Source organism: Mobula birostris, unplaced genomic scaffold (assembly GCF_030028105.1).
Source record: "Mobula birostris isolate sMobBir1 unplaced genomic scaffold, sMobBir1.hap1 scaffold_1633, whole genome shotgun sequence".
NCBI classification, from domain to species: Eukaryota; Metazoa; Chordata; class Chondrichthyes; order Myliobatiformes; family Myliobatidae; genus Mobula; species Mobula birostris.
Genome location: NW_027274675.1, coordinates 266 through 72,354, shown reverse-complemented (window position 1 = coordinate 72,354; position 72,089 = coordinate 266). Strand labels below are relative to the sequence as shown.

General features: G+C 46.0%; 3 protein-coding genes across 5 annotated transcripts in view; 1 reads left to right on the top strand and 2 right to left on the bottom strand.

The window, feature by feature from the left end:
• The window catches only part of LOC140192545 (uncharacterized), a 38,813-nt gene extending 14,861 nt beyond the window's left edge, over window positions 1-23,952 (bottom strand). The window contains exons 1-2 of one of the 3 annotated variants that reach the window (XR_011884328.1): window positions 23,868-23,950; window positions 382-544 (exon numbers count right to left, since the gene is read on the bottom strand). Coding sequence is in view for 2 of the 3 variants with exons in the window: in XM_072250108.1 (XP_072106209.1) it covers window positions 6,800-7,603 (804 nt within the window). In the remaining variant the exon portion in view is untranslated. Of the gene's footprint in view, window positions 1-381; window positions 545-6,372; window positions 8,011-17,506; window positions 17,527-23,867 lie in introns of those variants that run through there. The other 2 variants (XM_072250108.1, XM_072250109.1) reach the window with 2 other exon arrangements.
• Window positions 23,953-32,986: 9,034 nt separating this feature from the next.
• LOC140192547 (uncharacterized) lies at window positions 32,987-58,754 on the top strand. The gene is made up of 3 exons (XM_072250110.1): window positions 32,987-33,285; window positions 48,158-50,161; window positions 57,356-58,754. Exon 2 carries the CDS (start codon window positions 48,564-48,566, stop codon window positions 50,037-50,039), a length of 1,476 nt encoding a protein of 491 aa, XP_072106211.1. The 5' UTR covers window positions 32,987-33,285; window positions 48,158-48,563; the 3' UTR covers window positions 50,040-50,161; window positions 57,356-58,754.
• A 534-nt stretch (window positions 58,755-59,288) lies between these two features.
• On the bottom strand, window positions 59,289-68,998 carry LOC140192548 (uncharacterized). Its single transcript, XM_072250111.1, has 2 exons — window positions 68,977-68,998; window positions 59,289-61,223 (listed from the first exon to the last, which is right to left on the bottom strand). Exon 2 carries the CDS (start codon window positions 60,897-60,899, stop codon window positions 59,862-59,864), a length of 1,038 nt encoding a protein of 345 aa, XP_072106212.1. The 5' UTR covers window positions 60,900-61,223; window positions 68,977-68,998; the 3' UTR covers window positions 59,289-59,861.
• Between the last annotated feature and the right edge of the window lie 3,091 nt (window positions 68,999-72,089).

Sequence of the window (72,089 nt, the reverse complement as noted above, 5' to 3'; positions counted from 1 at the left end):
TCTTGTGTGGGGGGTATCTGGATGGATATACCTGTGGTGTAAGGGGAATTGTTAGTCAGTTAGTGGATTGGGCAGGACAGTCATAGACTGTTCCTGTTTGAGTGACTGACTGAGTAAGCCCTGGGTGCTTGGAATAAAGAGTTTGTACTTATACAGTCTCTGAGTGACTTTATCCGGATTCCAGTTCCACAGAATGGGAGGGGTTTTAAAGGGCTGGGCTGCTGGAAACACATTACCAGACCTGGAGTGATTACAACTGGGTCTGACAGAGGCATAACTGGCTCTTCTGGGCACATTCAATCTCACTCCAACTATTTCCTACCTTCCTTTGTACAGGTATGTAATGTCTAAAGGACCAATGTTTGAGTAAATGTAACTCACCAAACTTTCTCCTGACTGAATCACTGGTTTCTCCAACTCAGAAGGATTCTCTCCAGTTGATGTTCTTAATCCTCGGGCTGGTTCAGTTGTTGTTGTTTCCTCGTCTTCAGTTGTGGTTTGATTCCAGTTGTGGGTTTTTCTTCCAATTAATGTCTCACTTTAACTTTAACATGAAAGATAATGAAACACATTAACAATAAAAAGGAGAACCAAACATTTCTGCTTCATGTTTCTAAGAACAAAACTCACTGAAATTTAAACGTTGAAGGCAAATATAATGATCTCAGTGAACAATCTTTTATTGTCCCTCACACGTCACAAAACGATATGGGATAAGAAGGAGCCATCATTCAGTCATGGTAAGACATAAGACACAGGAACAGAATTAGGTGATTCAATCCATCTGGTCTGCCCCACCACTCAACCATGGCTGAGTTTTATTCCAACACCATATTCCTGCCTTCCTCCTGTAACCCTGAAGCTACTTAGCAATCATGAATATATTTATCTCTGTCATATATGTACCCAAATGGCAGCCTCAACCAACATCTGCAGCAACAAATTCCACAGATCAGACATCTTTTCGCCATTTTTTTTCTCATCTCAGTTTTTAAGGGAAGCATCTTTATTCTGAGACTGTGCTGTCAGATTAATATTTAATGGAAACATCCTCTCCATGTCCAGTGTATCCAGGCTTTTCAGCATTCGGTGAGTTTACTTAACCATACATCCCTCCACCAACCGCACCGCCCCTCTGAACTCCATTGAGCACAGGAACAGAACCATCAAATGCTCCTCATACATAAAGCTGATCATTCCTGAGATTATTCTTGTAAACCTCGTTAGCAACAGCTGTACTGAACACATTTCCAGGAATAACAGACAAATTGGTACCAGGACAATTTACAGGGAAAAGTTGTGCTTTCTTTACTGTTCTACTATCACAGAATGAGTCATTTCCATTTCCAGGTTAGATGAGGTCCATTTAAAGAAATATAAACCAGTCCAGGGTGAATGTAATAAAAAGAAGCTGGAATTACAAGAAACGCTCAGCAGGTGAGGAACAGCTGTGGGAGAGGAACAAACATTGCAATTCAGGTTAATAACGTTTCATCGGAATGACTGCAAACATTTTAAGTTTTTAGTGCAGATCTCCAGCAAGTTGAGATTCTGCTTGATTTTCACCGAGGGACAGACAGGTGACAGTGAGGGGGGAGGGGATTTCCAAACACAGTTTGAACACCAATCTCACTGGTCTATTTCAACTGTTGTAAACACGGAACAGCCCATTTACTCATGGCCTCTCTCTGTGAAGATGGGATGGGAACTCAACTGTTTTGTTGAAGACAGAAATGGAGATCACTCCGCATGAGAGAAAGTGTACTCTTCTTTGCTGACTCTCCTGTAAATTCATGGGGTTGAAAATATTCATAACACTGGACGATGATCAGTCTGATCCATTTACCATCTGTTTCCATGGCAGATCTCTCTGGAGTTGTTGATCTAACCAGGCTGTGGACATCTGTCATTCTTCAGGGAATTACTAAAAAGTGAAGAATGAATATTGTGAATCTAGACCAAGAGAAGAACCCCTGAGGCAGGTCTAGAGGAAGTCTTGAATGTGCTGCTGATATAGTTGTTATCATAGAACAAGGTCACTTAGTGTATCACTCCCATACAATTTATTGGAGCAATCTATTTGACCCATTCCTAAATTAATTCCCTTTAGAAATTCTCTATTGAAACAGTATCCACCAACTTTTCAAAGAGTAGCTTTAAGATCCTGATTATCATGTAAATTCAGATAAAAGGGCACCGCAGTGTCACAGTTGATAGAACTACTGTGTCACAGATCCAGCACTCCAGGTTCAATCCAAGCAACGCACACAAAATGCTGGAGGAACTGACCTTTTCCTCTGGAGAATAGATACTGCACAATCCTTCCTGCTTCAGCAGAGGATATCTCAGATGCAGGTCACTATTACTTGAACAAAGATTCAATAAAGGTCGATCCTCTCCAATACAATGACTTAGACGAGGCAATAATGACTTAGACGAAGGAATTAAATGCAGCATCTCCAAGTTTGCGGATGACACGAAGCTGGGTGGCAGTGTTAGCTGTGAGGAGGATGCTAAGAGGATGCAGGGTGACTTGGATAGGTTAGGTGAGTGGGCAAATTCATGGCAGATGCAATTTAATGTGGATAAATGTAAGGTTATCCACTTTAGTGGCAAGAACAGGAAAACAGGTTATTATCTGAATGGTGGCCAATTAGGAAAAGGGGAGGTGCAACGAGACCTGGATGTCATTGTACACCAGTCATTGAAAGTTGGCATACCGGTACAGCAGGTGGTGAAAAAGGCGAATGGTATGCTGGCATTCATAGCAAGAGGATTCGAGTACAGGAGCAGGGAGGTTCTACTGCAGTTGTACAAGGCCTTGGTGAGACCACACCTAGAGTATTGTGTGCAGTTTAGGTCCCCTAATCTGAGGAAAGACATTCTTGCCATAGAGGGAGTACAAAGAAGGTTCACCAGATTGATTCCTGGGATGGCAGAACTTTCATATGATGAAAGACTGGATCGACTAGGCTTATACTCTCTGGAATTTAAAAGATTAAGGGGGGATCTGATTGAAATGTATAAAATTCTAAAGGGATTGGACAGGCTAGATGCAGGAAGATTGTTCCCGATGTTGGGGAAGTCCAGAATGAGGGGTCACAGTTTGAGGATAAAGGGGAAGCCTTTTGGGACCGAGATGAGGAAAAACTACTTCACACAGAGAGTGGTGAATCTGTAGAATTCTCTGCCACAGGAAACAGTTGAGACCAGTTCATTGGCTATATTTAAGAGGGAGTTAGATAAGGCCCTTGTGGCTAAAGGGATCAGGGGGTATGAAGAGAAGGCAGGTATAGGGTTCTGAGTTGGATGATCAGCCATGATTGTATTGAATGGTAGTGCAGGCTCGAAGGGCCAAAAGGCCTACTCCTGCACCCATTTTCTATATTTCTATTAATACAGCCCAACGACATCAGCTTTACCCAACTCTGGCAGTTCCTGTACTTTAGTAAGGTCTTCACTCTCCAATACTACTAACAATAGAAAGTAGAACTCCACTTTAAAACGAAACTGCACCATAAGGCGAATACGCAGCATAACAGAGTATCTGACAAATTAAATAACAAACTAAACTTAAAACTCAACTGGAAAAACTAACTGCATCGCACCAGAGGTCTCTCTTTATATACCTGGTGAGAACATGTCATCACATGACCTAACATCGGCGGGAAAATTACATCATGATCATCACATGCTGAATTACATCATGGTCATAAGACAGTTACAAGATATCCATGAGGTATATCATGGGCTCATAACTTGTTAACCAGCCTCATGTTTGGCACCTTGTCAAAGACCTTCTGAAACTGCAGGTTCACATCATCAACCAATTCTCCTTTGTCTATCTTACTTATTACCACTTCAATAAATTCAAAGAATTTCAGCACACTTTTCAGGCAAGATTTTCCCTTGAGGCAAACATGCTGAAGGCTGATTTTATTATGTGCCTCAAAATGCCCTGAAAACCCATCCCCAACAAGCGACACTACTATCTACCCAACCAATGAGGTCAGACTAACTGTCCTGAAACTTACGTTCTTCTATCTCTCTCCCTTCTTGAATAGCAGAGTGACATTTCCAAATTTGGAGTCTTCCGCAACCATATCAGACTTCATTGATTCTTGAAACATCATTACTAATACCTCCACAATCTCTTCGGCTACCTCTTGCAAAACTCTGGTATGTACACCACCTGGTCCAGGTGATCTATTTACCTTCAGACCTTTCTGTTTCCCAGGAACTTTCTCTTGAGTAACGGCAACCTCACACACTTCTGACCATAGACATCTGGACTTCCACCATCCCACTGGTTGCTTCCACAATGAGGATTGATACGAAGTACTTATTCAGTTCACCCGCCATCTCCTTGTTCCCCATTACTACCCACCCCACCCTCCCCAGGCATAGTTTCCCTCTGGTCTGATATTCACTCTTGCCTCTCTTTTACACTTTATGTATCTGAAGAAACATTTGGTATCATCTTTAGTGTAATTAGCTAGCTTCATATTCCATCTTTTCTTTCTTAATTACTTTTTTAGTTGCCTCTTGTTGGTATAGAAAAGCTTCCCAATCATCTAACTTCCCACCAGGTTTTGCTCTGTTATCTGCCCTCCCTTTGGCTTTGCCTTCTCATTAGATGTGGTCGTATGATGTTGTCTTTAGAATAGCTCTTCCTTTTTGGAACATATATATCCCGTGTCTTCCAAATTGCTTCCCGTAATTACAGCCATTGATGCTTGGCCATCATCCCTGCCAGTGTTTTTTTTTCCCCCAATTAAATTTGGCCAATTCCTCTCTCATGCCTCTGCAGTTGTCCTTATTCCATGGATATACTGATACATCTCTCTTTAGCTTCTCCTTCTCAAATATCAGGGTGAATTCAATTATATTAAGATCGCTTGCCTCTCAAGGTTCTTTTGTTTTTTTATGCTCTAAATCGGTTCATTGCCCAACACCAAATCCAGAATAGCTGATCCCCAGCTGGGAACAACCAGGAGATTGGTGACCAGTGGTGTGCATCAGGGATCTGTTTTGGGACCCTTACTCTTTGTGATTTTTATAAATGAGGAAGTGGAGTGATGGAGTAGTAAGTTTGCTGATGACACAAAAGTTGGGGGTGTTGTGGATAGTGTGGAGGGCTGTCAGAGGTTACAGCAGGACATTGATAGGATGCAAAACTGGGCTGAGAAATGGCAAATGGAGTTCAACCCAGATAAGTGTGAAGTGGTTTATTTTGTTAGGTCAAATATGAGAGCAGAATGTACTACTAATGTAAGACTCCTGGCAGTGTGGAGGATCAGAGGGATCTTGGGGTCCAACTCCACAGGACGCTCAAAGCAGCTGCGCAGGTTGACTCTGTGGTTAAGAAGGTATAACGTGTATTGGCCTTCATCAATTGTGAGATTGAAGTTAGGAGCCGGGAGGGAATGTTGGAGAAATATAGGACCCTATTCAGAACCCACTTGGAGTACTGTGCTCAGTTCTGGTCGCCTCACTACAGGAAGGATGTGGAAACCATAGAAAGAGTGCAGAGAAGATTTACAAGGATGTTGCCCGGATTGGGGAGCATGCCTTATGAGAATAGGTTGAGTGAACTCGGCCTTTCTCCTTGGAGAGACGGAGGATGAGAGGTAACCTGATGTATAAGATGATGAGAGGCATTGATCGTGTGGATAGTCAGAGGCTTTTTCCCAGGGCTGAAATGGCTGCCACAAGAGGGCACAGGTGTAAGGTGCTGGGGAGTAGGTACAGCAGAGAGGTCAGGGGTAAGTGTTTTCTACAGAGAGTGGTGAGTGGGTGGAATTGGCTGCCGGCAACAGTGGGGGAGGCAGATACGATAGGATAATTTAAGAGACTTTTGGATTGGTACATGGAGCTCAGAAAAATAGAGGGCTATGGGTAACCCGAGTAATTTCTGAGGTAGGGACATGTTCAGCAGAACTTTATGGGCCGAAGGGCCTGTATTCTGCTGTAGGTTTTCTATGTTAACTCTTCAGAAGCAGAGAGCATGACCCATAATGTGGAAATCAGCCATGAATGAGGAGGTTAACTACCAATGTCATTCTTCCTCAGCCTAGAGATTTGAGGGGAGAAGAGCATGTCAGATAGAATTGCAGTCAACTTGACTTCTTCAGTCTGCAGAAAATTCAAGGGAAACCTCTTCACCCAAAGAGTCGTGACTGTTTGGAACCCATCACCACAGGGAGAGCGAGAGATGAACAATAGGGGAGGATTCAAAAGGACTGTCATGGAACAGAATCACTGGCAGGGTCCAGCCGGCCTGAGTTGCCTCTTTACTCTATATTAGGTGTGTTATAAATTCACTAAGTACCGGAGACAGAGTTTAAAATAGAACTGATTTATTTGTCCCAGATCCAGAATATTAAACTCCAGTCCCAATAAAGGTGAATATGCAGCAGAAGAAACTCTTCCCGTGCCCAGTGACCAGGGTGCAGAACTGGGTGTGGTGAGCAGCAGCAATAATTGCAGAGTTCAGCACCGACACTCTCGAAATTGCATTCAGCAACGGTGATGGATAAATATCCAGCATGCAGTTCACTGAAACTTTCTCCCCAGTGTGAACCCGGTAGTGTGTCACAAGGTTAGATTACAAATTGAATCCCTTCCCACATTCACAGCAAGTGAACGGTCTCTCCCAGTGTGAACTCAATGATTCACATTTGATTGAGAAGGCTGAGAGAATCTCTTCCCAATGTCTGAACAGCTGAACGGCCTCCACCCGGTGTAAACTCACTGGTGTCTCTGCAGATGAGATAACTACATGAATCCTTTCCCACATTCACAGCAGGTGAACGGCTGCTCCCATGTGAACTGACTGGTGTGCCAGTAGTTGGGATGACCGAGTGAATCCCTTCCCACATTCTGAGCAGGTGAACGGTTTCTCCCCAGTGTGAACTTGCTGATGACTCAGTAGGTGGGATGACTGAGCAAATCTTTTCCCACAGACTGAGCAGTTGAACAGCTTCTCCCCAGTGTGAGCTCGCTGGTGTCTCTGAAGAGTGGATGACCGACTGAATCTCTTCCCACAAACTGAGCAGTTGAACGGCTTCTCCCCAGTGTGACCTGACTGGTGTACCAGTAGTTCGGATGACCGAGTGAATCCCTTCCCGCAGTCTGAGCAGGTGAACGGCCTCTCCCCAGTGTGAACTGACTGGTGTACTAGTACGTCGGTTGACTGAGTGAATCCCTTCCCGCAGTCTGAGCAGGTGAATGGCCTCTCCCCAGTGTGAACTCTCTGATGTACCTTCAGTTTAGATGAGCAAGTGAATCCCTTCCCACAGTCTGAGCAGGTGAATGGCCTCTCTCCAGTGTGAACTCGCTGATGTTCCTTCAGTGTAGATGACTGAGTGAATCCCTTCCCACAGTCTGAGCAGATGAACGGCCTCTCTCCAGTGTGAACTCGCTGATGTTCCTTCAGTGTAGATGACCGAGTGAATCCCTTCCCACAGTCTGAGCAGGTGAATGGCCGCTCCCCGGTGTGAACTCGCTGGTGTGCCATTAGGGTGGATGACCGAGTGAATCCTTTCCCACAGACTGAACAGGTGAATGACCGCTCCCCGGTGTGAACTTGCTGGTGAGCCATCAGGTCAGATGACTGAGCAAATCCTTCCCCACAAATTCAGCAGATGACCAGCCTCTGCCCAGTGTGAACTGACTGGTGTGTCCATGGGCAGGATGACCAACTGAATCCCTTCTCACACGCAGAACAGAGGAATGGCCTTGTCCAGCGTGAACTTGCTGATGTACCTTCAGTTGAGATGACCGAGTGAATCCATTCCCACTGTCTGAGTAGATGAATGGCCCTTCCCCTGTGTAAAATGACAAGCGTGCCAGTCAGTCAGATGATTGAGTGAATCCCTCCCCACAGTCTGAGCAGGAAGGATGATCGAGTGAATCCCTTGCTCCACTTCTTAAATATCTGGGCTGAGACAGCAAAGCTGGCGTGTTGTGTTCAAGATTCCTGTAGACAAATTCCTGGTCATTTTTAACCTGTAAAAAGATTTAGAAAATCCATCAATGGGTGAAAGACAACATTTCAGATGAGATCACTTGAGTTGTCAAGGTGTGATCTGGCATCACACTGTTACAGTGAGGTTCAACCCAAGCTGGAGAGAGAAATCATCTTCTAAATGGACACAGTGCTGATATCTCGAATGACCATCAAGCACTCTGATGCTCTTCCTGTCTCATTAGGAATGGGGCATTTCTGCCATCTCCAATCTGTGACCTGGCTCAGTTTGACTCTCTCCATTGGTATTATTCCCTGTTCCCACTGAGCTGTATGGGTGCCTGGCCCCACAGTAACTGAAACACTCTCACACAAATAGCCGGCAGTGTATTCCATGTATCCACCACTCTCTGGGTAAAAAACTTACCCCTGACATCCCCTCGGTATCTGTTTCCAAGCACCTTAAAACTACGCTACCTTGTGTTAGCCATTTCAGCCCTGGGAAAAAACCTCTGACTATCCACACGATCAATGCCCCTCATCATCTTATACACCTAAAAAAGGATATTAACACATTACTTTGAGGATTTGTTAGAAGTATACAAAATTATGAGGGTATAGATAGGGTAAATGCAAGCAGCTTTTTCCAGAGTTTGGGTGGGATGACAACCAGAGGTCATGAGTAAGTGGGGAAGGGGAAAATTTAATGGGAACATTTGGAACAGCTCTTTACTGGAATTGTCGTGAGAGTGTGGAATGAGATGCCAGCACAAGTGGTGAATATGAGCTCAGTTTCACCATTTAACAGAAGTTTGGATGGGGGCCTGGATGGTAGGGGTATGGAGGACAATGGTCCCGGTGCAAGTGGTTGCATTAGACAGCTTAAATGTTTTTCGGCATTGACTAGATGGGCCAAATAGCCTGTTTCCATACTGAACTTCTCCATGATTCTATGACAAAGAAGCTGGCCAAACTTGTTTGGAAGGGAAAAAAGTAGGAGTGACAATGGAGCAGCAATGGCTGGAGTTTCTGGGAGCAATTCGGGAGCAAAATGATCGATACATCCCAAAGAAGTGGAAGCATTGGAAAGGCAGGAGGACACAACCATGGCTGAAATGAGAAGCCAAAGCCAACATGAAAGTCAGAGAGAGGGCAAACAAAAGAGCAAAAACTATTGGGAATCTTTTAGAAACCAACAAAATATGATTAAAAAAAATATGATGAGTTCAGGGCATGGAATTATGATATTGCAGTCCTTAATGAGTCTTGGTAGCACCCAACAGTCTGAGGCATTTAGAGGAACAAAATATTCGGGGCCTCAATATCTCTTGAAAAACAAGATTCCCTGCACCAGTTACCTTTCAACTTTTATTTTGGCAGGCTCATACAAACTTGACACCCTCAAAATTTCACTTCTGAAGGCCTCCCACTTGCCAAGTACTCCTTTGCCAGAAAACAGCCCGTCTCAAACCACACTTGTCAGATCCTTTCTGATACCATCAAAATTGACCTTTCTCCAATTTAGAATCTCAACCCATGGTCCAGACCTCACTTTTTCTATATTTACTTTGAATCTTATGGAATTATGATCACTAATTTCTGTCACCAGCCCTGGATCATTTTCTAACAGCTTATTACACACTTCTACGTCGGGTATTCTACGTACTGATTAAGGGCACATTTGACAAACTCAAACCCATCTAGTCCTTTTACAGTATGGGAGTCCCAGTCAAAATATAGAAAGTTAAAATCAGTTACTGAATCAACCTTTGTTTCTTGGCATCGTCTGCAATCTCTCTACAAATTTGTTCCTCTAAATCCCTCTGAATGTTGGGTGCAACCAAGTCCCAATAATGGCTACAATATCATAATTCCCTGTCCTGAGCTCATCTGGCTTTCCTACGGTGCTTCATGCATTGTGATATACTCAGCTCAGCACATTCATCGCACCATGCTCAGCCATTTGATTGCTGACTCTATCTGAGGTCTGAACAACATCTGACTGGTGTCAAGAAAACAAACTCTCCCTCATTGTCACAAAAACAAAGGAGCTGATTGTGGACGACAGGAGGAATGGAGACAGGCTAACCCCTGTTGACATCAATAGATCTGGGGTTGAGAGGGTGAACAGCTTTAAGCTCCTCCGCATAAACATCACCGAGGATCTCACATGGTCTGTACGTACCAGCTGTGTTGCGAAAAGAGCACAGCAGCACCTCTTTCACATCAGACAGTTGAAGACGTTTGGGATGGGGCACCAAATCCTAAGAACTTTCTACAGGGACACAATCGAGAGCATCCTGACTGGCTGCATCACTGCCTGGTATGGGAACTGTACTTCCCTTAATCGCAGGAAATTGCAGAGTGGTGCAGACAGCATAGCGCATCTGTAGATGTGAATTTCCCACTATTCAGGACATTTACAGAGATAGCTCCGTAAAAAGGCCCCAAAAGGATATTGGGACCGAATTCACCACAACCACAAACTGTTCCTGCTGCTACCATCCAGGAAATGGTACCACAGCAAAAGGATCAACAGGCTCCAGGACATCATCTTCCACCAGGCCATAAGCCTGATTAATTCATGCTGATAAAATTGCATTTCTATGTTATATTGAATGTCCTATGAACAAACTATTTACTATAAATAACTATAACTTACACATTGCACATTTTTGACGGAGACGTAACGTAAAAATTTCTACTCCTCACGTATATGAAGGATGTATGTAATAAAGTCAATCAAGTCACCCTCTCCACTATCTGTTCTGTCATTCTGGCTCTCATTTCCCCTACAACCTGTTTTAACCACATCACCCCCTCCCCCCACACTAGCACAAGCATATTAGTCCCCTCTTGTTCTGTTCCCCTAACTAACAAATCCCCTATCACCCCTTTGACTTTGCTCTGCCAGGTAATCCCCCGTAACAGTTTCTAAAGTGGTTTACCTGCTGTTGTATGGGATAGCAACAAGAGTACTCTGCGATGGCTATTGAACCTCATTCCCCTTCTTGACTCTCACCCAGTTTCCTGTGTCCTGCACCTTGAGTGTAACTCACCTTTCTTCATGTTCATATCTATCACCCCCTCCAACTCCTGGATGATCCAGAATTCATCCATTTCAAGTTCCAGGTCCTTAAAGTGCAGGGTTACAAGCTGCAGCTGGATGCACATCTTGTTGGTGAGGGCATCAGGGACACGGGAGGTCTCCCCACCAATGCCCCGTCTAATTTGTAATGACCAGTGTGCACATAAATCTTGTACTGTGCATTTCTTTTACCCAGTGACAACATGTGCACAGTGAATTTTATAAAGAGAGGTATTCATTTTAACAGCTTGCAAATCACTGTCATTTAGAACTTTGATCTCCTCTGGGTGCGATGAAGTTAATCTGCACTCTCACACAACCTATGTAGCAGGCCTGTAATGGGTAATGAAGGATTTTCTCACCAGAGCTTTTGCATATTGTCCACATGTGGTTTGCTTGCTAAATTACGCTTTAAAAAGTCAGATTTTCAAATATCACTCCACTTCTTCCCACTTGTAAATTCTCCAGCAACTTTTGCATTGCCACAATACACACAGGTAACACCAGTTTCTATACTGGACATAAATATTTCCCCTGAACCCTCCTGAGGAATTGAGGATATATAAAAAAAATCATTTTGAAACTACGTAGCCTCTGGCTAAAAGAATAATTGGGACTGAATAGGAATTTTTGAACTGAAGTAAACTCTGCCTTGAGCGGTCACCTAAGACGAGCTCATTACCATTGCTCTGCAGCATGCAGTGAGACACAATGTGAGCCGATAACACTCTACATTGTACCTTCATTTGAGTAAAGGGAGGAGAACTCGCCGATAAGGACAGGAATGAACATCTGTCTGTAACTAAGGCAGGGCCTTGCAAAGGAAATAACTGATAAAGACTGGACTGTATATCCACCTGTAATTAAAACCTTGATTTAGCAAACTCTCTTATCAAAGTAATTATGTTTTGCACCAACAGATTTGTGGGCGTACCAGTTCAAATAACACCTTGCAAGAGTAATGTATGGGGCTTACTATGTATAAATATACGGCTGTAACCTGACTAAGTCAGTCCACTTGTCAGATGGTGGCAGTACTTACGTGCCTTCCCTTTGACAACTGGGACTCAAGCCCCTGCAGGAAAATGCACAATAAACTGTGGTGATGATAAGAAGCTGGTCTTCCAAGTTTTATTCAGATTCAGCTTTAACATTTGGCGTCACAAACAGGATCCCAATATAGGGAGTGCCAAGCAGACGTACTGAGTAAGTGGCTGGACCACTCTGGGACTGCAGACACCGATCGGGCGCCCAATAGGTATTTTACCTTGTCTCACTCTTCGTCAGTTCCTCTGGAGGTACGGTTCCTCGCCCAAGGCTGATTTCATACCTTGACGGGATCGGGAAAGGATCTATTGGAAGACTTGTAGAAGGTAGGCAAAGTTTTATTAAGTGGACAGGAGGCGGTACTGGGTAAATTTTACTAAGTGGGCAGGAGGCAGACGTGCCGGGTAAATTTATCAGTTGAGCAGGAGGTGCCAGCCGGGTAAATTTATTAAGTGGGCAGGAGGTGGTACTGGGTAAATTTCTCTGATTGTTAATTGAGCTTTGTGCCGGGTAAATTACTTGGAGAACATGGATCCACTGCAGTCGATTGATAGGAGTGGGCCGGGAGCAGCCCTACACAGTATGTGTGAGTTTTCCAGACAAGGAAAAGGATTTGCAAATGTTGAGTGCAGAGCTGAATAAGAAATTGGGGACAAAATGTGGCCACTGGGGGGGGGGGGGGGGGGGGGAACCTGGGATATTACCTCATGAGAACAAGCAGTAAATTCGATATGGAAAAAGAACTGTGGAAAGAAGTGGAAACTGTTGAAAAGGGAATGGAAGGAAAAGGCAGATGTAAAGTGGAAGTTGGAGGAATAATGCATGTGACAAAGGGATAGAGGTACGTACTGCAGAAGGAACGCCAAAGGTTGGGAGACACTAAAAAGCGGAGCGTGACTGGGTGGATGGGCACCGAAAACGAGAGCAGAAAAAACAATGTAAGCAAACCAAGGCTGGCCATGATAGGAGAAGGGCAGGAACGTCAGTCTAAAGTTGGAACTGATAGGGAAACAAGGGGTCCCGAACCCATGTCTGGCATACTGACCCTGTCTGAGGACAGTGACCGTAATGAGGAGTGGGCACCCACCGTACCTGGGGCCAAGTGCACCCAGTGCCCCTGAACCCCAATCCTCGGGGTACTCAGATACAGTGGCCGCTCGGGTAAGACAGCGGCGACAGGGGAGGGGAGGTCTCTATACCCTGAGATCCAGAAAGGGAATACAAAGGATTATTCCGAGTTGGAGGGAAGAATCCAATAAAACCCCAGAGTTAATGGCTCCACAAAGACTATTGCCTACCCGAAAGCTGCCTAATCCACTAGCAACGGAGGAGGGAAAGCCTTCAGTGATTCCTGTGTATGCACCCTGGAAGTCTCAAGAAATATAACTCCAGCCCCAGACAGAAAAGAAAAACCAGCACAGTTTACTGAGTTATGTCCGCAGTACTATACAAATGTATAATGTGACCCCACAAGATTTATTCGGTCTCTGCTGTATGATTCTGTCAGCTGATGAGGGGTGGAAATGGAAGGCAGAATTGAGATACAAAACCTATCAGGATTTACAGACGGAACATCATAATGAGAATGAACAGTCAGACCAGATTATTCAAGCCTTGGAAAGGGCTCTCCAGCAACCTGTAAACATAGAAACCATAGAAAAACTACAGCACAGAAACAGGGCCTTTGGCCCTTCTTGGCTGTGCCGAAGCATTTTCTGCCTAGTCCCACTGACCTGCACACGGACCATATCCCTCCATACAACTCCCATCCATGTATCTGTCCAATTTATTCTTAAATGTTAAAAAAGAACCCGCATTTACCACCTCTCCTGGCAGCTCATTCCATACTCCCACTACTCTCTGTGTGAAGAAGCCCCCCCCTAATGTTCCCTTTAAACTTTTCCCCCCTCAGCCTTCACCCATGTCCTCTGGTTTTTTTCTCCCCTCGCCTCAGTGGAAAAAGCCTGTTTGCATTCACTCTATCTATACCCATCATAATTTTATATACCTCTATCAAATCTCCCCTCATTCTTCTACGCTCCAGAGAATATAGTCCTAACCTATTCAACCTTTCTCTGTAACTGAGTTTCTCAAGTCCCGGCAACATCCTTGTAAACCTTCTCTGCACTCTTTTGACCTTATTTATATCCTTCCTGTAATTTGGTGACCAAAACTGAACACAATACTCCAGATTCGGCCTCACCAATGCCTTACACAACCTCATCATAACATTCCAGCTCTTATACTCAATACTTCGATTAATAAAGGCCAATGTACCAAAAGCTCTCTTTACGACCCTATCTACCTGTGACGCCAGTTTTAGGGAATTTTGTATCTATATTCCCAGATCCCTCTGTTCCACTGCACTCCTCAGTGCCTTACCATGAACCCTGTATGTTCGACCTAGGTTTGTCCTTCCAACGTGCAATACCTCACACTTGTCAGTATTAAACTCCATCTGCCATTTTTCAGCCGGTCCAAATCCCTCTGCAAGCTTTGAAAACCTTCCTCACTGTCCACTACACCTCCAATCTTTGTATCATCAACAAATTTGCTGATCCAATTTACCACATTACCATCCAGATCATTGGTATAGATGACAAATAACAATGGACCCAGCACTGATCCCTGTGGCACACCACTAGTCACAGGCCTCCACGCTGAGAAGCAATTCTCTACCACCACTCTCTGGCTTCTTCCATCGAGCCAATGTCTAATCCAATTTACCACCTCTCCATGTATACGTAGCGACTGAATTTTCCTAACTAACCTCCCATGTGGGACCTTGTCAAAGGCCTTACTGAAGTCCATGTAGACAACATCGACTGCCTTCCCTTCATCCACTTTCCTGGTAACCTCCTTGAAAAACTCCAATAGATTGGTCAAACATGACCTACCACGCACAAAGCCATGTTGACTCTCCCTAATAAGTCCCTGTCTATCCAAATGCTTGTAGATTCTGTATCTTAGTACTCCCTCCAATAACTTACCCACTACCGACGTCAAACTAACTGGCCTATAATTTCCTGGATTATTTTTCGATCCTTTTTTAAACAATGGAACAACACGAGCCATTCTCCAATCCTCCGGCACCTCACCTGTAGACACTGACGTTTTAAATATATCTGCCAGGGCCCCTGCAATTTCAACACTAGTCTCCTTCAAGGTCCGAAGGAATACCCTGTCAGGTCCTGGGGATTTATCCACTTTAATTTGCCTCAAGATAGCGAGCACCTGCTCCTTTTCAATCTGTACAGTTTCCATGATCTCCCTACTTATTTCCCTTAATTCCATAGACTTCATGCCAGTTTCCTTAGTAAATACAGACGCAAAAAACCTAATTAAGATCTCCCCCTTTTTTTTGGTTCCGCACATAGCCGACCACTCTGATCTTTAAGAGGACCAATTTTATCCCTTATAATCCTTTTACTCTTAATATACCTGTAAAAGCTCTTTGGATTATCCTTCACTTTGACTGCCAAGGCAACCTCATGTCTTCTCTTAGCCCTTCTGATTTCCTTCTTAAGTATTTTCTTGCACTTTTTATAATCCTCAAGCACCTTATTTACTCCCTGTTTCCTACACGTCATACAAGTCTCTCTCCTTCTTTATCAGAGTTGCAATATCCCTTGAGAACGAAAGTTCCTTATTCCTATTCACTTTGCCTTTAACCCTGACAGGAACATACAAGCTCTGCACTCTCAAAATTTCTCCTTTGAAGGCTTCCCACTTACCGATCACATCCTTGCCAGAGAACAACCTGTCCCAATCCACGCTTTTTAGATCCTTTCTCATTTCTTCCAAATTTGGCCTTCTTCCAGCTCAGAACCTCAACCCTAGGACCAGATCTATCTTTATTCATGATCAAGTTGAAACTAATGGTGTTATGATCACTGGAACCAGAGTGTTCCCCTACACACACTTCCGTCACTTGTCCTAACTCGTTTCCTAGCAGGAGATCTAATATTGCATCCCCTCTAGTTGGTACCTTTATATTGATTTAGAAAACTTTCCTGGACACATTTTACAAACTCTACTCCACCTAGACCCCTAACAGTATTGGAGTCCCAATCAATATGTGGAAATTAAAATCCCCTACCACCACAACTTTATGTTTCCTGCAGTTGCCTGCTATCTCTCTGCAGATTTACTCCTCTAATTCTCGCTGACTATTGGGTGGTCTATAATACAACCCCACTAATGTGGCCATACCTTTCCTGTTTCTCAGCTCCACTTATAAGGACTCAGTAGACAAGCCCTCTAATCTGTCCTGCCTGAGCACTACTGTAATATTTTCCCTAACGAGCAATGCTACTCCCCCACCTTTCATTCCTCTGCCTCGATCACATCTGAAACATTGGAACCCTGGAATAGTAAGCTGCCAGTCCTGCCCCTCCTGTAGCCAAGTTTCACTAATTGCTACAACATCATAATTCCATGTGTCAATCCACGTCCTCAACTCATCTGCCTTCCCCACAATACTCCTAGCATTGAAATATATACACCTCAGAAGATTTTTACCACCACTCACAACCTTTCTATTTGCGGCTTTGCTTGAACTTTTAACATCATATATTTTCACCCCAGCCTCACTGTCAGCTCTGGCACTCTGGTTCCCATCCCCCAGCAAATCTAGTTTAAAGCTTCCCCATCCCCCTGCAAATCTAGTTTAAAGCCTCCCCAATAGCACTAACAAACCTCCCTGAAAGGATATTGGTCCCCCTGTAGTTCAGGTGTAACCCGTCTCTCTTGTACAGGTCCCACCTGCCCCAGAAGAGGTCCCAATGATCCTGAAATCTGAAACCCTGCCCCCTACACCAGTTCCTCAGCCACTTGTTCCTCCTCCAGAGCATCCTATTCCTACCCTCACTGGCACCTAGCACAGGTAGCAATCCTGAGATTACCACCCTCGAGGTCCTGCTTTTCAACTTCCTACCAAGCTCTCTATACTCACTCTCCAGGACCTCCTCACTCTTCCTTGCTATGTCATGGGTACCGATGTGCACCACGACATCTGGCTGGTCACCCTCCCACTTCAGAATGTCATGCAATCGATCAGAGACATCCTTGACCCTGGTACCCAGGAGGCAACAAACCATCCTGGATTCTCTGTCCCGACCACAGAACCTCCTATCTGTACCTCTAACTATTGAGTGCCCTATCACTACCACTCTCCTCTTTTCCCCCCTCCCTTCTGCTGTGATATCCCAGGACCCAACCTCACAGAGTCACACAGCTGAATCTGCCACTCACTGACCCTGAGAGTCTCACACATCATCCCCACATTTCACACTGGGTGGTGCAATCCGGGATTTCCCCACAACCAATGTCCAGCTGCTCGAACTCCAGCTACCCACCACTCCGTGCAAAGAAATAAAGTTGTCGCTCACATCTCCTCTTACCTTAAATGTATTAGACATTTCAACCCCCAGGAAAAACATATCGTCTGTCTGCTCTATCTATTCCTCTCGTAATCTTATAAACGTCCATCCAGTCTCAGCCCAGCCTGCTCCGCTCCAGAGAAAACAACATAAGTTTGTTCAACCTCTCGTTTCAGCTCATGCCCTCTAATCCAGGCAGTATCCTGGTAAACCTCTTCTGCGCCCTCTCCAAAGCCCCAACATCCTTCCGAGAGTGGGGGCGACCAGAACTGTATGAAACACTCCAGATGTGGTCAAACTGGAGTTCCATAAACCTGCAACACAACTTCCCGACTTTTCAACTCAGTGCTTCAACTAATAAAGACAACCGCGTCATTTGCCTTCTTATCCACCCAATCAATCTGTGCAGTCTCTTTCAGGGAGCGATGAGCTTGGAGTCTAAGATCCCTCTGATCATCAACACTGTTCAGGGCTTTTGCATTTAACGGTGTACTGTCTCATACATTCGACCAACCGAGCTGCCAAGATCATCATCACTAATCAAATCTCGGAGGGGGTTCGGAGACTGGACAGAGGATGAACAAGATGGGCAGGAATGAGCAGATGGAACCAGGTGGGAGAAGGGATCAAGGACAATCACTGATGATCCTCCAGCAATACACAGATACTGAATTAATCACACATACTCCTGAATAAAAGATCCTAAAATGACAAAGTTAGAGGAAACAATAAGAATTTTGGCATATGCCCTTTGACCCTCACCAAATTTTTATCAACACATCATAGAAAGTTTCCATCCGGACACTTCACGCATTTGTATGGCAACTACTCTTTCCGTGACTGCGAGGAACAGTAGAGAACTTTGGATACAGATCAGCACACCACAGAAATCATTCTCCCCCCTAGACTTCACCGTCCCTCAGTAAAGCAGGCAGTGAAATCAAAGATCTCCAAAACCTGGGATGTTCTCCTTTCTCACCCACCCCAGTCAGGGAGAAGACACGACAGCCATAAAGCTTCAGGACAAATGTGAGGAGCCTCAGGAAGCGAGGCAAGTTGGGGGAAGTTAATGGGACTCAGTGGCCAACATCAGATTTCCCCAACACAACATGGAGAAAGAATTACCACCCATCCGGGGACTTTCAGCACACACCACATGATCTTGCATCACAAAGCAGAGGGTGGGGCACAGCTGCGGCACACAGCCTCACCTGAGCTGTTGGCGAGACTCCCACTTCAATTGTGCGGAAATAGACAGCCTGGGCTCCTGGTTTGGATCGTTCAATGCAGATTAAGTGAAGTCCACACATTTTTTGACGAGCCCAGAATAACTGGGTACTAAATGAGCAATCGGCCCTCAGTTCAGGGCTCACAGCCAACATCAGATCTCCCCGCTCGGGATCGGTCTCAATACTCACCGATGGGGAAAGTGATATCTTCGGCCCGCAGACAGTGATCCGACCCCCCTGCACCCCAACCCAGGAGGCGAGGATACTTTCCTGATCCTGCAGACGACCCACTTCATCACTGAGCGTAAAGGAAAACACCGCTCACTCGGAGACTGTGAGCATGTGCGAAGATCTTGTTATATCTGCGGTTAAATGCCAGGGGCAAATGGGATCACATGACTGGTGGGGTCTCCCATCACCCCAGGCAGAGCACTCCAGCTACCCACTACTCTGTGGAAAGAAACAAACTTGCTGCTCACATCTCCTCTCACCTTAAATATGTTAGACATTTCAACCCCCAGGAAAAATATATCTTCTGTCCACTCCTCTCGTAATCTTATAAATGTCCATCCAGTCTCACCCCAGCCTGCGCCGCTCTGGAGAAAACAACACAAGTTTGTCCAACCTCTCGTTATAGCTGATGTCCTCTAATCTAGACAATATCCTGGTAAACCTCTTTTACACCCTCTACTATTATTCTGATATTTCACATTCTTAAAATACTGATCCTAACTGACCTAAGACTGGGAATGTTTTCTTGGATTAAATGTCAGGAATTGTGTAAAACTGAGTATTTGGCTATGGTGTCTGTAAGCTTCTGACGTCAACAGTGGCCATTAATATGAAAAACAAAATTTGCTAGCATATCAAGCAGAAAAAATGGCAAATTTTTGGTTCTCATTGATCAATCAACAAGCCTGAGCATTAAGACCACCGAAATAGTTTATTTGAAACGTGATAAGGAAGGTGATCCCCATTTTATGTTTTCAGATCTAATTGAACTGCCTGATCAGAAATCTGCAACTATTGTTAAGCATCTTTTGAATTGTCTCATGAACCATGGGTTTGATGACTCTTACTTGAAACAGAACCTTGTAGCATTTGCTGGTGATCGGGCGAACGTAATGCCTGCTGTCAAATCTGGTGTTACTACAATTCTCAAGGAACATTACCCTGATGTGACAAATTGGCACGGTCTTAATAACAGATTAGAACTTGCAGTAGGTGATTCAGTGAGAGAAGTTCATAGAATAAATCATTTTCAATTACTTATGGACAAATTATATTCTGTTTACAGTAGATCATCTCTAAATCAAAAGGAACTGTCTGAATGTGCCTCTCAACTAGAACAACAAATTTGCAAAATAGGCCGTGTTCTGGGCACCAGGTGCGTGGCTAGCTCATTTCGAACAGTTTCAGCAGTGTGACAAAATTATGAAGCACTGTGTTTTCATTTTGAAAAAGCAATGAAGAATGAAACAGGATCTGGGAGTGAGAGAAAAACCTATGAAGGTCTGTTGAAAAGATTCTTCAGGACAGTTTCTATTGGACTGAGCTCTAACGTATGACACGTTGCATGAACTTGGTTTACTGTCAGAGTGTTTACAGAAACACACTACTACGACTGTTTATGCAGACAAACTGACCCAATGGATCAGAAGATCACTGCATGGACTGAAAGACCAACCTGGTACAAAAACTCTAGAAGCTCAAGAGGCAGTTGAAAAGGGGAAGTTTGGAGAAATTACCTTAACAAGCAACAACAAAATTGTCTCCATTAACTATCGACAATTTCTTGCTCGTCTTATAAACAATCTGCAGCACCTTATGTTCACGGCAACATCCTTGAAAGGTTCTCAAACTTCCAAACCTCAAAGTATGTATTAATTCCCAGCCAAATGAAATGTGTGTCCTTGATAAAGATAACTGGCCGGCTGAAATACCGCTTAATTTTTTTTTCAAGTCAAGTTGTATTTTATTCTCATTTCGACCATAAACTGCTGGTACAGTACAGAGTAAAAACGAGACGACGTTTCTCCAGGACCCTGGTGCTACATAAAACAACACAAAACTACACTGGACTATGTGAGACAGCAAAGGCTACCCAAGACTACATAAAACAACATTAAAAAACTGCACTAGACTACAGCCCTGCACAGGACAACATAAAGTGTGCAAAAACAGTGCAGGGCAGTACAATAATTTATAAACAAGACAATAGGCACAGTAGCGGACAAATTACAATATAATAATAAATGATGTGAATGTCAATCTAGACTCTGGGTATTGAGGAGTCTGATGGCTTGGGGGAAGAAACTGTTATGCAGTCTTGTCGTGTGAGCCCGGATGCTTCGGTACCTTCTGCCTGATGGAGAATTATGGAGAAGCTGCAATATCATCTTTCCGTAAGAGGTCTAAGCCTTCTTCTTCCTCTGCAATAAATGCCTTCGGAGATTACGTGGAGGATCGTGGACTCCGCATCCCCCAAGATTTATGCCCCTTACTGAGCTGTTCACAAGTTATTCCTATCAGTACTGCTGAGTGTGAGAGAGGATTCAGTCACAACAACTTGATAATAACAACAACACACTCAAGGACTCTCATAGATCATGTATCATCACTTATGTTTGTTAAACTACACAGACCTCCTCTAGTTCAGTGGAATCTGAGCCGTATGTCACAACATGGCTGCAGTACCACAGATCAGATCAGCAGATGATACCAGGACAAGAGTTGCTTCAGACCCACGAACACATATTACACCTGACCCTTTGTGGAAATTATTGTGAAACTTCTCATTGGTGGTGTTTGGTAAGTAGGTAATTATTTTTAAATTGGTAAAATACATGATTACTGTCTTTTTCTTTACTCGCTTGATAATTATATTTTATGATAATTAGTGAGTGCAACCGTGTAATACTTAGTCATATTATTAAATTATTATATGTTTTATTGTACCAGTTACACACTGAAATGTACTGATAGGCTATACTATTGTTCATGTTTTAACTATCACTATATTTCTGTGTAGCTCTGGAATTGATATATTTCTTTCATCTTGGTTTACCATTATACCAGCGCCAAAGAAGAAGAATGTGGGCTGCCTTAAGGACTATTGCCCGGTAGCACTTACATCGACAGTGATGAAATGCTTTGGGAGGTTGGTTATGACTGAAATGAACTCCCGCCTCAGCAAGGACCTGAACCCACTGCAATTTGCCTATCGTCACAATAGGTCAACGGCAGACACAATCCCCACAGCTCTTCACACAGTTTTAGACCACCTGGACAACACAAGCATCTACGTCAGGCTGCTGTTCATCGACTACAGCTCCGCATTTAATACCATCACTCCCACAATCCTAATTGAGAAGTTGCAGAACCTGGACCTCTGTTATTGCATTCTCATCTTCCTAACCAGAAGAACACAGTCTGTGCAGATTGGTAATAACATATCCTCTTCGCTGACGATCAACACTGGCGCACCTCAGGGGTGTGTGCTTAGCCCACCGCTCTACTCTCTGTATACACATGACTGTGTAGCTGGGCACAGCTCAAACACCATTGAGAAATTTACTGACAATACAACCATTGTTGGTTGAATCTCAGGTGGTGACGAGGGGGCGTACAGGAGTGAGATATGCCAGCCAGTGGAATGGTGCCACAGCAACAACCTGGCACTCAATGTCAGTAAGACGAAAGAGCTGATTGTGGACTTCAGGAAGAGTAAGACGAGGGAACACGTACCAATCATCATAGAGTGATCATAAGTGGAGAGAGTGAGTAGCTTTAAATTCCTGGGCATCAAGATCCCTGAGGATCTAACCTGGTCCCAGCATATTGAAGTTGCTGGTGAACGCAGCAGACCAGGCAGCATCTCTAGGAAGAGGTACAGTCGACGTTTCAGGCCGAGACCCTTCGTCAGGACTCGGCCTGGAACGTCGACTGTACCTCTTCCTAGAAATGCTGCCTGGCCTGCTGCATTCATCAGCAACTTTGATGTGTGTTGCTTGAATTCCCAGCATCTGCAGAATTCCTGTTGGTTGTCCCAGCATATCGATGTAGTCATAAAGAAGGTAAGACAGCAGCTGTACTTTATTAGGAGTTTGAAGCGATTTGGCATGACAACAAACAAGCTCAAAATCCTCTATAGCTGCACTGTGGGGAGCATTCGGACAGGCTGCATCACTGTCTGGTATGCAGGGGCTACTGCACAGGACCGTGAGAAGCTGCAGAAGGTTGTAAATCTAGTCAGCTCCATCTTGGGTACCAGCCTACAAAGTATCCAGGACATCTTACGAAAACGGTGTCTCATAAAGGCAGCATCCATTATAAAGGACCTCCACCACCCAGGGCCTGCCCTTTTCTCACTGTTACCATCAGGTAGGAGACACAGAAGCCTGAAGGCACACACTCAGCGATTCAGGAACAGCTTCTTCCCCTCTGCCATCTGATTCCTGAATGGACATTGAAAGCTTTGGACACTACATCGCTTTTTAATATACATCATTTCTGTTTTTCCACATTATTAACAATCTATTCATTATGCATAATGATTTACTTTTTTATTTATTATGTTTTAATTTATTTCTTATCTATGCCAGAATATGTATTGCATTGAACTCCTGTTGCTAAGTCAACAAATTTCACGTCAATTGACTGTGATAATATACCACACTCAATTTGTTTACCTGTTCATTACTCGATTGGGGCAAGGAGGTTGCCCAGTACATGAAATCAGCAGGTACACAAACTGGGTGTGACATATATACGGAGAGGATCTAGGAAATGGCAAGCATTTTGTCAGCTCCGGCACCTAAAACAATTAGCACTGCACCCCTGCTGAAAGGACATCCCACTTTCTAACAACCGCCCCCTTTCAGGCCTAGGGTCCCACATCTTTCCGACCACTCACCCCACACCCACAGTCCACCCGTAACCTCTACCCACACACAGACAGATCCCCTTCACCCCAAACCCCCTCCCAGCCTGGGAACCACAACTGACTGATCCCACAGCCCGGGCTCGGGCGCAAAGCTAAAACCGGGGCTGCGGGACCGGAGAGCCCGGAGCCTGCAGCCGTCCGGCAGAACTCGGTCCCGGCCCTTTCCAACTGCAGCAAACCCCCGATTTACACAAACTCCATTACTCACCTCCCCGATAGCAGAACCGCCGGCGACAACTGTGCTGGGCACCGGACCGACGTTCAGCAGGATATTCGCCGCAGCACCACCCGTGGACGGAGGTTCATGCAGCGCCGCCGGCGGCCGGAGGTCCATGCAGCGCCACCAGTAGCCGGAGGTTCATGCAGCGCCGCCGGTGGCCGGAGGTCCATGCAGCGCCACCAGTAGCCGGAGGTTCATGCAGCGCCGCCGGTGGCCGGAGGTTCATGCAGCGCCGCCGGCGGCCGGAGGTTCATGCAGCGCCACCAGTAGCCGGAGGTTCATGCAGCGCCGCCGGTGGCCGGAGGTCCATGCAGCGCCGCCGGTGGCCGGAGGTTCATGCAGCGCCGCCGGTGGCCGGAGGTCCATGCAGCGCCGCCGGTGGCCGGAGGTCCATGCAGCGCCGCCGGTGGCCGGAGGCGGGAGGGACAGCGGAGAGGTAGATCACAAACACGACAAACTGCAGATGCTGGAAATCCGGAGCAACACAAACAAAATGCTGGCGGAACTCAGCAGGCCGGGCAGCATCAATGAACATTGGACGTTTCCAGTTGAACCCTCCTTCAGGACTGAGATGGAATAGGGGAAATATCTGAATAAAATCGGGGCGGGCGAGGAAATGCCGAGCTGGAGGGTGATAGGTGAAGCCAGGTAGGTGGGAAAGCTCAAGAGCAGAAGAAAATAGAATCTAATAGGAGAGGAGAGTGGAGAATAGGAGAAAGGGTTGGAGCAGTGGATCCAGAGAGAAGTGATCAGCAGGTGAGAGGACGTGAAAAGTCAGAGAGGAAGAGAGGGAGTGGGAGGGAGGGGTGAGGGGGAGATTTGTTCATCGGAAGGAGAAATCAATATTCATGCCATCAGTTTGGAGGGTAACCAGACGGAATATAAGGTGCTGATCCTGGACCCTGAGGGTGGCCACATCTTGGCACAAGAGGAGGCGATGGGTTGACACGTCGCAACCGGAATGGGAATCGGAGTGAAAATGTTTATACACCGGGAAATCCCGCTCGGAGCGGATAGTTCAAAGGTTAATTTATTATCAAAGCAGGTATCCATATACAACTCTGAGTTTTTGTTCTTCTCCTGAGGCCACGAAACAAAGGAAGAACATGAACCCCGTTCAGAGAGAAACATCAAGCTCCCCCAGCATAAAAACAAGAACGGCATCCCGATGGTCCACCTTAAAAAATACCCGTCTCTCCGCACAAAACACAACAATTACATCGACACCCCCCAAATAAAAACAACCCTACCCCGCACAACTGCGGAGGAGCTAAATATAATTCCTCTCTTTGATCAGCTGTCTGAATGATCCCCTGACTCTGAGAGGAAGGGGTGTCTATGGTCCACATTGTCAGGGTGTTGAGTTTACCAGGAGACAAAGACTGCAGGGACGGGAGGTTTTCTGGTCACTAATACACTGTGTGTGGACCCCGCTGGCAATTCTGGTGTTGTGACCCGAATCGAGACAAACACCACGCTGCCCACTCCACCAACAACACGGCACAGCCGGACACATAACAGGGGACTTTACATCTCACAACACTGGATTCAGTGATGAAACCCGTGATTAATGTTGTTGTCCCACTGAAATCATAAGAAACGTCCATTAAGGTGCTTTTGAATAAGAGCGATCCCCCACAGGTGACGTCACACAGGCGCACCTACGTGCCTGACGTCACACATGGGCTCCCCACACTGGCATCTGCCCTCACGTGCGCGGTGTCTTACGTCACCCACGCGCTGGAGAGCTCGAGCTTTATCGGTTTAACGGCTGGGCTACTAATCACGTGACCAGCCTCTTTCCCCCCCCACCGCTGTCAACAGAGGATTCAGGAGCTGCGCTATTCCCATTGGTGCGAAGCGATGTCAATCATTGGTTACAACCAATAGTGGAGGTGGACCGGCCGAGAGGGCGTTACCCCCACTCACACCGTGGCTCGCACAAGTGTCAAACTCCTCATCCGAGCGGAGCAAATCCCAAAGTAAATGTCCGCTTTCTGATTTATTTCCATTTCCCTCCGAGGGAAGTTGGGGCGTTTGTGAAGCGTCTCCTGCGGCCGGAGTCTGATGTGTCGCTGAGAGGTAGGAGGAGACCGCTCGGCCCGTCGGTTTGATGCCGGTTCCCCGGGGAGGGAGAGGATGAAGACGGTGAGAGAGGGGGCGGACAGGATGTTTGTCCCGGTGGGGACAGGAGGGGCTCATCTGTGGAAATGTCTGAGCCCACGGTGGTGGCGATTCACCACATTGGGGGCAAACACCGGCAGACTGTTGCCCTGCAAGCGGGGCCAATGGTCCGGGCAAAGTGACAATTATTTGTGTTTTGTTGAGATTGTACCGGGAATATGGTGTAAAATCCCGCTCCCCACACTAACACGGGTTACACAGACCAAAGAACAAACTGCCGGAGGAACTCAGTGGGTCGGGCAGCATCTGTGGAGGGAAATGGACCGTCAACATTTCGGGCCGAGACCCTCCCTCTGGACTGAGAGTGGACGGGAAATAGTCCGAGAAAAGAGGTGAGGGGTGGGGATGGGGCAAGAGCTGGGGAGTGAGAGGTGGGTCCAGGTGAGGGGGAGGTGGGAAGGTAGAAATAGTGACAGGGGTGGGAGGAGAGTGGTTGGGGCAACACGGGGCTGCAGAAGATGGAAATTAATTCCATAGAGGATTAACAAAGAGTTAGAGAGTATTTGTTATAGAGAGTGCAATGAAGATTCACCAGACTGATCCCTGGAGTGGTGGGTCATCATATGAAGAAAGATCAAATGTGATAACCCTTTCATTTAGAGAATCGAGGACTGAGAGGTGAACACATTGAAATGCACAACATCATTACCGGTTGAACCAGGGATCCCAGTCTCTGAAAAAGGGGGTGGACTGTCCGGGACTGAGATGAGGGGAAATGTCTCCACTCCGAAGGTGGTGAATGTCCGTAAATCCCCACCACAGAGGGCGGTGAAGAATCAGTGATCGTCCTCACATAAAACAGAGGCCGGCAGATGTGTGGAGACCGGAGGGATCGAGGAAATGAGGATCAGGCAGAAACATGTGGCTGAGATGGGAGAGCAGCCGCCATCTTGTTGATGGTTAGAGGGGCTGAATGGCCACCTCCTGCTGTTTCTCACTTGGTGTTTCAGTGTTCCTGTCCAGTGAGGCCGGAGGAATGTGAATAGAAATTAGTGTTTACAAACACAGACTGATTTAAATGAAACCTGCACATTTCCAGTTTGTGTCTGAAAAGTGTGTTTGATCGGGATGGGAATCGACCCCATAACTCTGTGACCTGGAGGTGGAGGGAAAGGGACAGGGAAGATATGGAGGGATATGTAACTATGCAATAATGTGGGAAATGTGGCGGATGGGTCGGGCAGCGGGTGAGGGGCGAGGAGCAGAGTCACCTGTTCAGGTGGGAGACCCTCCACCCGTCACCTGATCCCGTTTCCTGTTCACATTTCCCCGCAGATCTGCAGCATCTGCCGCTCACTGCTCTACGTGTCCGTGTAGCTTCATCTTCTGCCCATTCAGACAAGGCAGTGAGATCCGGATCTGTCACGTCCTCTCGTTGTGGGTGGACAATATGTTTTTATCTGCAATATTTTCAGCATGTTTCATTCCACTGTTTTTACCTGCTGAAGTGCAGCCAATGTTTCTGGATCTATGGCCCATTTATGTGAGAATTTAGCCTTTTCTATTTATCTGAGCTTCTCATAAATGTGTAGTTTAGTTAAGCTTCACTCCAGAATTTGCAATACAACAACCCAGTCAGTCAAATAGTTCCACACAATTAAAATAGTTTATTTTTATGTTGTACTACTTACATAATTTAACTGTTTAATATGTATGTTCTTATTTTAAATCACAATTGTTAAAATCTATTGTTATGAATTAGGTTCTACTGCTGCTGCAGAGACAATGAATTTCATGACAAATGCCGGTGCTATTAAACCTGATTCTGATATTGATATGGGAGACCCACACCGGTCACCTGATCCCAGTCACCGCAGATCGTAATGCGAGATTGAAGCCTTTTCCATTTATCTGCATTCCTCAGAAATGACAACAGTTAAGTTTCCTTCTGTGGTTCCAGAGCAGAAGCTCAGTCTGTCTAATATTTCCACACAATTAAAATGGGAATTTGTTTATTATCATCACGTACTGAGCTACAGTGAAATTCTTGCCTGACGTACCATCCACACAGATCACTACATTACTACAGTACATTGAGCTGATATACGACAAAACAATAACTGTAACAAAGCATTATGGCTACAGAGAAAGTGCAGTGCAGATAAACATATGGTGCAGGGTCACGTCGAGTTACACTGTGAGGTCGAGTCCATTTTATCATTCATTTGGCTTATAACCGCAGACAGGAAGCCGTCCTTGAGCCTGGTGGTACGCGCTTTAAGGCTTTTGTATCTCTTCCCCGATGGGGGAGCGGGTTTGCAGCAAGAATGTCCGGGTTGTGAGGATCTTTGAGTACACGGCCTGCTTTTCCGACACACAGGAAGTGTAGGAAGAGTCCATGGAGGGGAGGCTTGTTTATCTGATGTTCTCTACTCTCCAAAGTTCTCTGCAGTTCCTTGCCGTCATGGACAGAGCAGTAGCCATACGAAGGCGTGAAGTATCGACAAGAAGCTCAGAGACCTCGGCCCTCACCCTGCCCTTGTGTAGCTGGATCCTGGACATCCTGTCAGATTGCCGGCAGGTGGTAAGAGTGGGCTCCCTCACCTCTGTCTCTCTGACCCTCAGCACACATACCCCACAGGGCTGTCTCCTTGGCCCCCTCCTTTACTCTCTGTATTCCCATGACTTGTGTAGCCACCCACAGCTCCAATCTGCTAATTAAATTCGCTGACGACCCTACATTGATTGGCCTAATCTCAAATAATAACTTTCAATCGATCAAATGCATCCTGACAAGGCTCGGTCCAGACAAACTTTTCAACCTTCTTTGTGTAAGTGAAAAGGGGGTTGGAGTATGGGATAGGAAGGGTTAAATGGTGTATGTGATCTGGAAAATATAGCAGGGGCGGGAACTAGACAACAGAACCGGGCACGGTTAGGATGTTGCAACTGCATGCTCATCTCTCAGAACAGAAGCGCTGACTGACCTGTACCTCTGCACCTGAAGCTGTTGTGACCCTGATGAAATTGCTGACCACTAAACCGTCATAAGCGTGGACAGGGGAAACAGCTGCTAACTGAAACCTTTCTTTTGGATATAAATGTAACCTTGTACTCGTGCTGGGCAGAGCTGACTGCCAGACGCTGTAGAAGCGTATGGTGGTTACCTCTGCTCGGATCAGGTTGAATAAAGAATTGATCGTGGTCTCTGAGTGAATGGTGAATTGATAAGGACAACTTGGCGAGCCAGCCAGGAGTCCCAACGGGAGCCTCCAGCGGCCCTGGTGTTAGTGAACTAGCGATCCACTGGACGCCGCTGAGACGGGCGGGCCCACGGGGTGACTTTCCCCCGGTCCTCTCACGGTCTCCTTTGGTTGCTTGTTCCCCTCAGGGTTCCTGCTGAGCTGCTCAGCGGACTCCACGGACCACAGTCGGTAGAGGCCACGAGGGGAAGTGGTTTTAACGTTGACGGATTTCTGTATGAGAATCTGTATGAGAAATAGTGTCTGAGAAACGGGGAGTCGGGGACTCCGGGGCCAGGGGCCGACACGTAGTGAAATAGTGTCTGAGAAACAGGGAGTCCGGGACTCCGAGACCAGGGGCCGATACGCAGTGAAATAGTGTCTGAGAAACGGGGAGTCCGGGACTCCGGGGCCAGGGGCCGACACGCAGTGAAATAGTGTCTGAGAAACGGGGAGTCCGGGACTCCGAGACCAGGGGCCGACACGCAGTGAAATAGTGTCTGAGAAACAGGGAGTCGGGGACTCCGAGACCAGGGGCCGACGCGCACGATTTGTTTTGGAGGTCCAGGACCTCAATGAGGGGTTACAATCCCCGATGAAGTATTATGAGTATTAAAGCCTGCCGGTGCTAATAAATTGGGCAGCGGATCATTGGTAGTGACCTATTACATTTTTCTTTGAGTGTGTTACAGCAAATTGGTCAGCGGGTTAGTGGCAATATCCTATTACATTTTGAAGCTGGTAACCATTCTAATTGGCGTAGGAGGGGACGGGGTGTGTAGATTAAATTGATCAGCACAGGGCAGAGCAGACGTTTGGCCAAACACAGGGGAAGTGGCTCTCCCCTGCAGTCCATCCGGATGCTGTAGCAACGTTTTAGGTACACTTGTGAACTAGTGGAAATCTCGCTTTTCTACGACTGACTGAGTTGGGGTCGCCTCGCACACGAGTACTGCAGTAAAAGAATCGGGGAGGGACGGGTGATATTTCACTGAAACTGCATCCAGCCTTAGACCGGTTGTCAAGAGGGGAAATCTCCCACGCGAAGGTCAGGACCTTGAAGTGGATTCGGGAGTAAAGTGATAAACATGGGTCAGACTGTGAATAAGGGGGACATTACCACCCCACTCGGAAAGATGTGTAAGGAAAATCCGGAGCTAGAAAAGAACCTAAGACGTCTTAGTGCGCGCTTAAATAAAAGATTGGTGGTGGGGGTGGAAATTGGCCATTGGGGGGAACTTGGGACCTGGACAAATGCAAAAAAAAAAAACAGAGACTGAAGTCTGGAAGCAAAATTGCTCTCAATAATGGAAAGATTTGATTACAATGTGGGTAAAAGTAGCGGACAGATTAAATGAGCGTTCCAGACAGACATCCTGGGAAGAAAATGCCAAAAAACGAAACATCCCTATTACCGATGATCAGGGCCAGGTCCGACCATATGTGGTTGTAAAGGCCTTATGTGAATTATTTGATAAACAACAAATTAAATCAACCGGGAAAGATGCACCTTTGGATATGTCAGGACTGCTGATTTTATTTGACACCGTCGAAGAAACCGACAATGAGGATGTAACAGCTCCTTCAGCCCCCTGCAGGAATCCCACTCCCTCCCCCACCTGGTTTACCAAATCCTTCAGGTCAGGTCTCGAAACCACCCCCTATTCTCCTACCCCCACATCAGCCCCCGTGACGGCCCCTGTCCCGGCATCCTCCGTACTTCCCGGGACTATTACTGATGGCAGATCAGGTACCCCACAATTTTCGGACTATATTGCTACCCGAACTCACTGGCGGACCACACAGCTTCCAGTCCCAAAGCCCCAGCCGAAGCGCAACGCGGTGGCTCGCCCAACTGACGGACTGTTGGGCCATGGTCCCACCCGAGATCCCCAGGACCCTGATGATCCAGACCCCAACTCTAATTTTGATCATGAGTACGAGAATGACTGGCCTCCGTGACCCGACAGTTCCCATTTAGGACTGTGCCTAATCCCCAGGCAGGCCAGCATAATCAGGGACCAACTATTGAGGTATACACTCCTTGGAAGCCTCGGGAAATGGCCATGATAATGCAAGGGGCCCCCGACAAAAAGACCGATCCCGAAGGGTTCATTGATCACCTACTACGCGTAATCCGAATCTGTCAGGCTGCTCCCCAGGACCTTTATTGCCTCTGTTACATGGCCCTTAATCCTGTGGAACAGGAGAAATGGCGTTAGGCCCAAGGAGGCCATGCAGATTGGGCGGCTTTTAGTGCCGCTTTCCCCCAGGGCCCGGACCAGATCCAACGCATTGGAGACACCCTGAGAAGGGCCATGTCCCAACCAATGGATCTCATCAGAGTATTGAATTGTAAACCTCGGAAAGACGAGGACGGTCCCGAGTTTTTTGACAGGTTTGCTTCCATTTACGCCACGTATGCCGGGGATCCCAACTTTGGTCAGGGAAACGATTCCCCCGACTTTAATGCCCTCCTTATGCAGTGCCTGCCGGAGGAGGTCTGTCTGAATGATCTCCGGCCACCGGTGGCGCTGCATGGACCTCCGGCCACCGGTGGCGCTGCATGGACCTCCGGCCACCGGTGGCGCTGCATGGACCTCCGGCCACCGGTGGCGCTGCATGGAACTCCGGCTACCGGTGGCGCGGCATGGACCTCCGGCTACCGGTGGCGCTGCATGGACCTCCGGGCACCAGTGGCGCTGCATGGACCTCCGGCCACCGGTGGCGCTGCATGGACCTCCGGCCACCGGTGGCGCTGCATGGACCTCCAGCCACTGGTGGGATGAGCAGACCTCCGGCCACCGGAGGTGCTGCGGAGAACCTCCCGCTAAACGCATGCGCAGTTGCCGGTGTGTGCCGTTCGGGCGGCGGTGAGTAAGATTTCCTCATGGTTGTGTAAATCTGGGTTAGGGCATTGGGAAAGGAGCACTATTCTGCCGGACGGCCGGAGCAGGGGTGCAGGCAATTTTTTTAGGTGCCGGAGCTGTAAGAGGGGCGATTGATAAGTTCGTGGCCTAAGTTAGAAGGCCTAAAGTTATACAGCTCTCGTTACATGCACGTGTAGTTCAACTCTTTGAGTGATTAGGCAGAACGTTTGGAGTTAATAACTTTTGTGGTATTTCTGTTTCAGATAATTGAAAAATGCTAGGTTTTCTAAAATTGGCGCCTTCCACCTTAGGCCACGAACTTACCAATCACTCCTCGGCATTTCAGCAATGATCAGCTTTATGTATGAGGAGCATTTGATGGTTCTGGACCTGTGCTCAATGGAGTTCAGAGGGATATTGGGGGTGGTGGGGGGGGATGTATGGTTAAGTAAACTCACCGAATGCTGAAAAGCCTGGATACAGTGGACATGGAGAGGATGTTTCCATTAGATAGAGAGTCTGTAATCTCACAGTAGAGTCTCAGAATAAAGATGCTTCCCTTAAAAACTGAGATGAGAAAAAAAATTTGGGGAAAATATGTCTGATCTGTGGAACTTGTTGCCGCAGAGATTGGTTGAAACTGCCATTTGGGTATATTTATGACAGAAATTAATATGTTCATGATTGCTAAGTAGCTTCAGGGTTACAGGAGGAAGGCAGGAATATGGTGTTGGAATAAAACTCAGCTATGGTTGAGTGATGGGGCAGACCAGATGGACTGAATCACCTAATTCTGTTCCTGTGTCTTATGTCTCACCATGACTGAATGATGGCTCCTTCTTATCCCATATCGTTTTGTGACGTGTGAGGGACAATAAAAGATTGTTCACTGAGATCATTGTATTTGCCTTCAATGTTTAAATTTCAGTGAGTTTTGTTCTTAGTAACATTAAGCAGAAATGTTTGGTTCTCCTTTTTATTGTTAATGTGCTTCTTTATCTTTCATGTTAAAGTGAGACATTAATTGGAAGAAAAACCCACAACTGGAATCAAACCACAACTGAAGACGAGGGAACAACAACAAGTGAACCAGCCTGAGGATTGAGAACATCAGCTGGAGAGAATCCTTCTGACTCTGAGAAACTAGTGATTCAGTCAGGAGAAAGTTTGGTGAGTTACATTTACTCAAAGATTGGTCCTTTAGACATTACATACCTGTACAAAGGAAGGTAGGAAATAGTTGGAGTGAGACTGAATGTGCCCAGAAGAACCAGCTATGTATGCCTCTGCCAGACCCAGTTGTAATCACTCCAGGTCTGGTAATGTGTTTCCAGCAACCCAGCCCTTTAAAACCACTCCCATTCTGTGGAAGTGGAATCCGGATAAAGTCACTCAAAGACCGTATAAGTACAAACTCTTTATTCCAAGCACCCGGAGCTTACTCAGTCAGTCACTCAAACGGGAACAGTCTATGACTGTCCTGCCCAATCCACTAGCTGACTAACAATTCCCCTTACACCACAGGTATATCCATCCAGATATCCCCCACACAAGACAGGCTGGAGCCCAAAGTTATTTACTATTACAGCGCCGAATGACAAAATAGTCATAATGGCTTACACCCACAGAACAGACTGAAGCTGTCCTATCTCTATGCATGAGTGCACAAGGAGATAAGCATCCTGAAACCCTAGCTAGCTACCCTCAAGAAGAAATATGGCTCAGCATAGCTTAGCACATCTGTTGATCATCTGCAGTTTCTTTCAGAAAAACAGACTGCTATTGTTTAGTAGAGTACAGCATTGATATCAGTGGGTAAAAACAGCCTACAACAGTAATTATTACAATGATATGTACAACTATTAGGGCATAATGCAATATCATGCCCCACATATTACCGAACAGGCCTTCGAAGACCACAATTTCGACCCTTTGGTGAACCCGTGTAAATCCTGCCCTACTTTCTTGATGCTGTCAATCTCCTTGGCAGTGTGCTCGGAGAGGGATGTAATGTTAGTAGACTCATCAGGGATATAGGTGCAGCATTCTGTGTCAATAATAGCACAGGTTCCCCCTTTCTCAGCTAGGATAAAATTTGAAGCCATACGATTCTGTAGGACTGTTTGCCGGATTGCAATCATTTCAGTGGATATTTCTGTTACTTGGGCCTGTGTTTCTGTCAGGGCCCCTGCAGTATTGTGGCCAGCTCCTCAAGTGCTGCAGCCAAATTGATTACCTCTCGTGAATTCCTGGCTACTCCATAGGAGAGAAAAGTGATCATCCAAAATCGCTCAGTCTCAGCTTCTCTGCTGCTGGGCACCTGCAAATATGGCCAGGATGCATGATTCCCAGTATCGGAATTTCCATTTGGTGGGGGCCTGAGATACCATCCCTCAAAACACTGACAGCCACAGTCATCTCTGACTGGACCACTGAGAGTTCCTCACTCTGGTTGAGCGGGATTACTGACATTGGAATCATAGTTTTACCATGCTGGGGAATTTCACCACAAACCCAGCAGGTCCCTAGTTCTACCTGTTTGGCATAGGTGTGACAGAAAGGTGTTAACATGGGTGCCCCCAGATGCTGGGGTGAGCCCTCTCAAAGTCATAAACACGAACACCACTGTTACATACCCGTAACGGTTCAAATGAAGCAGCAGCAATAAATGACATCTGGAGTCTGGTTTTGATGTTCAAACCACTATCTTTATTAGTATCTACTTATAATATAACAACTTAAGCAAGATAATCTAAAGTTAACAGTGTTATGAGTATAGATATGTGTAAATGTAACTCCCAAACCATTGAGCTCAGGGAATACCAAGCTTAAAGCTTTTAGATGGTAAAGTATGAAAGTTCAGTTCATCCACAGAATAAATGATGAGAGATATTTGTAATCCAAGGTGAATGTCAAGAGAAGGCAATTACGTCGAATTCCACGGTGGTAAAACAGGCTAACAGTTGCCGTAGATCTTATCCATTGTCGTTCCAAATCCACATTTGAATTATCACCAAACGTAGCTTATCACAGGGGTACCATCTTCAAAGGGAACTACCAACCAGGCAAGGGTGAACACACGGGTGGATACCACATGGCGGAGCAGACTCGATGGGCTGAATGGCCTACTTCTGCTCCTTTGTTTTGTGATCTTGTCTTGTGACAAGGTTTTCCTAATCCAGATCCAAAACACAAGGTATTACCGACAGTGATTTCCACAGAATATCCCTTCTCACAAGTGGTTCCCACATAACACACCCGAAACCAGCTAAGGGTTAACAAAAGTGGTAGCCACAGGATGCTCCAACAAAATCCACATATGCAATGTAAACACGCTGTATAGTCAAATAGTTTGCTCTCTCTCTCTCAAACAGGAGCCGAGAAAGCCGACGGCTGACGTCACTCAGGCACTCTCTCCTAAAATGACAGTCCATGGCAAGAAACCGAGAGGTTAATCACACCACTATCAACCAACGCATTTTCCTTTAGTCTGAAAGAGTCCTACTACTCAGTTCCTGCAGTAACACGTTTGTAGTCTGTTCGATGTATCCACCGAGATTGCGCCTTCAGTTTCAGAGCCGTGGTTGTGGTCAATAACACCTGATATGGTCCTCTCCACCGAGGTCAGAGTTTCCCTCAATCCCAGTTCTTAATCAGAACAAAATTCCCAGGTTCTATGGTGGGATAGTCACTCCTCTCTGCGGGGTAGTTCTCTTCCTTGTAAGCCTGTCGTACCTGTGAATGTAATGCTTAGAAAATTTTGGTTAGTTGGCATATATAATTCCCCATCTTTTCCCCGAGGGTATGCGTATCCAATTTTGCTGGTAGACTTTCTGGGAGCAATGGTACACAAGGTCTTGGTCCCCAGGGTGTCCTCATGGGCTGTCCACAAATGATTTCAGCTGGTGACAACCCTGTTCCCCCCTGTGGGGTAACCCTCATGTGCAATAAGACTAACGGTAGGACCTTCACCAAGTGAGTCCAGTCTCTGCTGTTAGTTTGGCCAATTTACTCTTCAGAGTGCCATTGGCTGTTTCCACTATGCCAGCGGCCCGTGGGTGTTGTACACAGTAGAATTGTTGCTTGTTAGCTAGTTCGTTACATACTCCTTTGTTTACTTTTGCCACAAAGTGTAGGCCATTGTCAGAGCTCAGCATCTCTGGCAGGCCGTACCTGGGAGATATTTCCTGTAATAATATCTTCACAACAGTCATAACAGTATTATTAGTAGTTGGAATAGCTTCAATCCATCTACTAAACACATCTATAATAACTAAGCAGTATCGATAGCAATGTACTCTAGGCAATTCAATATAATCAACTTGTAGACATAAAATAGGTCCACCTGTCAAGGGAGTCATACCCGGTGTGCAGGGTACAGGTTACCAACCATTCCCTCCTTTTCTAGGTGTGTTCAATTATGTATATAATCGACCGATATTGGTAAAAACTGTGCAGGAACACAAACCTGTCCCACTGGGTTGATCCAAAAACCTAGATCGGGGTCTTTCTGGCACCCCACCTGGGACCACAGTTTGCGCTCCTCCTCAGAGGCGTCCCCGTGAAAAGTACCTACCTCCCGCATGTCTGGCAAACCCATCCTGCTTAAGTCACGGAGGGTTGCTTGACGGGAATCCAAGGAAACTACAACTACCGAGGATTCTGCTGCAATTTTTGCTGTCTTATCTGCTAAAGCATTGCCTTTAGTGACCAGGTCGGACATGCGGGTGTAGGCCGCACATTTAATAATAGCCAAAACTTGAGGTAGCTGTAGAGCGGCATTACTAATGGGGTGGCCAGAGGAAGTCAGGAATTCCCATTTTTCCAGAGAGCCCTGTAGTCATGTGCAACTTCAAATGCATAACGGGAGTCTGTGTTAACGTTCACACTTTAGTCTGTTGCTCGGATACAGGCACGAGTCCGAGCAAACAACTGAGCCTTCTGGGCGGAGACAGCTGCTTCAAAAGAGGCCTGCTCAACTATTTCACTGTCTGTCACTATCGCATAGCCAGAATATCATTTTCCTGTTGGATCCACAAAACAACTTCCATCCTCATAAAACGTTGCCTCGGGCTTGAGGGGGTATTGCGGAATGGATGGGAAAGTCTGTCCTTCCTTCACGGTGATCCGGACAGGGGAGCAGTTGGTGCTGTCAACTTAATGGCCTGAAATTGCCCAGAGATGAGTCTTGAGTTCAGTCAATATTAAAAGAGTGTCTTCAGATGTCCCATCTTCACCTCCGACTCCTTCCAGTATCGGAGTTGGCCAGTGGCCAAGTCTTGCTAGTCTCGCTCGGTGCTGGAGGCTTGTTTCGTCAAGGTGTTGGCAAGGAACCCTAAGTTCTTTGGCTTGAACCCAGGGCAAACCCTAATGGTGGTATGGGGAACCACCAGACCTGTCTGTGGCCAAAAGGAAATCCGGAACTTCGGCAAGTAATGCACTGCCCTCTCTTGCTTTAACCTCTCCAATCACCGTGACTGGGAACGTCTGTCCCTCGAGGGGTGCATAATATTGGCTTTCCTCAGTTGAGCACCCCGTAGGGTCATAGCACAGAGTCACATGAGAGTTGGCCGCTGGCAGAAGGGGTTCAAATGCAGTGGAGTTCAGATTAAGTTCCCACCACTGGGGGGGCGGAAACTGGGGAAGCAGTCGATTGTTCGCTAGTACCAGGGTGATACCCTTGTCCATGCATAGAATCTCAACTTCCAACGGACAGAGCAAGTCTCTCCCTGCTAGATTACACCCCTGACTGGTGGTGACTGTAAATGAAACCACACACTGGGTCTCCCTGGAATTCCACCTTCAGTGGCTGAGTATGTGAATACGTACGTTCCGTGCCTTCAGACCCAGACAGAGTGATTGTAGAATCTGATAGCTGGAATCTCTTTTCTGATACTACTTCCTGATTGAGAGTGGTTATGGTTGCCCCCATATCAATCATAAACGGAATTGGAATTCCAGCAACTTGCAATATTACATTGGGCTTTTCCCGAGGGGTGGGACTCATGTTAGGAAGCTTCCTTGCTTGTCAATTTCTGAACACGTTGTTGTCCCCACCTGTCCCTTGGTAGGTTTTTGTTCCCATTTCTGATCCCCAGATATAGCTTGCTCGCGTCCTTCTTCCGCTAACATATTCACTTTTAATATTAGTATATTAGTTCCCTTCGGGGTTGATCAGGATTTGAAAGCCGGGTCCCAATAATATGTCAAAGCTCGTCGCATTCGATTTCGGTCATTATCAGTCTAATCCATGTTATTTGTTTTAATCGTGTTGGCTAACTTAGTTGGTAAGCATTGGAGCAGTAAGGCATTAAACTGGGGGAACGGATTCCCATCATTGAAGGCTTGGTCTCCTGTGAAAGTGCCGTAGCAGGCCACAAATCGCGCTCAATAGTCTTGTCCCGATTCCCCAGGCTTAGGTTTGCATTAAAGTATTTTAGTGATGTTTGAAGGTTGTTGGAGAGCCCTCTCCAAGGCTTGAATGATCCATTCTGTCTGATCATTCTCATTAGGGTTTCCCGCCTGTAAATCCTGATAGGTTTGGTATCTCAATTCTGCCTTCCATTTCCACCCCTCATCAGCTGAGAGAATCATGCAGCAGAGACAGAATAAATCTTGTGGGGTCGCATTGTACATTTCTGTAGTACTGCAGACATACTGAGCAAACTGTGCTGGATTTTCTTTTCTATCTGGGGCCTGATTCATGATCATTATCATTTCTTGGGGCTTCCAGGGTGCAGAGAGAGGAATCACTGAGGGCTCTCCCCCCTCCTGCTCGTGGTTTGGGCAGCACTCAGGTGGGCAGTTCATCACAGTCACTGTCCTCAAATAGGGTCGGTATGCCAGACACGGTTTCAGGATCCCTTGTTTCCCTATCAGTTCGAACTTTAGACTGATGTTTCTACCCTTCTCTCCTACCTAGTGCGGCATTGGTTTGCTTACATTGTTTTTCCTGCTCTCGTTTTCGGCCCCTTTCACCTATTCACGCTCTGCTTTTAGCGTCCTCCAACCTTTGGCGTTCCTACTCCAGTACATACCTCTATCCCTTTGTCACATGCATCATTCCCCCAACATGCTAATAATATACTGCTCCACTTTACATCTGCCTTTTCTTTCCATTCCCTTTTTAACAATTTCCACTTCTTTCCACCGTTCTTTTTCCATATCGAATTTACTGCTTGTTCTCATGAGGTAGTATCCCAGGTTCCCCCCTCCCCCCCAGTGGCCACATTTTGTCCCCAATTTCTTATTCACCACTGCACTCAACATTCGCAAATCCTTCTCCTTGTCTGGAAAACTCTCACACATACTGTGTAGGGCTGCTCCTGGCCCACTCGTGTCAATCGACTGCAGTGGATCCATGTTCTCTTAGTAATTTACCCAGCACAAAGCCTCCTGCTCAATTAACAATCAGATAAATTTACCCAACACACATCAAAGTTGCTGGTGAACACAGCAGGCCAGGCAGCATCTCTAGGAAGAGGTACAGTCGACGTTTCGGGCCGAGACCCTTCGTCAGGGTCTCTATATAAAATTCACTGTACACATGTTGTCACTGGGTATAAAAATGCACAGTACAAGATTTATGTGCACACTGGTCATTACAAATTAGAGAGGACATTGGTGGGACGGTGGGGAGACCTCCAGTATCCCTGATGCCCTCACCTACAAGATATGCATCCAGCTGCAGCTTGTAACCCTGCACGTTAAGGAGTTGGAACTTGAAATGGATGAATTCCTGATCATCCAGGAGTTGGAGGGGTTGATAAATATGACATGAAGAGAGGTGAGTTACACCCAAGGTGCAGGACACATGATACTGGGTGAGAGTCAGGAAGGAGAATGAGTTTAAATAGCCATTGCAGAGTACTCTTGTTGCTAACCTGCACAACAACAGTTGGACCACTTTAGAAGCTGTTGGGGGGGATTACCTGCCAGAGGAAAGTCAAGGTGGTGATAGGGGATTCGTTAGTTAGGGGAACAGAACAAGAGGGGACTAATATCCCAGTGGTAAGGCTTGCTTGTGCTCGTGTGGGGGGAGGGGGTGATGTGGTTAAAGTAAGTTGTAGGAAGAATGGGAGCCAGAATGACAGAACAGATAGTAGGGTGAATTGAATTGAATTGAATTGAATTGACTTTATCACATACATCCTTCATATACAGGAGGAGTAGAAATCTTTATGTTACGTCTCCATCTAAATATAGTAATTTATAATAAATAGTTTGTACATAGGACAGTCCATGTAACATAAAAATGCAATTGTATCAGCATGACTTAATCAGTCTGATGGCCGGGTGGAAGATGATATCCTGGATCCTGTTTGTCCTTTGCTGTGGTACCGTTTCCTGGATGATAGCAGCAGGAACAGTTTTTGGTTGTGGTGAATTGGGTCTCTCAATATCCTTTCGGCCCTTTTTACACACCTATTTCTGTAAATGTCCTGAATAGTGGGAAGTTCACATCTACAAATGTGCTGGGATGTCTGCACCACTCTCTGCAGGTTCCGGCGATTCAGGGAAGTACAGTTCCCATACCAGGCAGTGATGCAGCCGGTCAGGATGCTCTCAATTGTGTCCCTGTAGAAAGTTCTTAGGATTTGGGGTCCCATCCCAAACTTCTTCAACCATCTGATGTGAAAGTGGTGCTGTTGTGCTCTTTTCAAAACACAGCCGGTATGTACAGACCATGTGAGATCCTTGGTGATATTTATGCCGAGGAACTTAAACCTGTTCACCCTCTCAACCCCAGATCGATTGATGTCAATAGGGGTTAGCCTGTCTCCATTCCTCCTGTCATCCACAATCAGCTCCTTTGTTTTTGTGACAATGAGAGAGAGTTTGTTTTCTTGACACCAGTCAGATGTTGTTCAGACCTCACATAGAGTCAGCAATCAAATGATTGAGTGTGGTGCGATGAATGTGCTGAGCTGTGTATATCACAATGCAGGAAGCATCGTAGGAAAGCCAGATGAGCTCAGGCAGGGAATTATGATGTTGTAGCCATTATTGGGACTTGGTTGCACTCAACAGTCTGAGGGATTTAGAGGAACAAAGTTGTAGAGAGATCGCAGACCATGCCAAGAAACAAAAGTTGATTCAGTAAGTGATCTTAACTTTCCATATATTGACTGGGACTCCCATACTGTAAAAGGGGGAAGAGTTTGTCAAATGTGCTCTTGATCAGTACGTAGAATTCCTGACATTGAAGTGTGCAATAAGCTGTTAGGAAATGACCCAGGACTGGTGACAGAAATTAGTGATCTTTTTTCTTTTTTAATCTTTTTATTAATTTTCAAGTTCATAAACATAATAACAATAGTGATACAAAGATTGGAATTACCTTATTGTTATTAAACATATACAAAAAATACTACAAATAGTCCAAGTGTAATAGACTTCCAAACTCTCGATATAGTTAATCATGAAGAAAAAAGAAATGAGAAGAAAATGATATTGCAAAAAAACCCAAAAAACAAAAAAAAAGAAATAGAACTAATTGCTAAACCCTAAAAAAAGCAAACAGAACAAAACAAGGTTGAACCAATATATTAGATCGAATACATTCATTAATGTCGTCAACTACGCTCCTCTATTCACATATTCTAAGTTAATAAAAAGGATTCAGTAAAGGTCAAACTACATCATATGAAAATGTTGAATAAATGGCTTCCAAGTCTCTTCAAATTTAACCGAAGGATCAAACATAGAAACATAGAAAATAGGTGCAGGAGTAGGCCATTCGGCCCTTCGAGCCTGCACCGCCATTTATTATGATCATGGCTGATCATCCAACTCAGAACACCGCCCCAGCCTTCCCTCCATACCCCCTGACCCCCGTAGCCACAAGGGCCATATCTAACTCCCTCTTAAATATAGCCAATGAACTGGCCTCAACTGTTTCCTGTGGCAGAGAATTCCACAGATTCACCACTCTCTGTGTGAAGAAGTTTTTCCTAATCTCGGTCCTAAAAGGCTTCCCCTCTATCCTCAAACTGTGACCCCTCGTTCTGGACTTCCCCAACATCGGGAACAATCTTCCTGCATCTAGCCTGTCCAATCCCTTTAGGATCTTATACATTTCAATCAGATCCCCCCTCAATCTTCTAAATTCCAACGAGTACAAGCCCAGTTCATCCAGTCTTTCTTCATATGAAAGTCCTGCCATCTCAGGAATCAATCTGGTGAACCTTCTCTGTACTCCCTCTATGGCAAGAATGTCTTTCCTCAGATTAGGGGACCAAAACTGCACACAATACTCCAGGTGTGGTCTCACCAAGGCCTTGTACAACTGCAGTAGTACCTCCCTGCTCCTGTACTCAAATCCTCTCGCTATAAATGCCAGCATACCATTCGCCTTTTTCACCGCCTGCTGTACCTGCATGCCCACTTTCAATGACTGGTGTATAATGACACCCAGGTCTCGTTGCACCTCCCCTTTTCCTAATCGGCCACCATTCAGATAATAATCTGTTTTCCTATTTTTGCCACCAAAGTGGATAACTTCACATTTATCCACATTAAATTGCATCTGCCATGAATTTGCCCACTCACCTAACCTATCCAAGTCACCCTGCATCCTCTTAGCATCCTCCTCACAGCTAACACTGCCACCCAGCTTCGTGTCATCCGCAAACTTGGAGATGCTGCATTTAATTCCCTCATCCAAGTCATTAATATATATTGTAAACAACTGGGGTCCCAGCACTGAGCCTTGCGGTACCCCACTAGTCACCGCCTGCCATTCTGAAAAGGTCCCGTTTATTCCCACTCTTTGCTTCCTGTCTGCTAACCAACTCTCCACCCACACCAATACCTTACCCCCAATACCGTGTGCTATAAGTTTGCACACTAATCTCCTGTGTGGGACCTTGTCAAAAGCCTTCTGAAAATCCAAATATACCACATCCGCTGGTTCTCCCCTATCCACTCTACTAGTTACATCCTCAAAAAATTCTATGAGATTCGTCAGACATGATTTTCCTTTCACAAATCCATGCTGACTTTGTCCGATCATTTCACCGCTTTCCAAATGTGCTGTTATCACATCCTTGATAACTGACTCCAGCAATTTTTCCACCACCGACGTTAGGCTAACCGGTCTATAATTCCCCGGTTTCCCTCTCCCTCCTTTTTTAAAAAGTGGAGTTACATTAGCCACCCTCCAATCCTCAGGAACTAGTCCAGAATCTAACGAGTTTTGAAAAATTATCACTAATGCATCCACTATTTTTCTTGGGCTACTTCCTTAAGCACCCTGGGATGCAGACCATCTGGCCCTGGGGATTTATCTGCCTTCAATCCCTTCAATTTACCTAACACCACTTCCCTACTAACATGTATTTCGCTCAGTTCCTCCATCTCACTGGACCCTCTGTCCCCTACTATTTCTGGAAGATTATTTATGTCCTCCTTAGTGAAGACAGAACCAAAGTAATTATTCAATTGGTCTGCCATGTCCTTGCTCCCCATAATCAATTCACCTGTTTCTGTCTGCAGGGGACCTACATTTGTCTTTACCAGTCTTTTCCTTTTTACATATCTATAAAAGCTTTTACAGTCCGTTTTTATGTTCCCTGCCAGTCTTCTCTCATAATCTTTTTTCCCCTTCCTAATTAAGCCCTTTGTCCTCCTCTGCTGAACTCTGAATTTCTCCCAGTCCTCCATGCAACCTTTAAATGCTTGCCATTGCATATCCACCGTCAATCCTTTAAGTGTCATTTGCCAATCTATCTTAGCTAATTCACGTCTCATACCTTCAAAGTTACCCCTCTTTAAGTTCAGAACCTTTGTTTTTGAATTAACTATGTCACTCTCCATCTTAATGAAGAATTCCACCATATTATGGTCACTCTTACCCAAGGGGCCTCTCACGACAAGATTGCTAATTAACCCTTCCTCATTGCTCAAAACCCAGTCCAGAATAGCCTGCTCTCTAGTTGGTTCCTCGACATGTTGGTTCAAAAAACCATCCCGCATACATTCCAAGAAATCCTCTTCCTCAGCACCTTTACCAATTTGGTTCACCCAATCTACATGTAAATTGAAGTCACCCATTATAACTGCTGTTCCTTTATTGCACACATTTCTAATTTCCTGTTGAATACCATCTCCGACCTCACTACTACTGTTAGGTGGCCTGTACACAACTCCCACCAGCGTCTTCTGCTCCTTAGTGTTACGCAGCTCTACCCATATCGATTCCACATCTTCCCGGCTTACGTCCTTCCTTTCTATTGTGTTAATCTCTTCTTGAACCAGCAACGCCACCCCACCTTCCCTTCCTTCATGTCTATCCCTCCTGAATATCGAATATCCCTGAACGTTGAGCTCCCATCCCTGGTCACCCTGGAGCCATGTCTCTGTGATCCCAACTATATCACAATCATTAATAACAATCTGCACTTTCAATTCATCCACCTTATTACGAATGCTCCTTGCATTGACACACAAAGCCTTCAGGCGCTCTTTTACAACTCTCTTAGCCCTTATACAATTATGCTGAAAAGTGGCCCTTTTTAATGCTTGCCCTGGATTTGTCGGCCTGCCACTTTTACTTTTCTCCATAGTACTTTTTGTTTCTACCCTCACTTTACACCCCTCTCCCTCTCTGCACTGGTTCCCATCCCCCTGTAGTGAACTAACCTCCTCATGCCTAGCCTCTTTAATTTGATTCCCACCCCCCAACCATTCTAGTTTAAAGTCATCTCAGTAGCTAATCTCCCTGCCAGGATATTGGTCCCCCTAGGATTCAAGTGCAACCCGTCCTTTTTGTACAGGTCACGCCTGCGCCAAAAGAGGTCCCAATGATCCAAAAACTTGAATCCCTGCCCCCTGCTCCAATCCCTCAGCCACGCATTTATCCTCCACCTCATCGCATTCCTACTCTCACTGTCGCGTGGCACAGGCAGTAATCCCGAGATTACTACCTTTGCGGTCCTTTTTCTCAACTCCCTTCCTGGCTCCCTATATTCTCCTTTCAGGACCTCATCCCTTTTCCTACCTATGTCATTGGTACCTATATGTACCACGACCTCTGGCTCCTCACCCTCCCACTTCAGGATATCTTGGACACGATCAGAAATATCCCAGACCCTGGCACCAGGGAGGCAAACTACCATCCGGGTCTCTGGACTGCGTCCACAGAATCGCCTATCTGACCCCCTTACTATCGAGTCCCCTATCACAACTGCCCTCCTCTTCCTTGCCCTACCCTTCTGAGCTACAGGGCCGGACTCTGTGCCGGAGGCACGGCCACTGTCACTTCTCCCGGGTAAGCTGTCCCCCCCAACAGTTCTCAAACAGGAGTACCTGTTGTTAAGGGGCACAGCCACCGGGGTACTCCATATTACCTGACCTTTCCCCTTCCCCCTCCTAACCGTGACCCACTTGTCTGCCTCCTGTGGCCCTGGCGTGACCACCTGCCTGCAACTCCTCTCTATCACCTCCTCACTCTCCCTGACCAGACGAAGGTCATCGAGCTGCAGCTCCAGTTCCGTAACGCGGTCCCTTAGGAGCTGCATCTCGATACACTTGGCGCAGATGTAGACGTCCGGGAGGCTTGTAGACTCCAGGGCCTCCCACATCCGACACCGAGAACAGCAAACTGCCCTCACACTCATACTGCCCCTCTCCTCAAATAACAACAGAAAATGAATGCCAAACCTCCCTCGCCTCGCCTGTTTCCGCCTAAGCCCGTTGAGCCGAAGCCCTTAAGTCTTCACTCTGCTCCTGGCTCACTCCGCCGCCCGCAAACTCCGCTGCCCGCTCTATGAGGCTCTGTTCCTTTTAAATCTGCCGCGCTGCACAGCCCGACGTCACACGCCTGCGCAGTCCTGCCTCTCAGAATGCTGTTGGAGAAAAAAAAATAACGAAAATTTCAAAAATGTCTTTCTCGGCACTCCCACTCAGACTCTCAGACTCCTTCTTCAAATCAAACCCGAAGCAGGATGTCTGCCCTTTTAAATCTGCCGCGCTGCACTGCCCGACGTCACACGCCTGCGCAGTCCCGCCTCTCAGAATGCCGTTGGAGAAAAAAAAATAACGAAAATTTCAAAAATGTCTTTCTCGGCACTCCCACTCAGACTCTCAGACTCCTTCTTCGAATCGTGACACTTCTGATTTTTTCTAAATTTAAACATGATATAGTTTGGGAAAACCATTAAAATGTAGTAGGGGGAGGTTGGTTTCTTTCCAATTTAATAAAATGGATCTTCTGACCATTAATGTAACAAGTGGGATTATCCGACAAGCTGAAGAGGATAAAGATCTATGTTCCGTCATTGGCAAACCAAAACTTGCCATAATTGGATGGAGTTGTAAATCAAAATGCAAAACTGTTAAAATAATATCAAAAATATCTTTCCAGAATTTTTCCAAGAGGGGCGAGATCAGAACATATAAGTCAAAGAAGCCACCTCAAAGTGACATCTGTCACAAATAGGATTTATATGGGAGTAAAAACAGGAATTAGTGACCATAATGCCATGAGATTCAAAGTAAATATGAGAAAAGAGAGGTCTGGACAATGGGTTGAGATTCTAAATATGAGAAAGGTCAATTTTGATGGTATCAGAAAGGATCTGACAAGTGTGGTTTGGGACAGGCCGTTTTCTGACAAAGAAGTACTTGGTAAGTGAGAGGCCTTCAGAAGTGAAGTTTCAAGGGTGTAGAGTTTGTATGTGCCTGTCAAAATAAAAGTGGAAAGGCAACTGGTCCAGGGAACTGTGGTTTTCAAGAGAAATTGAGGCCCTGGATATTTTGTTCCTCTAAATGCCTCACACTGTTGGGTGCTACCAAGACTCATTAATGACTCCAATATCATAATTCCACCCCAGAGCTCATCTGACTTTTTTTTTTAGTCGTCTTCTGTTGGTTTCTAAAAGCTTCTCAATAGTTTTTGCTCATTATTTGCCCTCTCTTTGGCTTCTTATGTTGGCTTTGGCTTCTCATTTCAGCCATGGTTGTGTCCTCCTGCCTTTCTAATTCTTCCACTTCTTTGGGATGTATCGATCACTCAGCTCCCGAATTGCTCCCAGAAACTCCAGCCATTGCTGCTCCATTGTCACTCCTACCTTTTCCCTTCCAAACAAGTTTGGCCAGCTTCTCTGTCACAGAAACATGGAGTAGTTCAGTACAGAAACAGGCTATTTGGCCTATCTATTCAATGCTGAAAAAACATTTAAGCTGTCTAATGCAACTACCTGCACCAGGACGATTGCCCTCCATACCCCTACCATCCAGGCTCCCATCCGAACTTCTGTTAAATGGTGAAACTGAGCACATATTCACCACTTGTGTTGGCATCTCATTCCACACTCTCACGACCATTTCAGTAAAGAGATTTTCCACATGTTCCCATTAAATTTTCACCTTCCCCACGTACCCATGACGTCTGGTTGTCATCCCACCCAACTTTGGTGGAAAAAGCTGCTTGCATTTACCCTATCTATACCCTCATAATTTTGAATACTTCCAACAAATCCTCAAAGCGATGTATAATTTCCTTGTTTATGTTTAGAGCCTTTTTCAGGTATACAAGATGATGAGGGGCATTGATCGTGTGGACAGCCATAGGTTTTTTTTCCAAAGGCTGAAATGGCTAACACGAGGGGGCACAGTTTTAAGGTGCTGGAAATAAATACCAAGGGGATGTCAGGCTAAGTTTTTTACACAGAGTGTGCTGGGTGCGTGGAATGCACTGCCAGCTATTTGTGTGAGAGTGTTTCAGTTACTGTGGGGCCAGGAGCCCATGCAGCTCAGTGGGAACAGGGAATAATACCAATGGAGAGAGTCAAACTGAGCCAGGTCACAGATTGGAGATGGCAGAAATGCCCCATTCTTATACAGACAGGAAGAGCATCAGAGAATTTGATGGTCATTCCAGATACCAGCACTGTGCCCAGTTAGAAAATAATTTCTCTCTCCAACTTGGGTTGAACTTCACTGTAACAGTGTGATGTCAGATCACACCTCGGCAACTAAAGTGATCTCATCTGAAACGTTGTCGTACATCCATTGATGGATTTTGTAAATCTTTTTACAGGTTAAAAATGACAAGGAATTTGTCTACGGGAATCTCGAACACAACACACCAGTTTTGCTGTCTCTGTCCAAATAATTAAGAAGTGGAGCAAGGGATTCACTCGAACATCCTTCCTGCTCAGACTGTGGGGAGGGATTCACTCGATCATCTGACCGACTGACACGCCCGTCATCTTACACGGGGAGAGGCCATTCCCCTGCTCAGACAGTGGGAATGGATTCAGTCGGTCATTTCAACTGAAGGTACATCAGCAAGTTCACACTGGGCAAGGCCATTCACCAGTTCTGTGGGTGAGAAGGGATTCAGTTGGTTTTCCCACCTGTGGACACACCAGTCAGTTCACACTGGGCAGAGGCTGGTCATCAGCTGAACTTCTGGGAAAGGATTCACATGATCATCTGACTTAATGGCTCACCAGCGAATTCACACCGGGGAGCGGCCGTTCACCTGCTCAGACTGCGGGAAGGGATTCACTCAGTCATCCGAACTACTGGTACACAAGTCAGTTCACACTGAGGAGAAGCCATTCAACTGCTCAGACTGTGGGAAGGGATTCACTTGCTCATCTAAACTAAAGGTACATCAGCGAATTCACACTGGTGAGAGGCCATTCATCTGCTCAGAATGCGGGACAGGATTCACTCAGTCATCGACCCTAATGGCACACCAGCAAGTTCACACTAGGGAGCGGCCGTTCACCTGCTCGGACTGTGGGAAGGGATTCACTTGGTCATCTCAACTGAAGGTACATCAGCGAGTTCACACTGGAGAGAGGCCGTTCACCTGCTCAGACTGTGGGAAGGGATTCATTAAGTCATTCCACCTACTGGTACACAAGTCAATTCACACTGGGGAGAAGCCATTCACCTGCTCAGTGTGTGGGAGGGGGTTCACTCAGTCATCTAAACTGAAGGTACATCAGAGAGTTCACACTGGGGAGAGGCCCTTTACCTGCTCAGACTGCGGGAAGGGATTCACTCGGTCATCCCATCTCTTGAGACACCAGTCAGTTCACACTGGGGAGCGGCCGTTCACCTGCCCAGACTGTGGGAAGGGATTCACTGCGTCATCTCAACTGAAGGTACATCAGAGAGTTCACACTGGAGAGAGGCCATTCACCTGCTCAGTCTGTGGGAAGGGGTTCACTTGCTCATCCCAACTGAAGGTACATCAGCGAGTTCACACTGGGGAGAGACCGTTCACCTGCTCAGACTGTGGGAAAGGGTTCACTTCATCATCTGATCTTAAGGTACATCAACGTGTTCACACTGGGGAGAGGCCATTCACCTGCTCAGTCTGTCGGAAGGGATTCACTTCATCATCTCAACTGAAGGTACATCAGCGAGTTCACTCCGGTGAGAGGCCGTTCACCTGCTCAGACTGTGGGCAGGGATTCACTCAGTCATCTGACCTACTGGTACACAAGTCAGTTCACACTGGAGAGAGACCGTTCACCTGCTCAGACTGTGGGAAGGGATTCACTCGGTCATCTGACCTGCTGGTACACAAGTCAGTTCACACTGGGGAGAGCCCGTTCACCTGCTCAGACTGTGGGAAGGGATTTACTCGGTCATCTAAACTGAAGGAACATCAGCGGGTTCACACTGGGGAGAGGCCGTTCACCTGCTCAGTGTGTGGGAAGGGGTTCACTTGGCTATCCACCCTAATGACACACCAGCGAGTTCACACCAGGGAGCGGCCGTTCACCTGCTTGGACTGTGGGAAGGGATTCACTGTGTCATCTAATCTGAAGGTACATCAGCGAATTCACACTGGGGAGAGGTCGTTCACCTGCTCAGTCTGTGGGAAGGGATTCACTTGGTCATCTCAACTACAGAGACACCAGTCAGTTCACACTGGAGAGAGGCCAATCACTTGCTGAGACATTGGGAAGAGATTCTCTCAGCCAAATCAACCAAATGTGCATCACTGTGTTCACACTGGGGAGAGGATGTTCACCTGCTGTGAATGTGGGAAGGGATTCACTCAGTCATCTATCCTTATGTAAGTCTTGCTTTGGCTAGCAGCTTAATATAGGGGCTGATAGCCCCCCAGCACAGCCAAACTTAAGAAATTTCGCTTGGGTGGATGCTGCATGATGTGTCCACTGTTACAAATCAGTACTCCGAAATAACAAACGGTGCATAATATGTGATTAAATGATTGAAATTTTTAACTCTTACTTTGACTGAGGCTGAGGAACTGGTGTAGGGGGCAGGGTTTCAGATTTCAGGATCATTGGGATCTCTTCTGGGGCAGGTGGGACCTGTACAAGAGAGACGGGTTACACCTGAACTACAAGGGGACCGGTGTCCTTGCGGGGAGGTTTTTAGCGCTGTTGGGGAGGGTTTAAACTAGATTTGTAAGGCAATGGGAACCAAAGTTCATGCAGAGTCACAAATAGAAGAGTTGTGTGTGGTGGTAATAATCTTCTGAGGTGTGTCTTTCAATCGAGGAGTATTGTGGGGAAGGCAGACGAGCTGAGGGCATGGATTGACGCATGGAATTACGACATTATAGCCATTAGTGAAACTTGGCTGCAGGAGGGTCAGGACTGGCAGCTTAATGTTCCAGGGTTCCAATGTTTCAGACGTGATAGAGGCAGAGGAATGAAGGGTGGCAGGTTGGCATTGCTAGTCAGGGAAAATGTTACAGCAGAACTCAGGCAGAACAGATTAGGGGGCTTGTCTACCGAGGCCATGGAGCTGAGAAACAGGAAAGGTATGACCACATTAATGGGGTTATATTATAAACCACCCAATAGTCAGCGAGAATTAGAGGAGCATATCTGCAGAGAGATAGCAGACAACTGCAGGAAACATAAAGTAGTGATAGTAGGGGATTTTAATTTTCTACATATTGATTGGGTCTCCCATGCTGTTTAAGGTCTAGATGGTTAGAGTTTGTAAAATGTGTTCAGGAAAGTTTCCTGAATCAATATATAGAGGTACCAACTAGAGAGGATGCAATATTAGATCTCCTATTAGGAAACGAGTTAGGACAGGTGACGGACGTGTGTATAGGGGAACACTTTGGTTCCAGTGATCATAACACCATTAGTTTCAACTTGATCATGGATAAAAATAGATCTGGTCCTCGGGTTGAGGTTCTAAACTGGAATAAGGCCAAATTTGAAGAAATGAGAAAGGATCTAAAAAGTGTGGATTGGGACAGGTTGTTCCTGTATTGGTAAGTGGGAGGCCTTCAAAGGTGAAATTTTGAGAGTGCAGAGTTTGTATGTTCCTGTCAAGATTAAAGGTAAAGTGCATAAGAATAAGGAACCTTGGTTCTCAAGGGATATTGGAACTCTGATAAAGATGAAGATGGAGATGTATGACATGTATAGGAAACAGGGAGCGAATAAGATGCTTGAGAAGTATTAAAAGTGCAAAAAAAATACTTAAGAAAGAAATCAGGAGGGCTAAAAGAAGACATGAGGTTGCTTTGGCAGTCAAGGTGAAGGATAATCCAAAGAGCTTTTACAGGTATATTAAGAGCAAAAGGATTTTAAGGGATAAAATTGGTCCTCTTGAAGATCAGAGTGGTTGGCTATGTATGGAACCAAAAAAAATGGGGGAGATCTTAAATGGTTTTTTTGTGTCTGTATTTAAGAAGGAAACTGGCATGGAGTCTATGGAAATAAGGCAAACAAGTAATGAGGTCATGGAAACTATACAGATTGAAGAGGTGGAGCTGCTTGCTATCTTGAGGCAAATTGGAGTCAATAAATCCCCAGGACCTGGCAGGGTATTCCCTCGGAACTTGAAGGAGACTAGTGTTGAAATTACAGGGGATCTGGCAGATATATTTAAAATTTCGATATCTATGGGTGAGGTGCCAGAGGATTGGAGGATAGCTCACGTTGTTCTGTTGTTTAAAAAGGATCTAAAAGTAATCTGGGAAATTATTGGCTGGTAAGTTTGATGTCGGTAGTAGGTAAATTATTTGAAGTAGTACTAAGAGACTGGATCTACAAGTATTTGGATAGTTAGGGACTTATTAGGGAGAGTCAACATGGCTTTGTGCATGGTAGGTCATGTTTGACCAATCTATTAGAGTTTTTTGAGGAGGTTACCAGGAAAGTGGATGGAGGGAAGGCAGTGGATGTTGTCTGCTTGGACTTCAGTAAGGCCTTTGACGAGGTCCCGCATGGGAGGTTAGTTAGGAAGATCCAGTTCCTAGCTATACATGGAGAGGTAGTAAATTGGATTAGACATTGGGTCAATGGAAGAAGCCAGAGAGTGGTAGTAGAGAATTGCTTCTCCGAGTGGAGGCTTGTGACGAGTGGTGTGCCACAGGGATCAGTGCTGGGTCCATTGTTATTTGTCATCTATATCAATGATCTGGATGAAAATGTGGTAAAAGGAAATTGGATCAAATTTGCTGATGATACAAAGATTGGAGGTGTAGTGGACAGTGAGGAAGGTTTTCAAAGCTTTCAGAGGGATTTGGACCAGCTGGGAAAATGGGCTGAAAAATGGCAGATGGAGTTTAATACAGACCAGTGTGAGGTATTGCACGTTGGAAGGACAAACCAAGGTAGAACATACAAGGTAAATGGTAGGGTACTAAGGAGTGCAGTAGAACAGAGGGATCTGGGAATACAGATACAAAATTCCCTAAAACTGACGTCACAGGTAGATAGGGTCATAAAGCAGCTTTTGGTACGTCGGCCTTTATAAATCAAAGTATTGAGTATAAGAGTTGGAATGTTATGGTGGGGTTGCATAACGCATTGGTGAGGCCGAATCTGGAGTATTGTGTTCAGTTTTGGTCACCAAATTATTAGTATCAAGGCTATTAATAAGGTTGAAAGAGTGCAGAGAAGGTTTACAAGGATGTTGCCAGGACTTGAGAAACTCAGTTACAGAGAAAGGTTGAATAGGTTAGGACATTATTCCCTGGAGCGTAGAAGAAAGAGTGGAGATTTAATAGAGGTATATAAAATTATGATGGGTATAGATACAGTGAATACAAGCAGGCTTTTTCCACTGAGGCTAGGGGAGAAAAAAAAACAGAGGACGTGGGTTAAGGATGAAGGGGGAAAAGTTTAAAGGGAATACGGGAGGGGGAAGTTCTTCACACAGAGAGTGATGGGAGTTTGGAATGAGCTGCCGGATGAAGTGATAAATGCGGGCTCACTTTTAACATTTAAGAAAAACTTGGACAGGTACATGGGTGAGAGGTGGTCCAGGTGCGGGTTAATGGGATTAGGCAGAAAAATGTTTCGGCACAGCCAAGAAGGGCCAAATGGCTTGTTTCTGTGTTGTAATGTTCTATGGTTCTACGATACCGGAGAGGGCGAAGCCTCCAGTCGTTCGACAGAGCTCGGTACTGATGATTTTCCACTGCAACCGGCCCCCGATTTACACGAACCCGACATCAGCCGCTTTCTCGCCGGAGAACCACGGCGACACCTGGGGTCGGCACTGCGCCTGCATCCAGCAGGAAGCTCGGAGGTCTCCGCAGCACCACTGGTAGCTGGAGGTCTGCACATCGCCGCCGGTTGTCAGAGGTCTCCGCAGAGTCTGCGGTGGCCGAAGTGACGACTAAGAAGTAAATCACAAACCCGAGGAAGTCTGCAGATGCTGGAAATCCAAAACAATTCTCAAAATGCTGAAGGTACCCAGCAGGTCAGGTAGCATCTATCAAAAGGAGTCGACGTTTCTGGTTGAGATCCTTCTTCAGGACTGAGAAAGAAGAGGGGAAATATCTGAATAAAAACAGGGCGGCTGAGGAAAAGGCTCGCTCGAAGATGATAGTTGAAGCCAGGTCGGTGGGACACCTCAAGAGCAGGAGGGAAAAGAAATCTAGTAGCAGAGGAGATTAGAGAATAGGAGAAAGGGATGGAGGAGAAGACCCAGGGAGAAGTGAAAAGCAGGTGAGAGGTATGAAAGGTCTGAGGAAGTAAATTGTGAATTGCTGCCTCAGCTGGAAAGACTGTTTGGTCAAGAGAGAGAGTTCAGCCTTGCCGCCCTTTCACTGTGACCCCCGAACTCCACATCAAATCCGTCTAAACGAATCTGGGTGAACTTTAATGACCAATAAATATAATTCCTCTCTTTGATCACTGTCTGAGTGATTCCCTGACCCTGAGAGGAAGGGGTGTCTATGGTCCACATTGTCGGGGTGTTGAGTTTACCAGGAGACAGAGACTGCAGGGACGGGAGGTTTTCTGGTCACTAATACACTGTGTGTGGACCCCGCTGGCAATTCTGCTGTTGTGACCCGAATCGAGACAAACACCACGCTGCCCACTCCACCAACAACACGGCACAGCCGGACACATAACAGGGGACTTTACATCTCACAACACTGGATTCAGTGATGAAACCCGTGATTAATGTTGTTGTCCCACTGAAATCATAAGAAACGTCCATTCAGTTGTTTTTAAATACGAGCGATCCCCCACAGGTGACGTCACACAGGCGCAGCCACGCGCCTAACGTCACACACCGGGATCTGCCCTCACATGCGCGGTGTCTTACGTCACCCACGCACTGGCGAGCTCGAGCTTTATCGGTTTAACGACTAGTCTGCTAATCACGTGACCAGCCTCTTCCTCCCCCCCCCTCGCCCTTCCACCGCTGTCAACAGAGGATTCAAAAGCTGCCTAAATCCCACTGGTGCACAACGATGTCAATCACGGGTTATAACCAATAGCGGAGGCGAACCAGCCGAGAGGGCGTTACCCTCGCTGACCCGTCTGCCGCACAAGCTCGAAATCACCTTCAAAGCGGAGCAAATCCCAAAGTATATGTCCGCTTTCTGATTTATTTCCATTTCCCTCCGAGGGAAGTTGGGGCGTTTGTGAAGCGTCTCCTGCGGCCGGAGTCTGATGTATCGCTGAGAGGTAGGAGGAGACCGCTCGGCCCGTCGGTTTGATGCCGGTTCCCCGGGGAGGGAGAGGATGAAGACGGTGAGAGAGGGGGCGGACAGGATGTTTGTCCCGGTGGGGACAGGAGGGGCTCATCTGTGGAAATGTCTGAGCCCACGGTGGTGGCGATTCACCACATTGGGGGGCAAACACCGGCAGACTGTTGTCCTGCAAGCGGGGCCGATGGTCCGGGCAAAGTGGGGGTGGGAGCGGTGTTGGGGGGGGCGGGGTGAGGAGAGGACTTTTCCATGACAGCGGGCTCAGCCTCGAAACTGCGGAGAGACCTTTTAGAGTAGTTAGGGAGGATTTTACTCAGTCAGAGAGCAGTGAATCTGTGGAGCTCTTGAAAAATCTCCTTAAGCCCACCAACCGTCCCCCCCCCCCCCACCACCATCTCCAGTTTAAACTCCATGCGGAATACTTCGAAGGATCAAGAACCAGGAACCAGGAATTCTCTGACACAGACGGCGGTGGGGCCAAGTCTGTGGGTACATTTAAGGTAGAAGCTAGTAGTTTGCTGATCAGTCAGGGCATTACAGGAGATGCCGAGGAGACAGGTGCATGGGGTTGAGTGAGAACCAGGATCAGACATGATAGAATGGCAGAGCAGACTCGATGGGGCTGAATGGCCTAATTCTGCTCCTATGTCTTATAGTCTTATAATGCTAGTGTCTTACACAGTGAAAATTGACACAAAATACTTATTACACTCAGCCGCTATTTCTTAACTATTACTGACTCAGCAGCATCATCTTCCAGCAGTACAATATCAACTCATCAACTCCTGCCTCCCTTGAACTCTTTATATATCTGAACTTTGATATCATTGGCTCACTTACCTTAATTTTTCATCTTGTCTCTCCTGTGTTTTTCTAAAGTTGTCTCCTGTTGGTTATGTAAAAGTTTTCCAATTCTCCAACTTCCCACCATTTTCTTGTTATATTATGTCAGCCCACTTTTGCTTTTATCAAGAAAAGGAGAAAATCTGTGGATGCTGGGAATCCAAGCAACACATACTCAAAATGCTGGAGCAATCTAGGAGACCAGGCAGCATATGTTGGAAATAGCAAACAGTCGACGTTTCAGGCCGAGACCCTTCATCAGGAGTGGGGGAAGAAAAATATGAGACGTCAGATGAAGAAGTGTGGGGGTGAGAGGGGTGGAAGAAGTGGTAGGTGATAGGTGAAATTGGGAGGGGGGAGTAGTGACGGAAAAGACTTCTGAGGATATAATTTCCTTAACGATTCTCAAAAGATCATTGCTAATGGCTCCTCATCTCTTCAGTCACCTCTTTCAGATATCTGGGGTGTACACCATCTGTTCCAGGTGACCTATTAACCTTCAGTTTCCCAAGAACCTTCTCCCGAGTAACGTAACTTTACATATTCTGACCACTGACAGCTGGGACTTTCATATTCCTGCCAGTGTCTCCGACAGATAAGAGTGATGTACAATACTTATTCAGTTCACCTGCCATCACCTTGCACCCCCACCCCATTAATACCTCTCCAGCATCATTTTCCAGTGGTTTGATATCCACTTCCACCTCTCTTTTACACTATATATACCTGAAGAAAAATTTGGTATCCTCTTTAATATTACTGGCTAGCTCACCTATGTATTCCATCTTCCCCTTCTTAATTATTTTAGTTGCATTCTGTTGGTTTTTAAAAGCTTCCCAATCCTCTAACTTCCTAGTCATTTTTGTTCTGTGCCCTCTCTTTCGTTTTTATGTTGTCTTTGGTTTCTCTTATCAGCCATTGCTGCTCTGTTTTCATCCCTGCCCATGTTCTTTTCAAATCAATTTTGACCAGATTTTCTCTCATGCCTCCCTAGTCCTTTTTTGTTTCGACATCTGACTTTAGCTTCTCCTTCTCCAATGTCAGGGTGAATTTGTTCATATTATGATCACTTGCCCCTGAGGGTTCTTTGAACTTAAGTGACCCAATTAATTCCACTTCATTACAACACACAATCCAGAATAGCTGATCGCCAAGTGGACTCAACCACCAGCTACTCTAAAGAGCATCTTGTAGACATTCTAGGAATTCCTCGTCTTGACACCAACACCGTCCTAATTTTCCTAATCACCTGCATGACAATCCCCCATGACTATTGTAACATTGCCCTTTTGTCACGCACTTTCTATCTCCCATTGTAACTTGTGGACCACATACTCACTACTGTTTGGGGGTCTCTATACAATTCCAATCAGGGATTTTTTTTTACATTTGCTGTTCGTTAATTCTACCCACAGGTTCTAGACCTTCCAACCCTATGCCAGCTCTTTCTAATGATTTTATTTACTATTTTACCAACAGATCCACACAACCCCACCACCAGCTTGTTCTTTCAAAAAACATATGTATCCGGGAAACAAGAGGACCTGCAGATGCTAGAAATCTATAGAACTACACACAAAGTGCTGGAGGAGCTCAGCATGTCAGGCAGCATCTATGGATGGGAATCAACATTTCAGGCCAAGACCCTTCATCGGGACTCTTGATACCCACATACCTGGAATACAAGCAAAGAAAATAGAAAGTAGTGTGAAATAGGGAAAACCTTTGACAAAATTTAGTTCAAGGCTTAAAAAAACCTGCCAAACAGAGCTCAATGGTTAACAAATACAACAAAGGCAATAAACACTTTCATCAATACCAACATTGACTTTTTAAAAAAATATCTTGCTGCCACTTCAATCCGTAAAATTTACAAAGATAAGTAAGAACTTTAGAAAAGACTATTTACACTCAAACCCACTTAGATTAACAGTACCTTGGACAGAAGGAGGAAGAGAATTAACACACATGAAAAAGAAATCACACAACAGTCAGATTAAACTTCTAAGTATACACTTTCATCAAAAATCAACAGGATTCAGCACTCCATGTGTGTGTATGCCATCGTGATAAGGAATACAGGCCAGAAAACTTCAATGAGAGGCCAACTCAGAGAAATGAATCATCACTATGGAAGAAAACATTAACCAGTGGAATGAGTATGACCCTCCATGGGAGACATCCCAATGATCTGAGCAGATGAGATGGTGACAAGGAAGCTTCGAGAACCTGACTGAGAGTTGGAGACCTCTTCCCAGAAACAGAGGGGTTCCTTGCAGAAATACAGGACAAGCTGGTTAACAAACAGAAAAAAAAATTGAAAATACAAACAAACAAGGCAGAAAGTACAGAAAATGCCAAGAGAAACCAGACACAATCCAACACATTCCAGGATCCTGCAGCAGTTCAACTCAATCTGATCATTTACAAAGGTACAGTCAAGTGGTAAATATCATTCACCAAAATCTTGCTCTAAAATACAAACTCATGAATGCCCTCCATCACTTCATAAAGGCACCATAAATTCAAGCCTGATCCCGTTTCAGGATCAAAATCTGACAAATTCTGTGATAATCAATACATTATTTCAGATAGGACAATCCATAATAACCATCTGGATATAATATTACAGGATAAACAAGCAGGAACACCTCCCTCAATAGATAAAACCATTTCCAACACACACATCCTCGACCAGTGGAGCACCTCACCACAGGTATTGTTTGTGTCATCGGTCAGAGAAACAAAAGATTTTCTCTGTCAATCAGCTTCCAAATGTTGTTACTCTGCCATTCGTTGCCATGCCCCGCTGCTGATTCCCTTCTCCTCATCATACGTTCTTACCCCAACCATCGTCCAGAGCCCCAAACTCTGCCCTGTGCAGACCTGCCTCTGGTTTCTGACCCTGTTTCATTGAACATCCAACTGATGGTTTCCCATTCTGCTTTCAGTCTTTAGAGGACAGTGGTGTTTTCTAACAACCTTTGAGAAGCAGGGAAAATGACCCATAATGTGGAAATGTGCAGTGAATAAGGAGGTTAACTACCAATGTCATTCTTCCTTAGCCCAGAGATTAGAGGGGCGAAGAACATCTCAGTCAGAACTGCAGTCAGCTCGACTTCTTCAGACTGCAGAGAATTCAAGGGAAACCTCTTCACCCACAGAGTGGTGACTGTTTGGAACCCATCACCACAGGGAGAGCAAGAGAGGAACAACAAGGGAGGATTTAAATTGACCGTCATGGAACTGAATCACTGGCAGGGTCCAGCCGGCCTGAGTTGACTCTCTACTGTACAGTAGTTGTGTTATAAATTCACTGAGTACCGGAGACAGAATTTAAAATAGAACTGATTTATTTGTCACAGATCCAGAATATTAAACTCCAGTCCCATTAAAGGTGACTATGTAGCAGAAGAAACTCCTCCCATGCCCAGTGACCAGGGTGCAGAACTGGGTGTGGTGAGCAGCAGCAATAATTGCAGAGTTCAGCACCGACAGTCACTCTCAAAATTGCATTCAGCAACGGTGATGGACAAATATCCAGCATGCAGCTCATTGAAACTTTTTCCCCCAGTGTGAACCCGGTATTGTATCACAAGGTTACATTACTGAGTTAATCGCTTACCACATTCACAGCAGGTGAACGGCCTCTCCCCAGTGTGAACTAAATGATTCACATTTAGTGGAGATGGCTGAGAGAATCTCTTCCCCATGTCTGAGCAGGTGATCGGCCTCTACCCAATGTGAACTCGCTGGTGTCTCAGCTGATGAGATGACTGAGCGAATCCCTCCCCACATTCTGACCAGGTGAACGGCCTCTCCCGTGTGAACTGACTGGTGTGCCAATAGGGAGGATAATCGAGTGAATCCCTTTCCCACAGTCTGGGCAGGTGAATGGCCTAACCCCAATGTGAACTTGCTGGTGTCTATGAAGGTTGGATGATCGATGGAATCCCCTCCCACAGACTGAGCAGGGGAATGGTCTCTACCCAGTGTGAACTGACCGGTGTCTCAGTAGATGTGATGATCGTGTGAATGCTTTCCCACATTCACAGCAGGTGAACGGCCTCTCCCCAGTGTGAACTTGCTGGTGTGTCACTAGATTGGATGATCGATGGAATCCCTTCCCACATTCACGGCAGGTGAATGGCCTCTCCCCAGTGTGAACTCGCTGGTGTACCTTCAGATGAGATGACGAAGTGAATCCTTTCCCACATTCATGGCAGGTGAACGGCCTCTCCCCAGTGTGAACTCGCTGATGTACCTTCAGTTTAGATGAGCAAGTGAATCCTTTCCCACATTCTGAGCAGGTGAATGGCCTCTCCCCAGAGTGATCTGACTGGTGTTCCAATAGGGAGGATGACCGAGTGAATCCCTTTCCACAGTCTGAGCAGGTGAATGGCTTCTCCCCAGTGTGAACTTGCTGGTGTCTCTGTAGGGTGGATGATTGATGGAATCCTTTCCCACAGTCTGAGCAGGTGAACGGTCTCTCCCCAGTGTGAACTCGCTGGTGCATCTGTAGGTTGGATGACCGAGTGAATCCCTTCCCACAGTCTGAGCAGGTGAACGGCTTCTCCCCAGTGTGAACTCGCTGGTGACTCTGTAGGTGGGCTGACTGAGTGAATCCCTTCCCACATTCTGAGCAGGTGAATGGCTTCTCCCCAGTGTGAACTCGCTGGTGACTCTGTAGGTGGGATGACTGAGTGAATGTCTTCCCACAGACTGTGCAGGTGAACGGCCTCTGCCCAGTGTGAACTGACCGGTGTCTCTGTAGGGTGGAAGAGTGAAGGAAACTCTTCCCACAGTTTGAGCAGGTGAAATCCCTCTCTGCAGTGTGAACTGCCTGATGTATCAGTAGGTGAGACGCCTGAGTGAATCCCTTCCCGCACTGTGAGCAGGTGAACGGCCTCTCTCCAGTGTGAACTCTTTGATGTACCTTCAGTTTAGATGAAAAAGTGAATCCCTTCCCACAGTCCGAGCAGGTGAATGGTCGCTCCCCGGTGTGCACTCGCTGGTGAGCCATTAGATTAGATGACCGAGTGAATCCTTCCCCACAAACTCAGCAGATAACCAGCTTCTACCCAGTGTTAACTGACTGGTGTGTCTACAAGTGAGAAGACCGACTGAATCCCTTCTCACACACAGAACAGGCAAATGGCCTTGTCCAAGTGTCAACTTACTGATGTACCTTCAGTTGAGATGACTGTCTGAATCCATTCCCACTTTCTGAGCAGGAAGGATGTTCGAGTGAATCCCTTGCTCCACTTCTTAAATATCTGGACAGAGACAGCAAAACTGGCGTGTTGTGTTCGAGATTCCCATAGACAAATTCCTTGTCATTTTTAACCTGTAAAAAAGATTTACAAAATCCATCAATGGGTGTAGGACAACATTTCAGATGAGATCACTTTAGTCACCAAGGTGTGATCTGACATCACACTGTTACAGTGAGGGTCAACCCAAGTTGGAGCGAGAAATCATCTTCTAACTGGGCACAGTGCTGGTATCTGGAATGACAATCAAACTCTCTGATGCTCTTCCTGTCTCTAAAGAATGGGGCATTTCTGCCATCTCCAATCTGTGACCTGGCTCAGTTTGACTCTTCCACTGGTATTATTCCCTGTTCCCACTGAGCTGCATGGGTGCCTGGCCCCACAGTAACTGAAACACTCTCACACAAATAGCCTTTGTTAACGTGCAGCTGGGATTTTCTTTTATCTACTGTTAACTTAAAGTGCCACAGTTTTAACGCCATGTAAATATCTCCTACTCAGATGTATGGTTGGTCTGCACGGCTGTTAAAAGGAATTAGAGTGAATGTTAGTATTACTTAAGGTTCTTGTCTCAGTCATAGAAAAGAACAACACAGAAACAGACCCTTTGACCCATCTAGTCTGTGCTGAACTATTTAAACTTTCTACTCCCATATCCCTACCATCCAGGTACTTATACAAACCTCTGAAATGTTGAAATTGAGCTCGCATGCATCACTTGTGCTTTCTGCTCATTCCACACCTGGATGACCATCTGTGTGAAGAAGTTTCCCCTCATGTTCCCCTTAACGTTTCACCTTTCACCCTTAACCCATGGCCTGTGGATGTAGTCCCACCCCATCTCAGTGGTAAAAGCCAGCTTGCATTTACCCTATCTATACCCCTCATAATTTTGTTACACCTCCATCAAATCTCCCTTTATTCCTTGGAATGTTCTAAAGTCCTGACCTGTTCAATCTCCCCTTATAACCGAAGTCCTCCAGACCTGGCAACATCCTTGTGAATTTTCTCTGAACTCTTTCAACCTCTATTATATCTTTCCTGCAGGTTGGTGACCAAAACTGCACTCCAAATTAGATCTCACCAATGTCTTGTACAACGTTAACAAAACATCCATCTCCTGTACTCAGTACTTTGGTTTATGAAGGCCAATGCGCCAAAATTTTTTTCTTTTTTCCATCCCTATCTACCTGTGACACCATTTTCAGTGAATTATAGAGCTGTATTCCCAGATCCCTTTCTTCAACAACACTCCTCAGTGCCCATCCATTCACTGTGTAAGACCTAGGTCCTATCAAAAACCTCACACTTGTCTGCATTAAATTCCACTTTCCATTTCTCAACCCATATTTCCAGCTGGTCCAGATCACACTGCAAGCCATGATAGCCTTCCTCACTGTCCACTACACCCCCAACCTTGGTGTCATCCACAAATTTGCTGATCCAGTTAACCACACTATCATCCAGATTACTGATATAGATGACAAGCAACAACAGATCCAGCACCGATCCCTGTGGCACACCACTAGTCACAGGCTTCCAGTCAGAGAGGCAACCATCTTCTACCACAGTCTGGCTTCTCCCAAAGCCAATGTCTCATCAAATTTACTATCTCATCTTGAATGCTGAGTGACTAAACCTTCTTGACCAACCTCCCATATAAGACTTCATTAAGTGCCTTGCTAAAGTCTATGTAGACAACGTCCACTGCCTTGCCCTCATCCACTTTCCTGATAACTTCCTCGAGAAACTCTATAAGATTGGTTAGCCATGACCTACCATGCACAAAGCCACACTGTCTATTCTTAATCAGTCCACATTGATCCAAATACTTATATATCTGCTTCCTGCACATATGTTCCAATAACCTTCCCACTACTGATGTCAAGCTCACCAACGTATAATTTCCTAGTTTATTTTTAGAGCTTTTCTTGAACAGCAGAACAACATTGGCTGTCCTCCAATCCTCCAGTACCTCACCTGACACTGAGGGTTATTTAAATATCTGTGTTTAGGTCCTGACAATTTCTGCACGTGTCTTCCACAGAGTCCCAGGGAACAACTTGCCAGGCCCTGGGGATTTATCCACGCTAATTTGCCTTGAGACAGCAAACACCTCCACCTCTATAATCTGTACAGGGTCCATGAAGATGATACTGTTTTGCCTCACTTCTATAGACTCTGTGTCCATCTCCTGAGCAAATACGGATGCAAAAACACTATTTAAAATCTCTCCTATCTATTTTGACTCCTCATATAGATTACCATTCTGATCTTCCAGTGTGGGCATGTTTCTGTGTTAGAGTGGATTTCTTTTTGGGTAGATGATTTGTTAACACTTAAATGACTTTGGCCACCAGACTTCTATTTTAACTGTTTGACAAAGGACTGTGGATTGAGTCCACCACGATGGGCTTCCTAAAAGGTGTAAATACCAGATGCTTCTGGTGCCTGATGCTGTAGTTTTGAAGACAGTCTTATCTATACATTATAAATATTAATTGTCTTCTATGTTAGCGCGTAAAATGCCAAATAAATGTATTGTGGATTGAACTAAAGGCTGTGGACACCAACACAGACATGTTGGCGTCAGAAGGAAAGGATGAAATCGAAGGTGTGATGTTTGTATGTAACTTCAAAAGGAAGCATTGTCTGTAACTTTTTAAGTAGCAATTGCCTTTGTGTTTAGCATATAAATATCGAGCCCACATTTTAGCTAGCAGACCTTTCTGCGGAAAGCGTCTCCGTCCGTAAGATGCCTGCTGTACCTTGTTGTGTCGAATAAAGAAGCTGCTTTGTATCTACCAGTGACTCTGTCTCTCCAGTGATTTCATCCACTCTACAACATTTGGTGTCAGGAGTGGGATACCTTCGTGACCCGTCGTGTGGCCAGCGTTCCTAGCAGTCTAAGTTGGTGAGTATTTTTCTAAAATAACACTCACACTTGGATCTGTTCAGTCGGTGGACACACGGGAACATGAGGTATCACGAACGTGGAGAAATGACTGGTAGATATTAAAGTAGTGTGTGCGTGTGCATGTGTGTTTATGTAAGTGAGGAATCTTTGCATGTTAACTTGGTGAGAGTTGAACCACCAGTTGCGAAAGGTGGTAACCAACGGTACGGTTCGAGACGTCAGCGTGGGGGTGTGTATACTCGTTCGGGGAGCTGCATTTTAGTGTATGCGTGTGCAAGTGTGATGCAAGGGAATACAGCAGGCATCAAGAGTTCGGGTACTCAAAAGTGGCAGATTGTGGAATACGTACTCTGCAGTTTTATATTTTGCGTAGTGTGGGAATTAGTATGGAGATATCTCAGGGAGAGGTTTTACCCAGATAAGTCTACCAGAATGGCACCTATTGAAGTCAGGCAACGTCAGGCTGAGAACCCTGATGATCCGAGCCAGCCCTTGACCTTGATTACAACTATTCATAAGCCCTTCACCCCTGGGGAGAAACAGAGCATTTTGTCCGAGTTGCCCTCACTTAAAGTCGCCTGTGGGAATTCAGAATTCTGGCGCAAACTCGAGGAAATGGTTGAAATTCACCAGATGCACCCTAAAGATATACTGTGTTAGTGAAAGCCAAGTGCCCGAGGAATATGTGGGACAGGATGGCCCAGGGGGTGCGGGATGGTACATGGGTAACTACCGGGAGTGGCAGTAATGAAGAAAGATATCGCTCCTTTAAAGAGGAAGTGAGGCAGCGCCTGGGGGGAGGCGAGAGTAGCTGGGGAATGATAATGGCAGTGATTCAAAAGGCTGACGAGACAGCCATGGATTGCGCAGAACGTAAATACCGAGTGTACGAAGAGTATTCAGGGTTGGATAACCCAGGGAGGGACGACCCAGTCTTCCTAAAAATGCTGAAGGAAGGGCTGAGTTCAGCCCACCAAGAAGTTTTAGATTTAGGTATAATGGTAGGGTCCAACTACTCTGAGATAGTTTCGTGAGCCAGTGAGATTGACCAAAGAAAAGGCAAGATAAATCGTAAAGTGGGTATAGTGGATGCAGCTGCTGTGATATCCCGGAGGGTTTGCTTTGCTTGCCAGCAGCCAGGGCACTTTGTAAAGGACTGCCGGACCAGGTATAAGGCAGTGAAGGAGCTGATATGCTACAGCTGTGGCCTATCGGGACATTGCTGGAGACAGTGTCTAAAAGGGAGGGGGAAAACCCAGGCGAAGGAGACAGCAGACACCCAGTCACTCACCCTACCAGTCTGACTGTTGATCAGATCAAGGAGTTAGTGACAGCGCTTCTTAAGGCAGAGAAGGATGTGGCAGCAGGCTTCACGGCCAGTGCTGGTGACTCACGGATGTACATAACGGCATTGTTAGGGGGACGGCAATGCAATATGTTAGTGGACACAGGGGCATCTGTAGCGATAACAGACTTGCCCTTACCAACGACCGGACAGGCCAGTTATATCAGGGGTGTAGGAGGAAAAACAGTAAAAACAGAAAGAAGCGAGATGCAAATACTAGAAATCGGGGGAGTACAGCTTCCAGTGTATTTTTGGGTATGTCCAAATAATGAGGGCACGATCCTTGGAACAGACATCCTCAGGGAAGCAGGAGCTGTTATAGATTCAGGAAAAGGAGAAATCCACTCTAACATTCTGTACTGACCTTCTCCATGTCTCTATGACAGAGAAGCTGGGCAAATTTGATTGTCAGGGGAGACTGGTAGGAATGACAACAGAGCAGCAATGGCTGGAGTTTCTGGCAGCAATTCGGGAGCTGAGTGATAGACACATCCCAAAGAATTGGAAGCATTGTAAAGGCAGGAGGGCACAACCATGGCTGAAATGAGAAGCCAAAGCCAACGAGAGGCAAATAATAGAAAAAAAAACATTGGGGAGCTTTTAGAAACCAACAGAAGGTAACTAAAGAAAGTCAGATGAGCTCAGGGTGTGGAATTATGATACTGTAGTAATTAATGAGTCTTCTTAGCACCCAACAGTCTGAGGCATTTAGGGGAACAAAATATCTGGAGTCTCAAAATCACTTGAAAACCAAGGTTCCCTGCACCAGTTACCTTTCAACTTTTATTTTGGAAGGCACATACAAACTCTACACCCTCAAAATTCACCTCTGAAGAACTCCCGCTACCAAGTACACCTTTCAAAAAGATACCTTTCTCCAATTTAGAATCTCAAGAGGGGTCCAGACCTCTCTGTTTCCATATTTACTTGGAATCTCATTGCATTATGATCACCAGGTACAAAGTGTTCCCCTACACTAATTTCTGTCACTAGCTCTGGACCATTTGCTAATAGCTTATTGCACACTTCTACATCGGGAATTTTACCGACTGACTAAGGTCACATTTGACAAGCTCTACCCCTGCTAGTCCTTTTACAGTATGGGAGCCCCAGTCAATATATGAAAAGTTAAAATCACTTACTGTATCAACCTTTGTTTCTTGGCATAGTCTGCGATCTCTCTACAAATTTGTTCCTCTCAATCCCTCAGACTGTTGGGTGCAACCAAGTCCCAGTAATGGCTACAACATCATAATTCCCTGTCCTGAGCTCATCTAGCTCTCCTACGATGCTTCTTGCATTGTGATATACACAGCTCAGCACATTCATCGCACCATGCTCAACCATTTGATTGCTGACTCTATCTGAGGTCTGAACAACATCTGACTGGTGCAAGAAAACAAACTTTCTCTTATTGTCACAAAAAACAAAGGAGTTGATTGTGGACGACAGGAGGAATGGAGACAGGCTAACCCCTATTGACATCAATGGATCTGGGGTTGAGAGGGTGAACAGCTTTAAGTTCCTCGGCATAAACGTCACCGAGGAACTCATGTGGTCTGTACATACTGGCCATGTGGTGAAAAAGGCAGAATAGTGCCTCTTTCACCTCAGATGATTGAAGTTTAGTGTGGGCCCCCAAATCCTGAGAACATTCTACAGGGGCACAATTGAGAGCATCCTGACTGACCGGATCACTGCCTGGTATGGGACCTTTACTTCCTTCAATCGCAAGACTCTGCAGAGAGTGGTGCGGACAGCCCAGCGCATCTGTAGATGTGAACTTCCAACTATTCAGGACATTTACAGAGACAGGTGTGTAAAAAGGGCCCAAATGATATTGGGGACCCAATTCACCACAAACACAAACTGCTCCTGCTGCTACCATCCAGGAAACTGTACCACAGCAAAAGGACCAACAGGCTCCAGGACAGCTTTGTCCAGCAGGACATCAGACTGATTAATTCATGCTGACACAATTATATTTCTATGTTATATTGACTGTCCTATGTACAAACTATTTATTATAAATTACTATAACTTGCACATTTAGCTGGAGAGGTAACATAAAGATCTCTACTCCTCATGTATATGAAGGATCTAAGTAATGAAGTCAATTCAATTCCATTCACCCTCTCCACTATCTGTTCTAGCATTCTCCCTCCCACCTCCCCCCTGCAACTTTAGTTTAACCAACACCCCCGACCCCCCACACTCGCACAAGCCAGCCTTACCACTAGAATATTAGACCTCTGCTAGTTTTAATTCCCGAACTAACAAATCCCTTGTCACCGCTTTGACTTTCTTCTGCCAGGTAATTTCCCCCTCCCCCCCAAAAGTATCTAAAGTGGTCCACCTGTTGTTGTGTGGGATGGCCACAAGCGTACTCTGTGATGGCTATTTAAACTCATTCCACTTCCTGACGCTCACCCAGTTTCCTATGTCCTGTACCTTGGGTGAAACCCACCTCTCTTCATGTCATAGCTATCACCACCTCGCCCCCACAAACTCCCGGATGATCCAGAATTCATCCATTTCCAGCTCCAACTCCTTAGAGTGAAGGGTTACAAGCTGCAGCTGGATGCACATCTTGTAGGTGAAGGCATCAGGGACACTGGAGGTCTCCCCATCTTCCCACCAATGTCCCCTCTAAATTGTAATGACAAGTGTGTGCAAAAATATCTTGTGCTGTCCAATTTTTACCCAGTGGCAATAAGATGTGCACACTGAATTTTATATAGAGAGGTATTCATTTTAACAGCTAGCAAATCACTGTTAATAAAAAGTTTGATCTCCTCTGGGTTCGATTCAGTTCATCCGCACTCTCACACAACCTATGTAGCAGGCCTGCAGCGGGTAATGAAGGATTTTCTCGCCAGAGCTTTTGTACACTGTCCATACGTGATTTGCTTGTTAAATGATGCTTTAAAAACTCAGATATCCAAATATCACTCCACTTCTTCCCACTTGCAAATTCTCCAGCAATTTTTGCATCGCCACAATACACACAGGTAACACCAGTTTCTGTATCGTACATAAATATTTCCCCTGAACCCTCCCCCAGGTGACTGACGGTGGTGAACTCATTGATGGCAATGCCAATGAATATGAAGGGAAGGGCAGTAGTCTGTCTCATTGGAGTCTGGCACGTTTGTGATGTGAAAGCTGCTTGTTGCCCAGGGCAAAGGTATTTGGTATCATTACGTACCCAGAGAGAATGGGTCAAAACATGTTCTCACGGGCAGACAACAGGAAATCTGCAGATGCTGGAAATTCAAGCAACGCACATCAAAGTTGCTGGTGAACGCAGCAGGCCAGGCAGCATCTTTAGGAAGTGGTGCAGTCGACATTTCGGGGGTCTCGGCCCGAAACGTCGACTGTACCTGTTCCTAGAGCTGCTGCCTGGCCTGCTGCGTTCACCAGCAACTTTGATGTGTGTTGCATGGCGGTGTAAAACGTGGTTTTGTTGCTGTCAAATAAAAGTTCAATTCTGTCAGAATATGTTTGTTATTAGTAACCCACGGTACGTATAAAGAACACAACACCCCTGACATCTCCTTCGTACCTGCTTCCAAGCACCTTAAAACTGTGCCCTCTCTGCAGATTTTCTCTTGTTTGTGACTGGAGGCAGAACAAAGGTGATTTTCTCAACAGTTGATGTAAAATATTTTGTTCCCTTTCTCCGAGTTCCTAATCATTGCATTCAGACAGCTGGAGCTCAGCTTTGTCTGAGAGATCCATCGGCTCCCATTCCCTCATCAGCCGGAAGCTCCCCGGGGTCCGTGCAGGGATCGTGGGGATGAGAGACAGGGAAGAGAGCAGGACTGTCCCGAGTTTGCAGGCCACAGTTTCCGGAGTCACAGCAATTGCCCCTCAGTCGGTAGTGAAAACGGTCGCCCAGAGAAACACTCACCGGCAGCGATAACCGAGGCCTTTTGTGTACTGCGCATGCGTGATATTCGGGACCCGCCGCAACCCTGACGCCTGCGCATTTGATCGGTGCTTCAGAGACGGCGAAAACTGCAGCGCAGAGCTTTCTGGGTAATCATGGTGCCATTAAAAGTTTCTGCAAGCACAGGTTCCATGTCCATACCTCAGTTTTTTTTTGTGTAGAAAACTCAGCAGCTCTTTTAACGCAGAAAGCAGCTCCCATAAAACAATACACTTACACTTTCCGCGTGTTTAATGCCAAAGTAGAAGTTCTTACAAATGCAGATAAGAAACACAAGAGATTCTGCTGTTGCAGGAGATGTGGACACAAACACATAAAATGCTGGAGGAACCCTGCAGTTCAGGCAGCAACGAAGCAGAGGAGTACACAGCCAATGCATGCTGAAGGGGCTTGGCCTGAACGTTGTTTATTTGTTCCTCTCCACATTTGCGGCCTGATCTGTTGATTTCCTCCAGTATTTTGCAGAAATTCACCACCTTTTCTTTCAATCAAACAAACAGTTTCAAAATGTTTCTGGTCTTTCATTTGTAGCCACATCCTGCTGGTCTGATTCCTCTTCTTCCTCTTCCTTGTAAACTCTCGGCCCCATCTCTTTCTGGAGCCCCAAAGCCCTGACTCAGGCTGGTTTCGGACTGTGCACCATCGAAGATTCACTCCCTAGTCTGCTGTCAGACTTTCGAGGCGCATTGCAACAACCCAATTGTCTGAGACACAGTCCTTTGAAATGAGTGAAAATGACAGAAAACGTTGAAAAGAGCGGGGAAGAAGGCGTTTAACCAACCTCATCCAGAGCTCTGAAGGACATCAAACCACAGTGAGCTCATCGTCTTATTCAGCCCAGAGAGAAGCATGAAGGAAATCCATGCAGGTGTATAGGATGATGAGAGACATTGGCCGTGTGGATAGACAGAGGCTTTTTTTCCCGGGGCAGAAATGGCTAACATGAGGGAGGAATAGGTTTAAGCTGCTTGGAAGTAGGTACAGAGGAGATGTCAGAGCTAAGTTTTTTAAACAAATTGTGGTGTGTGTGTTGTATGCACTGCCGGCGACGTGGCAGAGACGGATGCAATAGGGTCTTTTAAGAGACTCTTAGATAGGTACATGGAGATTAGGAAAATAGAGGGCTATGCGGTAGGGTAATTCTAGACAGTTTCTACAGTAAGTTACATGGTCGTCACAACATTGTGGGCCAAAGGATCTGTAATGTGCTGTAGATTTCTATGATTCTATGAAATTCAAGGGAAATCTCCTATCCCAAGGAGTGGTGACCAGTTGCAACCTGTCATCACAGGGAGAGTGACAGCGGAGCGGCAGGGATTGGTTTTAAAATACTGATATGGAACAGAAGCATGGGCAGGGACAAGATGGGCCGAGTGGCCTCTCTAGTATACATTGTGAGTGTGGCAGAGACAGTAAGTACCTGAGACACGGGATTTGATACAGAACTGATTTATTTTTCACAGATCCACAATATTAAACACCAGTCTAGTTTAAGGCTAACATCAGCAGAACGGACTCCTCCAATGCTCAGTGACCAGGGGTCAGTCCTGGGTGCGATGAGCAGCCACAAGAACTGCAGATTCTGACAGTAACAGTCCCTCCTGAACCTGCAGCTGCCTTCAGTCACCGTGATGGTTAAACATTTAACACAGAGCTGATTTGAACTTCCTCCCTGATGTGAAGTTGCTGGTGTTGCAGCAGCTGGGATGATTGAGTAAAACTCTTTGCTGACTCCGGACAGAAATGTGGCCTCTATTTATTGTGAACTCACTGGAGCATCACAAGATGGGTTAACTGAATGAGTCTCTTTGCACACACGGAGCAGGTGAACGGCCGCTTCCCAGTGTGAAGCTGTTGGTGTATCTGCAGGAACACTGAAACAGAATCTGTGGCCATTCAGCCCCTCTAACCATCAACAAGATGGCAGCTGCTCTCCCATCTCAGCCACATGTTTCTGTCCGATCCTCATTTCCTCGATCCCTTCGGTCTCCACACATCTGCTGGCCTCTGTTTTATGTGAGGACGATCACTGAGTCTTCACCGCCCTCTGTGGTGGGGATTTACAGACATTCACCAGCCTAGGAGTGGAGACATTTCCCCTCATCTCAGTCCCGGACAGTCCACCCTGTTTTTCAGAGACTGGGATCCCTGGTTCAACCGGTAATGATGTTGTGCATTTCAATGTGTTCACCTCTCAGCCCTCGGTTCTCTAAATGAAAGGGTTATCACATTTGATCTTTCTTCATATGATGACCCCACCACTCCAGGGATCAGTCTGGTGAATCTTCATTGCACTCTCTATAACAAATACTCTCTAACCTCTTTGTTAATCCTCTATGGAGTTAATTTCCATCTTCTGCAGCCGCGTGTTGCCCCAACCACTCACCTCCCACTCCTGTCACTATTTTCACCTTCCCACCTCCCTCTCACCTGGACCCACCTCTCACTCCCCAGCTCTTGCCCCATCCCCACCCCTCACCTCTTTTCTCTGACTATTTCCCGTCCACTCTCAGTCCAGAGGGAGGCTCTCGGCCCGAAATGTTGACGGTCCATTTCCCTCCACAGATGCTGCCCGACCCACTGAGTTCCTCTGGCAGTTTGTTCTTTGGTCTGTATAACCCGTGTTAGTGTGGGGAGCGGGATTTTACACCATATTCCTGGTACAATCTCAACAAAGCACAAATAATTGTCACTTTGCCCGGACCATTGGCCCCGATTGCAGGGCA

Excerpts from the sequence above, each read along its gene's own strand:
- LOC140192547 (XM_072250110.1), top strand. The coding sequence starts at position 48,564 with ATGGCTCACCAGCGAATTCACACCGGGGAGCGGCCGTTCACCTGCTCA.
- LOC140192548 (XM_072250111.1), bottom strand. The coding sequence starts at position 60,899 with ATGGCTCACCAGCGAGTGCACACCGGGGAGCGACCATTCACCTGCTCG.